This window comes from Morus notabilis, unplaced genomic scaffold (genome assembly GCF_000414095.1).
Source record: "Morus notabilis unplaced genomic scaffold, ASM41409v2 Scaffold662, whole genome shotgun sequence".
NCBI lineage: Eukaryota > Viridiplantae > Streptophyta > Magnoliopsida > Rosales > Moraceae > Morus > Morus notabilis.
The window spans coordinates 164,172-219,645 of NW_010364997.1; the positions used below are offsets into that span (position 1 = coordinate 164,172).

Genomic DNA, 55,474 nt, shown 5'->3' on the forward strand with positions numbered 1-55,474 from the left:
GGGGCGGCGACAGCGACGGCGGTGAAAGCGGGAATCGGAGTCTGCGACGCCGAGAATCAGCGGCTAGAGAGAGAAGGAGCGAACGAGAGGAAGAAGGACAGAGCAATTTCTGAAGAAGATGGCGCGCGAATGATGAAGATGACGAAGGGCGGAAGAAGAAGATGACGAGGCGTTTCTGAAGAAGGGGAAGAAGGGCGATGGGTATAAGGAAGAATGATGCGTGGGGGTGTGTTGAAATTTTAGGGTGGGCTAGGTTCAAATGATTTTCCCACAAAAAATTTGTTCCTTTTTCGTTACCAAAAAAATGTTTTGGTTCTTTTGGTAGCAAAAAAACTTCTTTTTGTCATTAAAATATGAATTTAGTAGCATAATTATATTTTTTGCTACTAAAATTTGATACCAGAAAATTATATTTTTTATTATCAAATATTATTTTGGTAGCCGAAAGTATATATTTTGCTACTAAAATTTAATTTGGTAGCAGAAAGACATATGTTAAAAAATTAAAAAAACACTTTTTGATGACAAATTATTTTGAACTCATTATTTTAGTAACATTATAACAAAAAATATAGTTTTGAAATTGAAATATATTATTCCATGTTAAAAAGTAATCAAATAGTAAGATTACATATTACTCTATGTGGAACATATACTTAGTTAACAATATGACATATATACATCTGAATATGTCTTTTGCTATACTTACACAAAATAATTAAATTATCAAATAATTGTTATATAAAATATGCTAGGATGATTGTTAAAACTTAATATAGGACATATTTATGGAAAAGAAAAAAAAAACAATACATGCACAAAATGTAAGTTTTAAAGTTTTTATATGATTTGCTACCAAACACAACTTTTGGTAGCAAAAAATGCCTTTTTGTCACCAAAAAAAGAATTTGGTAGCAGAATCATGTTTTCTGCTACCAAAATTTGGTACCAGAAACTGATGTTTTTTGTTACCAAACATTGTTTTGGTAGCTGAAAATATATTTTTTGCTACCAAATATGAATTTGGTACCAGAAAGACGTATATTAAACATTAAAAAAATAACGGTTAATGTCAATAATTATTTAAGAATAATTGTTCTAATAACATTATAACAAAAAATGTAGTTTTGAAATTGAAATACATTATTCAAAGTTAAAAATCAATCAAATAGTGAGATTATATACCACTCTATGTGGAACATATACTTAATTAACAAGATCACATATGTGTACACATGAACATGTCTCTTGTTACGCCTACACAAAATAACTAAATTATCAACTAATTATTATACAAAATATACTAGGATGATTGTTAAAACTTAATATAGGACATATTCATAGAAAATTGAAAAAAAAAAAAAAAAAGCAATACTAGCACAAAATATAAATATTAATGTTTTTATATGATTTGCTACCAAACACAACTTTTGGTAGCAAAAAACGCCTTTTTGTCACAAAAATAAGAATTTGGTAGTAAATCATGTTTTCTGCTACCAAAATTTGGTAGCAAAAAATTAATATTTTTTGGTAGCAAAAACTTGATATTTTGCTACTAAATTTTGGTGGCAGATAGTTATATTTTGCTTCCAGTTGGTAACAAATGTTATATGTTTTGCTACCAAAAATAATTCGGTAGCAAATACCTCGGGCGGGAAAAAATTTTACTTCCCGCCAACCTTTTGTTACCAAAACATGTTTGGTAGCAAAAAAGTCATATTTTGCTACCAAATTTTGGGTAGCAGAATCTTATGATTTTGTTACCAAATATTATTTTGGTAGCAAAAAGCTATTGGCGGGAACCAAATTTCATTTCCCGCCATATTATTTGTTACCAAATTATATTTGGTAGCAGAATGTGTTGTTTTTGCTACCAAATTTAGTAATTAAAGCCTTGATATTTTCAGCTACCAAAGTTTAGTAGCAAAAAGTGTGTTTTCTGTTGTCAAAAAATTTTTGGTATAAAAAAGTTTGGTCTCTTAAAGTCATTATTCTTGTAGTGCTCGTTATAATAAATGATACTAAAATGATTTTATTCTTAAAAAAAAATCTTAAGGGTCTGTCTATAGGCTCACTTAATTTTTTTATTAAGTAAAAAGTAGAAAATAAAAACGCAAGGCCTGTAATGTCATACGATGACATGTTATCCTGCAGTCTGTAAAACTGTAAAGTAATTACACAAACTTGTCTTATTTTCTGCTATATATAATCATGAGTACTGCCTTTTTCGATCGATATATTGGACTATATGCGTGGTTAAAACTATATCGTATACGTATGAATGTTAACATGATCCATTATTATTAGCAGCACGAGGGTGAACCATTTAAATCCCTCTCAACTTCCGTTAAATTACAGTAATTTTCTAAATATAATAATTGATGCAGTGGCGAAGTCTTAAACGCTGACGGTTACTTTGGTTTAATGAAACACCTGTCGTTTTTCTTTGTTTCCTTTGTTCCTATGCTTGTCGTGTGGCACAATAAAGAACCAATTAGCTGTCGTTTCCTAGGGTTATGGGACGCAGCGTTTTGTCCTTCAGATGGTTTATTTTGTTTGTAAGCCGAAAGAAACAAGATTTGATCATTTCTGTAGTGTTACCTCTTGTTTGAGACGTTTTCTCTCTGGTTGAATATGAATTTCTCGATTAGAATATATCAAAGAATTTCTTTCTTCACTCAATCAAGGTTTAATTAGTTTGTTGTGTCAATAATATGATTCTAAGATAATTTAAATCTTAAAAATTGTATCCTACGGATAAAAATTACAATATTTCTAATCTGACTTATTGACTTTAAAACATTTTCCAACTTTTCTCAAATTTAAATGGGTATTTATCTTTTTATACTTTATATTTTACGTTTATTCATAATAAATTTTTAATCTCATCAAATGTATTTTTTCAAATTATAGTTAATATAGTCTTTGATTCTTTTAGACGGATTACCCGCTCTAACTTAATAAGCGAAGTGAAAAATGTAACATGATACTTATTCAACGTAACAATAACATTAAAAATGTGAAATATTAAGATATTTAATTATTTCAATTATTATTATATCTTTTTAACATTAATATAATAACCAAATTAAAGGATAAAATAGTATGAGAAGTTAAAGTTCTTGATGTTATGTTTTTTTAGTGTTCATGTTATATGTTATGTTAAAAAAATATTTGTGTTATATTAAATAACTACAATGTTACTTTTCTACTTGCATATGTCATGTTGGAGGGACTAGAGGTGTCAAACATAGTGTGTCGGGAAAATTTAAAATGTATACAAAATGTTGTTTTGCTTGTAAAATGTATTTAATAAGTTATTTTGGCTCTGGAAAAGCTTATAATTATGAGAAAATGCTGCCTAAATTTTTAGAACATAACACATAAGTGTAAGAACAAACTATGAACCAACCACGTTTGGGGCAATTAGAATGACAACAGACGAAAAAATAGACGACTATTTGAAGGCCAACAGACCATTAAAAGAGAAAAAAGGCATTACTAAAAAATAAAAAAATGCAAAAAAAAAACATCAATTTATAAAAATGTATAATTAAACATGGTATAAAACAAGACCAGACCACTAACAGAATGACCAGACTAAGAATAGATAACCAAACTAAGAACAGAACAACCAAACAACGATCAGACTAAGATCAAACTAAGAACAGACAAAGAACAGGCCTGGAAAATACCACAAACCTACCACACTTGACCAAGAATAGACCATGATGATTTTTTTACTTTTTTGTAAAGCTTCGTACCAGCCCCAAACAATGGAGAAATATCCCATTATCCCATTTATAAAAGAGAAAAAAATTGGTAAAAAATGAAAAAAACTAAGAACAGACCAAAAACAGACCAAAAAAAGACCACGAACTAACCACACTTGACTAAGAATAGTCCATGATGATTTTTTTAATTTTTTAGAAAGCTTCATACCAGTCTCAAACAATGGAGAAATATCCCATTTATAAAAGAAAAAAAAACGTGCTAAAAAATGAAAAAACCAAGAACAGACCGAGAACAGACTAAGAACAATGGAGAAATATCCCATTCATCATTGTCTTTTATTACAACGGGTAATGATTTCTGTTTCAAATTCGGTACTTGGTTACGCCCAAACGTGTACAAAAATAAGCGGTCAATTGTAGTACAATTAGGATGGTCGATCCCACGAGGAGGTAATAAAATCAAACAAAAGAGATTAGTAGAACAAAAGCGTTAGAGAAGTAAGCAATCAAACAAAGAAAATAAAAGAGTGTTTTTTTTTTGTAGTCACGTATTTGGATTTTGATTCATGAATTGACTCAATTGAAAGTTTCACATCCCAAACAATCAATTGGAAAATAAATATTTGAAGAACTTGTGAATAAAAATATATTCGAGAAAATAAAATTCTTACGTTTAGAAATAGGAAAAATTATCTTATGAGAAATCTAAAAGCGACAGTATACCATTAGCAATATTATAGTAAAAGACTACTCATAAAATAATACCTACCAATATATAATATCGTGCAACAATCACATAAAAAGAGCTTGACTAGATTTATATAAAAGTTGAAAATAAAATATATTGATAAGAGGAAGAAATATGATAAAAGAAAATTATTTACTCAAATGTATAAAACTTACAAACCATTGGAGAATCAAAATCCAAACAAGTTCACTACACATATAGGATCATCTCTAGCCTCACCCAAGTACTCTAGCCTAGCTTGCACATAATTCTCATAAAATTCTAAAAAGAAAGTATGAGAATAAGAACAAGAAAATAAGAGAAAAAGTGTAAGAATTTAGGCTCAAAATCAACAACCAAATACACTTAACAAAGGCCCTATTTATAAAGTTTTGGGAATACTAAAAAAAAACCATCAACATAAAATAAAATAGTACAAACGGATCATAATATATTAGAATTTACAAGGCTTAATTTTGAGAGTAAAAGCTGATTATGATGGGAAGAAAAACCATCACAAACGGATACAAACTGATGAACAATCTCAAGTATTGTGCATGAACGGCTAGAGCAGGTGAAAAAAATGCCACGTGGCACACCTTGATTCGTCCAGGACTGACGCTTGGAGTACGCGGAATAAAAACTGCTTTGGACGTGACACGTGGCGCGGGCTAATTCGCGGAGAGGAAGAAGTGGCCGACATCTGGGTCCCGTATGGACACGTGGTGGGAGTTGATTGGAAGCTGCTGCAACGCGGGACCCACGCAGAGAAGAAGGAAAACCGGGTGACGCGCGCGTGGAGGAGACTCGCGTAGGGGGAACGGCGTGTACACCAAGCGCGCGTGTGTGGTGGGACAGCTGGGTCCCACGCGGCTGAGCTTGCCAGAAAATGACATGTGGCGCACTGAGGATAAAGGCGCGGCTAGGCTTGGCTCGGACGGCTGGCTGACGGCTGATGGGCTGATGAGCCTCAGATGGGCTTCTCTTTCTCTTTATAGTTTTAGCCCAAATGTCTTATTTTTCTACAAAACAAAATAAATCAAATTAAAATAAAATACTTTCACAAAATATTAATTCCACAAAAATATTTAATTAAAACTCAATTTATTTAGCAATTATGAACAATTTAAGTGCATTTTCATACACTTATCAGTACCCATGATAACTGCAAGGAATGTTTTTGTCCATCAATTCCACATTTTCTGCAAATTTTGAGAGTATCCTTCTCATCCATATACGCCAATCAAATTACACTTTGTATGCCACACCCAACAACTTTCATTCTCCTCCCCTTTTCCTCCAATGTCAAAAAAAAATCTTCCACTGAGGTATTATTTAGATTTTAAAATTTCAAAAATTTAATCAAGATAATAATATGTCATTAAACCAAACTAAATATACCACGAACATGCCAAGAACAAACAAAGAACATACCATATAATAAGAATAGACCAAGAACATACCATATAATAAGAACAGACCAAAAACATACCATATAATAAGAACATACTAAGAACAGACCAAGAATATACCATATAATAAGAACAGACTAAGAACAGACCAAGAACAGACCATATAATAAGAACAGACTAAGAACATACCATATAACAACAATTGACCAAGAACAGACCATATAATAAGAACAGACCAAGAACAAACCGTTTTTTTTCTAAACCTGGCAGATCTTCTTCATATCAGACAATGTAAACCCGTCTTTTACTATGTAAAATTACTATTTAATAGTTTTTTTTTAACTACATTCTCATCTTAAAAATAAATGAACAACAACAAAAAGCACCATGAGAGATATAGAAAAAGAAAGACTTAGTAGCTTTTCTCCAAACTTCATTTTGGAAGAGAAAAAGCGTTGAATGGGCAAGATAATAATGTTAATGAAGTTTTGTGATGACGAGGACTTGAGAAGAGGAGAGAAGAAATGGAAGGCGGCTGGGAGAAGAAAATGGCGCAAAATGGAAGAGGAGGAAGAGAAAGAAACCCCTAAAAACATATTTGATGACGTGGAATGTCTAATGTAGAAGTTGGCTTATTTACCTTTTTTGTGGTTTATTTACTTCCAAACACTTTTTATTTAGTTTATTTATCCAATGAATTCCATACAACTTATCTTATTTTACATAATCACCAAAGTAACCAAGTAACCAACAATAATTAAAACCATATTTTCTCTAATTCAAATCCCATTTTCAAAAGGAAAAAAATCTATGATTTTAGCCTAAGATAGATATAAGATAATAAACTTATAATCCAAATTAAAAGTTGGGTACATGGTAGGGGGAAAAATGAGAATCTTTTAGGATCCAGCTACAAGCAAAAGGCAAGAAGAAAGTCGTGCATCCCAACTGCCTTTGAGTTGGCTCCCTCTATAGAAACATCACTCTTTCAGTCCCACGTGCCCACTCGCTATCATCATGTGGGCCTCTTTTGGGCCGGCCCAGACAACACGAGACTCGTGTGATTTCTCTCTCTCTCTTCTCTCTCTATGATGATGACGCCAATTTCTGGACGTCAGATCTGATTTTGCATCTCAGCCTTCGTGTGCGGATTAGACGGTTAATGTACTCTCAGCACGAAGTATCTCCACGATCTTGCCGGCCCATCATCATCCTGCTCTCCCTCTCTATTAATTAAGTCGTGTATACATTGCCAAAGAGAAGAGACAGAAAATTTTCTAGCCGTGCAATTGATAGGAAATATTTTAAAAATTACAAAGTGGGGTATTGTGTTGTTCTTGAATATTGTTGTTTGTATCAAATTTTTCCAGAACCGACTCTTAAAATTCAACACTGTCCCTTTTGTTTGAATTGTTTAAGTTGATTTACACTATAATAAAAAGACAGTTATGATTAATAAGGTCAATAATAAAAATGTGCCTTTTAGTTTTGCACTTTTCTCTAGTTGTATTCCCAACTTATGCCCTACATTTTAATTTCGAGCAATATGTACAAAAATATCTAGAATTTTGGACACCTTTTAAGAAAATGTCCAATTATTTTTCATTTTGACTTATGTCTATTTTATTTTTATTTTTATTTTTTACCTAAATCATCTATTTAATAAGATATGCCACCATATAAATTTAGGCCTGTTTGACAATTTGGATAGAATTTTGGAAATCTAGGGTAAACTACAAAAAAAATAAAAAATAAAAAAAAATCGAGCGAGCCCACGTAACATTAATTGCTAGCATGTGAAATTTGTTGGGTTGCAGATTGATAGTACCATCAAATCATGATACTATCTCCAAACAAGTAAATGAAAGTACAGCTTGAGGTACAATAATGATTTTTTCTTTTGGGGTAAAAAAACAAAAAAATTCTATTGTGGTATACTACTCATAGGCCATAGCCATGTTTTTATGGGTACAATTTGAGGTATGAATATATGCATGGGCTAAAGTGAAAATTAACGAAGAAAGAAGAGAAAAAGCATAAAAAGAGATATCTGTTACAACTAGCAAGTTGCAGATGAATGTCTTTCTTTTTATGTTCAACAAGAATTTCAAAGCGCAATCAATTGTTACGTTGAAAAAACGATAAAATATGTGCATATTTCGACTGTGCTAATTCTAGTTGGCATGACAAAAGGCTATTTTCAATTGATATATATAATTACTCCAAATCATAGAATATGGGATAAAACTTTGTTTTGATCTACATTTTTAGGTATGAATCAAGGCATATAAGTTGATTTTGAAGTAATATATAAGTACTTCAGTGTTATTTAAAAATTGTAAACTGAGCCAACTAACTAATGATAAAAATGTAATTATTAAAAACTCGTCTATATATATCACTCTTAATTTTATTTCGAGTGATGAATGTAAAAAATAGCTCTATATATTACAATATATAATAAATTAAAATGTGAATATTAATTAAAGTAGATCCCGAATTTACCAAACTCAAGCTCCTTACTAACTTTCCAAAAAAATTTGGCCCATTTATTTTTATTCCCATTAAAAAAGAGCTACTTACTTCCTTCTCCCTCTAATATTCTAACAAAAACTAATTTAATTTTCAATGAATAGTTCATATTGTTGTGAGAAGAAAATTCCTTTAACAGCGTCTTTGTGAGAGTTCTACAACCGACCATAGCTACAAGCTATGAAAGCATAGAAACAATTAATATGTGAAAAAGATACTAAGTTCATTAATTATACGTACTTTTGTACGCAAATGAGAGTACGTATTCGTACGTCCTGGCATGGCATCTACCTTTTATATATAATCTTCAAGCAGTAAGAATACAATATTATTGTAATTTTGAAGAGAATTTGTCGAGATTCTCTCACAGCCTTGTGTTAAAAAAGTATAAACAATATTTAGCGAAGAAATGGAACTATTAATTTATCTTTTTCCTCAGAAGTATTTTAGTTAAATATATATAATAACTATTATTTCATTTAAAGTGATGATAATCTTTTAATTGCTGTCAAGTTTTGTTATATTCTCATGGTTTGGTTCATATCTTTAGTTTTCTATATACAACCGGCTAAACTAGACTACAAATGCTCTTAGACAACCGTCTAAATTAGACAACCAGCTAAACTAACCGGCTAGCTCTTTTTTTTTTTTTTTTTTTTTTTTTTTTTTTTTTTGGGGAGTAGTGGTATAAAAAAAAAATGTTTTTTTCTAAAAAAAAAAAAAAAAAAAAAAAAAAAAGAAAAAGAGAAACATACATATATAAAACCAGGTTCGGACATCTGTATTGGACTATTGGTTATAAGATTACATATACGTTTGTCAATCTTTGTTGAACCTTTCGTTCATATATACATATACATATACGCATACATATACATATGAGTGGTTCAACATTGGATACACATACATATAAAATCTCGTTATATGAGCTAATATACTTGTATCCTTGGATGCAACATTATTATAAGTTTTCACTACTATATAAGAGCTGCTAGCGTTTTAAATTGAGTGGTTCAAGCTTAATTTATAACTTCGAACTATATATGTAAAATTTCGTTAACAAATCAAATTCAGTAGCTACCAAACAAATAATACCATGAGTAAGGTTAGGTTTTTTTTTTTTTTTTTTTTTTTTTTTTTTTTTTTTTTTTTTTGCGATTATTAGTCCTTGAGTAAGAAGACGGAAATTAGCTATTAACAATTAAGTCAAACAACACGAAGGACTTAATAGAGTGCGAGGTTGATTCCACATTTAAAAAAAAAAAAAAAGAAAAAAAAAAAGAAAGAAAGAAGAAACTTAACAACTAATAACCGTGCATCATGAAGTTTTTCTTTTCGATCCCAATGTCACAACCAGAACGACAAGCAACCCTTAATTTAAATTATATCTTTTTTTAATTTAAATAACAATGGATTTTAGTTGGCACTAATGCAACTTGCACTACACATAATAAAAATTTATGTACTTTACATATTCCCAAAGTGATGGTATTGCCTAGTCTATACACTAGTACAATACCACTTGTCCTTTTTAAAACAAAAGGTCCCAAGTTCAACCTCTTAACAAGAATAATAGTTCAATTTCATTCGATGAGGAAATTAAAAAAAAAAATGATTGTATAAGAATTTCAAATAATTAAGATTATCCAAAGTTGACTTCAATCGATAAAACTGAAAACTGAAAACTATAATATTAGACTCTTTTCTTCTCGTTTCTCCCAAATATTGATTGTAATTTAATTTTCAAGTAATTCTCGTTTGAATTCGTTCCCCAAGTAATCTATCATGAAAATTCAACTTTGCTAGAGTGATTATTCTAACGTATGATTAAAATGCAACTATTGTTGACAAAGTTATTGAGTAATTAGTGTTGGAAATTTTAAGGGAAATGAGACTTGAAACACGTAGAAAGTACGCTTTTTTTAAAGTGTAATTTGTCCCTTCTCGTTAGAGATTGCTTCAGATTCTAGGTAAATTTTTTACAGGACATGACAAGTCTTTAAGTTGTTAATCACAAACAAAATGATCACAACACTAAGAACACAAGAACTCTTTTTTCTGGAAATTTTGAACAAGAAGAGATAAGAATTGTAGAGAATTTTCCTCTATATAAATTTTCAGCAATTCTTGTTCTTTTAATAGTTTTTATCACAACAATACGTACAGACACAACCAAACTTGAAAAGGCACATTTTCCATTTGAATTGGTGTAAATTCAAGTTTTAAAAACATGTCTTATCGAATATAACTGTTACGGCGCTGCAGCAGAATGTTACAGGCGCTACAGCGCCAGTTTCTGGCAAACTAGAAACTATCCACGCAAACCCGAGCGCTGCAGCACCCATCACTGACGCCGAAGGGCCCTGCCTACTGGAAATGACATCCATTCCATCACCGCAGCACCATCGCTCTACCTACTGAAATGATGACCATTCCAGCGCCGTGCCTACATGCATTAATACCCCTTATACGCAGAGAATGCAAGGCGCTTTTATGTGTGATAAAACTCAACAAATTCTTATATATTATATTCAAACAATCCTAACAATCTCTCACTTGTTTAAATATAATATTGAAGAATTCTATCCAGAAACTGTATATATGCAGAAAGTAAACTATCTTCGATTTGAATTTTACCTTAGTGTAAGTTTCATAAATGTATATTCAGAATTCCAGGTAGCCTAAAGCTTTGAACCAGTTATTCCTTATGATAATACCAGTGAAACCACATACATAAATACATTAGTGTTCAAGTATTCTACACAACACCCGCTTTGCACTATTCATGGCCTTGTGCAATCCTGATTTATAAACTTTTCAAAGAAAAACTCCTACTCTTCTTTGAGGCGGCACCACCTCTAAGTTTACATAAGCGAAGTTCTTCCAGTATCTTTGTTACTTTTAAGATACTTGTTCTTAAAACTGAACTTCATTAAGAGTTAATCTTAACTCATCCCTCACACAGTAACAACCAACACTAAAATTTAGTGTTAAAACTCTCCACTTAACAATGGCTTGTTATTACCCATTGAATCTAAGATTACTCATTTCGTAATGTTTGATTGGGTTGCCATCATTGGTGGATTTTTAATCCAGGAGTTTTAGCTCCATCCCATTGGATATCGTCCTTACTAAATCTCTTGAAAGAGCTTTAGTAAAAGGATCCGATAAATTTTTAATGGACGTCACATATGTAAGAGAAATTATTCCTTCTTTGATTAATTTCCTTACATAATCATATCTAAGACTCATATGTCTTGACTTTCCATTGTATATCTCGTTATATGCTCGAGCTAAAGTGGCTTGACTATCACAATGTATTGATATCGCTAATACATCTTTCATAGTCAATGGAATCTCCAACAATAGATCCCTTAACCACTCTGCTTCATTCCCAATTACTGCTAATGCAACAAATTCTGACTCCATAGTTGAGTGTGTTATAAAGGTCTGTTTCTTAGATTTCTAAGAAATAACACCTCCTCCCAAAGTAAACACCCAACCAGACATTGATTTGTTATCCCCAATACTCGATATCTAGCTTACATCTGTATATCCTTTTAGAACAGTAGGGAATTTTGAATATTGGAGACCTAAGTTTTTAGTTCTGATTAAATAACCAAAAACTCTACCAATGGCCTTCCAATGTTCAACACATGGATTGCTAGTAAATCTACTCAATTTACTAACTGCAAATGTTATATCAAGTCTTGTGCACTATACTGTATACATAAGACAACTAATAGCACTTGCATACTCAAGTTGAGCCACTGCTCTTACACCATTCTTGAAAAGTTTTGCACTAGGATCAAATGGAGTACTGACTTCCTTTATCTTTAAATGACTGAACTTATTCAACACTTTTTCAATGTAGTGTGATTGGGTTAGAGCGTAACCCCCACTATTCAGTCTAACTTTGATACCCAGTATTGTATCCATTTCACTAAGATCTTTCATCGTGAATGTGGATGATAGAAACCTCTTTGTTTCTCCTATGCCTTTCATGTCATTGCTCACAATTAGCATATCATCAACATAGAGACATACAAATATAATACACTTATTACACACCTTTGTATATAGCTGAATCAAATTGTTCATGTCATTGTTTTGGTGCTTGTTTCAATCCATATAATGATTTTACAAGTTTACATACTTTATGTTCATTTTCCGGTAGAACAAAACCTTCTGGTTGTCCCATATAGACCTCCTCATCGAGATCACCATTTAAGAATGCCGTCTTGGAATCCATTTGATAAACATAAAGACTACGGATAGATGCCAATGCAAATAATATCCTAATAGTCGTTATTCTTGCTACAGGTGCATATGTATCAAAATAGTCAATTTCTCATTTTTGTCTATACCCTTTGGCTACCAACCTAGCCTTAAAAATGTTTAAAGTACCATCAGTATGATACTTTCCCCTAAACACCCATTTACAACCAATAGGTTTAGAACCCGGTGGTAAATTGACAAGCTCCTAAGTGTGGTTTGATATTATTGAATTCATCTCATCAGTGATAGCATCCTTCCAAAAGGCCGAATCCCTAGAAGCCATCACTTCCTTAAAAGTTTTAGGATCATCCTCCACTTGTAATATCATAGAATTTTCCTAGTGACATTACATCCACTTCCTTCTATTAAGTAAAAGGAAATAAGCTAAGAATGATCAATCTCATCCGATCCCAAACTTTTCTCTATACGGATTCTCTTCCTTCTTCTTGGCTCAATAGGATGTTCATTGATCTTTGAAGATGTCTCCTCACGAGATTCTTCATATGTAGAACTTTGAGACTTGTCCTTATTCACCAATAAGTCTTCAAAGAATTCTACATCTCTTGATTCAACTATCACATATGATTCAACTATCAATGTACATTGGACTCCAAGTTCAAGAGTCTATGTGCCTTGCTATTTACCGTACAACCTACAAAGGCACACCTAATCCCTCTAGGACCTAGCTTCGTCCTTTTAGGATCGGTGTTCTTGTAGTAAGCAAGACACCCCCACACTTTGAAATACCCTATATTGGGTTTTCTTCCTCTCCATATCTCATATGGAGATGTTTTATTTTTCTTAGAATGAGTTCTATTGAGAATATGACATGCACTAAGAAGGGCTTCACCCCAAAAATTAAAGGGCAATTTAGAATGCAATAACATAGCATTAATCATCTCAAGAAAAATTTAATTTTTTCTCTCAACTAAACCATTTTGTTTAGGTGTTCTAGGTGCAGAACATTCATGTATTATGTCATTTTCTTCACAACATGTATTAAAATTATTTGGAAAGTACTCACCTCCTCTATCACTCCTAAGAGTTTTAATTTTCCTTCCCAATTGATTTTCTACTTCCACTTTATATATCTTAAATGCATTAAAGGCTTCCTCTTTATGTTTCAATAAATAAACATATGTATACCTAGATGCATCATCTATGAAAATAATGAAATAACGATTACCACCTCTTGTAATCATTCCATTTAATTCACAAATATCGGAATGCACTAATTCTAATAATTGTGAATTTCTTTCAACACTATGAAACGGTTTCTTTATCATTTAGATTTAACACATATTTCACATTTTTTAAAAATTATCAACATCACAATTCAATAATCCACACTTGATCAATCTTTTCATAGTTAATATACTAATATGGGCTAATCTACCATGCCACAAAGAAACAGAATCAACCATATAAGCGGAATCAACATTTTTATTACTAAAATTGTCAATAGTACATAGTTTGACCATTCCCTCACTGGAATAGCCTTTTCCAACAAAAGAACCATTTCGGGACAAGATTAAATTGCCCGACTATACACAGCCTTAATCTCAGGCTTACCCAAAAGATCCCCACTAATTAGATTTCTATTCATATCGGGTACATAAAGTACATTGGCTAGAGTGATTTTCTTCCCAAAAGTGAATGCAAGTTCCACACTCCTTTTGCCAAGCACTTTGGAACAGAATTCAATCCCCATTTGAATCTCTTGTCCATTACTCACCTCTTGGAATGTTTTGAATAGATTTATCATAAGAAACATGAGCGGTAGCCTAAGTGTCATACCACCATCTGGGAACCTTACCTTGTACCGCATTGATTTCACTCACAATAACGACAATCTCTTCCTCCTCAATAGAGTTCACCTTAGCCTCATCGCTAGGCTTCTTTTTGTAGTGACAATCTCTTGCATAGTGTCCCGCTTTGCCACACACAAAGCATGCTCCCTTGGGTTTCTTATTGGCTTGTGTCTTTTTGAATTTGTCTTGATCCTTTTTAGGACCCAAATTCTTGTTCTTGTTGGTTTGTGAGGGCTTAGTCACGGCATTGGCTTTGGAAATACCCTCATAAAAATTTTCATTCTTATCTCTTGCCCTTTACTCCTCTTCGATCCGAAGACGTTTTTGTATGTGCTCCAACAAAAAATCTTCATAACTATGCAAAATCTTCTTTCTATATCCTTTCCAAGTATAAGGCAATTTAGCAATAATTACTCCTACTTGAAATGATTCAAGAAGTTCGATTTTCATAGCCCTCAACTTATTAACAATCACTTGCAATTATGCACTTGTGGTAAAATTGGTTTATCATCAGAAAACTTAAAATCAAAATACTTTGTAATTAAGAATTTCTTGGTACCTTCCTCTTCCGCTTTGTATTTGAACTACAATGCATTCCATATCTCTTTTTCTGAAGATGTATTGGTGTAGAGATCATAGAGACAGTCGGAGAAAGAATTGAGAATGTGGCAACGACATATCAACTCATCCTCCTCTCGTTTCTTTTGTTCCGCCTTGAACGCTTCAATGTCGTCATCGGATGGTTCGGGAATGGGCTCCAAATCTGGACTCAAAATGTGGAAGATCTTCAATGCAGTCAAGTGAAACTTCAATTTGTCCTGCCACCTTGTAAAGTTAGTCCTATCAAAGCAATCCAATTTAACCAAGTCTTGGTTCATCAATTTGATGGTGGCGATAGTAGTTTCGGTCTCCATTGCAGAAATTTACGCTTTATGATTGTTGGAAATCTTGAGGAAAATGAGACTTGAAACACGTAGAAAGTATGCTTTCCTTAAAGCGTAATTTGCCCCCTCTCATTAGAGATTGCTTCGGGTTCTCGGTAAATCGCTCGCAGGATATGACAAGCCTTTAAGTTGTTAATTACAAGCAAAATGATCACAACACTAAGAACACCATAACTCTTTTTTCTGGAAATTTTGAACAAGAAGAGATAAGAATTGTAGAGAATTTTTCTCTATATAATTTTCAAGCAATTCTTGTTCTTTTTACAGTTTTTATCACACCAATACGTACAGACACAATCAAACTTGAAAAGGCACATTTTCCATTTGAATTGGTGTCAATTCAAGTTTTAAAAACATGTATGATCGAATATAACTGTTACGGCGCTACAGCGGAATGTTTTGGGCGCTGCAGTACCAATTTCTGGCAAACCAAAAATTGTACACGCAGCGCCCATCACTGGCGCCGAAGCACCCTACCTACTGGAAATGACATCCATTCTAGCGCCGAAGCGCTCTACCTACTGAAAATGATGTCCATTCCAGTGCCGCGGCACCCAAACTTGGCACCGAAGCGCCGTGCCTACGTGCATTAATACCCCTTAAACGCAGAGAATGCAAAGTGCATCTATGTGTGATAAAACTCAACAAATTCTTATGTGTTATATTTAAAAAATCCCAACAATTAGTTTACTTGTGTATATTGTAGCATAAATCTCGGACTTTGGGAGAGAGTAAAATCGCAAGAACATGAAGGTTCTTAACACATAAAAAGGAAAGAAATATAAAATTATTATATATATAATATTTGGTATATGTTTCTTTTGGACCTGTAACGCGGATTGTGTACGGCTGTCGTTTATGCAAACCAAACCATGACATTGGTTCACTCCAACTACGCGGATTCGTGTAATAGTTAGTAGTGGAATGTCACTTATGAGAAGGCAAAAAAAAAAAAATATATATATATATATATATATCTTTTTGCTTGATTACCAAATTGCCCCTCAAAACATGCCTGTATAACTGAATATTACAATAGTATTGGGTAGCATGATGATACATGGCTATGTCGAAATCACTTGTAGCTTTAATTCTGTTTCACCTCTAACGCCACAAGATTTTGACGTATAGGGAATTTACTGTTTTGCCCTTGTGTCATTAGGTTTATCTAGGTTTGAAATTTTACTAATTGTGTCAGGATTTAAAATAAAGCTAATCCCTAAATTCTATCCTAAGCACAAGCATTTGCTAGAGAGGGCAAGAAAATTAAGCAACTAAACAAAGTATTTTCTTTTAATGAGGAAGCTACTAAACAAAATAGTTAGAGAAGTTAAAGAAAAGAGGATGTTTAGGTATTTTCTAATCACGTGAGATTAGGATAGAAGAGTAGATACAAAATATATAAAAATAAAAATCCACAAAATGGGAACTAGTGGGGGACCATTGAGTTTCATTTACTTTATTGACTCTTGCATTTTGTCAGACTAGGATATTCATCCAATCCTTGCTCTCCCATAGACATACATGTATACATATATATATATACATATATATATACATACATATATATATACATATATATATATATATACATACATATATATATATTAATTTTTCTCATTTTATAAACCCTTCCAATCAAACAATCTCTTATAATGTTATATAATTAGCTTTCTCCTTCTCCTATATATGCTATTTACATTCCCCATCTAAAACAGACACACCAACTTCCTCACATCCCTCCAAAACCCTATAAATCTAGTTATAACTCTCCAATGGAGGCAATGACCAAGAAACAAACTTGTGCCCACCTCTCAACTTCACCACCACCATCACTGGCGATTCACAAAGCTTCACACACGATATCAAAAGCCAAGCCCAAGATTCGGATAATTCACATATTTGCGCCGGAGATCATCAAGACCGACGTCGCAAACTTCCGCGAGCTGGTGCAAAGACTCACTGGGAAGCCGACCGAGAAAGACGGCAAGAAGATAAAGCAAATCAGAAGCATTCCCACAAGAGGAGAAGATCAAGATGATGATCATGATCCCAAAAACAAAACCTTCCCAAGCAAGCCTTTGGCTAAAAGAGCAGATACGACGGAAATTGGATTGCTAGGTCTTGATCATATTGTGAGAGAACAAAGGATTAAGGAAGAAGATCAAGAAGCAGAAAAAGAACATGGGAATACGTGGATTAATGGTCATGATCAGAATATTAATTCAGGTGGGTTCTTGGAGAGGTTTGCAGATTTGGAAGGGTTTATTGAGGAGCTTAATCATGAATTCCCTTTGTTTCCTTCTTTGATTAATCCTTTGGAGGCTTCTAATTCTCATGTGCAATTTGGGTTTGGAGGACCTCAACTTGCTTAGTACTATTACGTACGATCTATATCTAACTATGGTTTCACTTTTTCTTTTCTTTTCTTTTCTTTTTTTTTTCCAACACAAAAAGAAGAAAATTTGAGGGCTCTGATCAAGTATACTTTCTATGGGGTTTTAAGAGGATATTTGGATGCATTGGTTCTACATTCTATGGAATCGTTAATCCGGCCGTTGTGATTAACTAATGTTCTAATGTGATTCTGATATGATTTTCATCTGTCAATATTAAGCGTTGAATTTTTACAAATACTTCTTTTCCTTGATTATTTACAGAGATAATATTGTCGCAATACCCCAAATTATGTTTGTTGTTAATTTGTTTATTTAATTCAGTTTATTTATTTATTTATTTTTGTGAGGGATTCAGTTTTCTTATTAGGGTTTTTAATTTGTTTCTTTCTTCTGGATGTGGCTCTGAATTTGTCCCTTGTACACGCTGGTCTCTCTCTTTCTAGACTCTAGTTCTGAAGAGTTGGCAAACAAAACAAGAACGTGCAAAAAACTAATTAGCCAATGGAAATTGTATTGCTTTACTTGCAAGAGTTAATAATTAATTGTGTACTATTTTTAAATATTCAATCATCATTTGTTGTATTACAGAAGTCGTCTTCCACTTGTCATGTTGTTAGCGTTTATATAAACATCTGTTTATTTAACAAGCACATCTCGTGGAAATCATTAATATCAGATTCATCTTTCCAAGTTTAGCTAGTACTTCTCACTAACATATTTCTTTAAATATACAACTTGAAATATTTTATATATAAAGAATTGTAATAAATCAATTTATTTTTGGTTCAAGTTCTGCCTAGTTGGCAAATAAATTGACATGAGAACCTCATAGGGCAGTATAAAATGGAGATTATGCATTAACAGGATTGATTATTCATCCAAATAAATATAATTATGATTTCTCAAACTTATTTTTTTTCTCACTTGCTGATAATATACATTATGATTTGTGAACCAACTTAAAAAATGCGTTGGTCGTTTGTTAGTTTGAAAATCATATCAGCAATTTTGTCAAGGATGCAACAAATATTTCTTTTTGGATTTTCATGTTTGTGGTGACAGGAAATCTATTTGACTGCTATCACAAAGAAGATGTAAATCATATAATTGATAAAAATATAACTGCATTTATTTAATCTAGGTTATAGTTTACTATTTCATAAGATATACGCAAGTTTGCAGCTGAGGGTTAACAATATATAACAAATTTGGCGTGGAAACAAGGCATTTTACAATTTATATATTTAACGTGGAAACAAGGCATATTACTAGTCAACAACTTTTTGGAGAAACTTTATTTGCAAATTGTAATATTAAACTGAAAAGATGCACGAAAAACATTGGCCTTCCACAGCTGAAACTTAAAATAGGATGTAAAATTGATCAGATTCATAGTATCAATATTGCAACATGTTTCTTTCTTTCTTTTATATTATTAATAATTAGAACATTACATACGTGTTGGTGTCATGTCTTTCATCCGTAACTACAGTAAACAAAAAACAAAAACAAAACAAAACAAAAAATGGAGGACTCTAACCAAGAATGTTAGCGTGTAAATTACGCTTGGTGCCGTCCGTTTTTAATTATTCACTCGTATCAATTTCAAAGAAAAAAATTTCACCCATATCGTATTTGTGTACATTATGCTTATATTTTTTCCACACAAAAAGTATTGTATTCATTATGATTTACACAAATATTGCTGCCTTGGAAAACTATACGCATGCTTCAAGCTATAATAATTTTTGTGCAAATTAGGCTTATATTTTCATATCCACCTGTTTACTTAATCCGTGTGTTCAAACGGAGCTGAATTTGGCAAGCGTGCGTGTGCACAACTATAATTTCTTTTAAGTTATTTTTTATTCGGCACAAATTTTGTGAGGCATTGCATACATAACCAATTATTTTTTGGCACTTAAACCAGTCATCACCACTAATTATGTACTAGGCGCACCAGACAGGTGACAACAAAAGCATATTACTACTACATGGTAAACTGCAAGACATACGACATCTTACGGGGACATACGACATCCTTCAATGGAGAAATGGTTCAAATTCAAAGGGCAACAAAGCTATAACCTGTCTAAAAGCTACTGTAGGACAGACGTAACCAATCTTCTCAAAAGTTGCAATCTGTAAAAGAGGCGCACTCAGGACCACTCCTGAGAGCGCATTTTTACGGACTCTAGCCGTTTAGCCCTTTCTTCAAAGACCCTTAAAGATAGGCTCGAGCCTTTTGTCGAGGCCTGGGACCGCATGAAAAATGAAATTAAGAGATTTTAAGCCACTATGAGACTATGAGATGTGGTTCTCCGTAAGATCTCTTAGGTAAAAGGATACATTTCCTAGTCACCATGAAAATAATGATTGACAAAGTAAAACAATACATTTTTCTTGTGTTTTTTTTTTTTTTACTCTAGAGATTTCCGTCGATAAAATTAGCCAGCTGTTGGAAATTCTGACAAGTAAATTTCAAGTACTGGGCGTGCTGGGATGACGATGCAAAAGCTCACAATTTGTCAAATCTGTGACAACAGTGAAAATGAAGACTCAACGGAGAAGAGAGAGAGAGCAAAGGAGTTCTTCAATGGGCCAATGGTAAGACTACATACAATGATACAAACAAATGATACAAACATGACGAAATAGCAAGGGCACTTTTAAAAAATACCTCTTGAATTTTTTTATTTACTTTTAGATTAGAATTAATTATAAGATAGAGTTTTTTTAAAAAAATACTTTTAATAAATTAGGTATTTAAAGAGATATAATATGTAATTTTCTCAAATAGAAATTTCTTTCCGCCGCCCATTTTCACCAAAAAGAAAGAAAAACTCCAATAAAAAAATGAATAAATAAAAATCAAAGTACACAAAAAGTAAAAAAAAAAAAATGCATTTTCAAATAGAACAAAGTAAAGAAGAAAAAAGGCGGCTCTCTAGGTGATATAAGAGGCAAGGTTGGGATGCGGAGAGACAGCAAAGAAAATTTCAGTCAAATACCATGGCACCAAAGTCAATTGTGTTCATATTACTAACTACGGACCCATGTTTAATATCTTTAATATATTTTGCATCTATCTAGTTAACCACTTGCTTATTAAAAGTAGGAAAACAATACAACCTAAAATATTAGGTGAGAATTGGATTATTGTCAAATAAATCAAGTCTTCTAAATTTATCGTTCCAGTCAATTGACTTGCACTACACAAACACGGAAAGTTCGAATGATTTATGAAGTATCGAAGATTTTTCTCATTCTTATTTTTTAGTTTTTTTTTCAAGTATTCAGAATACAGGCGAAGATAACAAGGGGAAGGAAGAAAACGAGAGAGATCAAATGAGAATTTGAATTCTAATTGAAGAGGGGGAAAAATCAGTTTCATACATGAAAGAGTCATTAGCTTTCATACTCTGTAATGGACTCTGCCAAGGGAGATGAGGGTGCATCTAGCCTTGTGAGGACCTCAGGGACTCCACTGGTATCTCTTATTATCTGCAAAAAACCAACATGAAAATGTTGGCTAAGAATTTTTCAAGTCTAGGAAAATGTGTCTCGTCATCCCTGTATATCTTTATTAAGCACCTATATCTACTAAGCATAATGTCACGTCATAAAATCCATTCATGAGGGGAAAACATAGTTATGAAATAAGACCATCGCCAGTAGTCCGTTTTCGGCTCATCTTGTTTAGTATGGGTATTTCCATATCCCAGCTTGTGACTAATCACGAGACATGAAGAATATAAATAACCATCAAAAAGTAAAGATTCCAAAAATAATAACGAAAAAACCTGCTACATGAAATTTCGGTGCTCTTCAAATTTAGAAACTGTAATGTTTCAAGTCCTAACGAACAATAGTAGGTTAAGCTAAAATTCTTTGCAAGCATACAGGCGAATAGTAACCTTGAGCTAAATATAAGCCATAATCACACAGCCGTAATACTAGACAAAGGTGCTGAGCTAAATGGCTCAAGAGTAGTTTTACATGTTTGAAGTCACACACCCAATGCATATGGTTGCGGATAACAAGGGATTAAAAATCCTGAAAACAATGGCCTGCTAGGTCAGATTTATTTTTTAGGATTAATCTCCCCTAAATTTTAGAGTCATTCCCACTTTGCCCCCTAAAGTATGAAAGCTCTCATTTTGCCCCATAAATTTTGAATTGTCCCATTGAAGCCCTTTTGTAAGAATATCTGTTAAAATCAGATAGAAAAAGAGGGGTTAAGTGAAGCTATGTCATTTTTATCTGTTTGATTTTAATAGAATTTCAAATAGAAAGACCACATGACTACATTACTCTCTTTTTATCTACTTGTTTTTAACAAAAATTACAATAGAAGCGGTTAAGTGGGAACAATTCAAAGTTTAGGGGGCAATGTGAGAGTTTTTAAAGTTCATGAGGTAAATTGGGAATGACTCTAAAGTTCAAGGGACACTGGTGATAATAATCCTATTTTTTACATCGTAATACAAATTAGTTAAGAATCTATAATTTTCATATTGAGGTATAACATACTAGACCTTATCATTAAGACTATATCCATTCGATAACTTCATTTAAATTTCTAATACTATCTCTAAAGGAGAATGGGACATATACTTTCTTTCATCAACTCCAGTATGAGCCAAGATCATTAGACAAATGCGTGCATCATGGGCCGAGGCTGCGTAAGCAATAATGTATTTATTCACCATGCATTCTAGATGAACAATATATTTGTTTCTCCACAAAGGTTTGGATTACTTGGAACTATTTTCAATATCATAAGACCAGATCTATCGAGTAGCAATTTCACACAGTAATGCAAGTCAATGGAATTTGATTAAAGTTGAATTAAGAGAAACTGCACTGAAAGAAGAAATACAAGAGATATGGGGGTGTTCGAGCGACCCCTTGCACTCCCTAGAGCAATAGCTCGTCTAAGACAACTCAATTACAACTTCGATACCCCTCCAGCCTATTTCCCTCTGGTTTTATTCTTCTCTTCCTCACTAACCGTTTCTACTCTCCCCTCTCCCGAGGTCTCTCTCTCTCTCTCGATCTGGGCTTATTACACCCTTTCTGCAGCAACTCCTTCTCCAGCTTTGCTTGCTCATTCCATGTCAGCCTCCACCTCACCATTTCCCTCAACACCTTTTTCTGCCACATCACCTCGATTGCCTTTGGGCCTCCTCCTAGCGTAAGTGAAACGTAGTGGAGGTCTAGGTGGCCCATCAATACCCCCGGCCCAAAGATGCACCTTGTCTGCAAGGTGAAAATCTAGAAATGCTGCGTGAATGCGGTTGAAACTCTGCCAGATGTCCTCATGATCTGGCAGGTGCTCCCAGTGAAAAAGGACTTCTAACTCCGTTGTAGACCCACGAGAGGCTTGGCGAACGCCCCGCAGTGCAGCTGGCTGAACTTGGAGTACCATATCAGGGGTGAGCTGGGGCGGAAGAGCAGCATTCGTAATGCTAGCCCCTACTGCCCGGCGTAACTGGGAAAACATGGAAGATAGGGTGGATGGCCGCAGAAACAGGTAGCCGCAGCCGGTAAGCAACGCGGCCTATCTTGGCCAGGACAGCATATGGTCCGTAGAAGCGAGGCGCGAGCTTCTCATTCCGACGTTGCGCCAGCGATTTCTGCTGATAGGGCCGAAGTTTGAGGTACACCAAGTCGCCCACCTCAAAGGAAACCTCACGGCGAGAACCATCTGCCCGAAGCTTCATCTTTTGTTGAGCGCGCAACAGCAGTTGCTTCAGGAGGTCTAAGGTGGCGTCGCGATCCGCCAGTTGCTGGTCGACAGTGGCCACAGGGGAGAACCCGAGACCGTAACGCACCAGGGGGGTCACGACCGTAAAGTGCCCGGAAGGGAGTCATGTGGGTGGCGGTATGGAATGAGGTATTGTACCAATACTCTGCCCAAGGAAGCTACTTTGACCACTGGCGAGGCGTGTCGGATGAGAAACACCACAAATACGTCTCAAGGCACCTATTCACCACTTCGGTCTGCCCATCCGTTTGGGGATGATAGGCTGTGCTCCGGGCTAGCATTGAACCTTGCTGTTTGAACAATTATGTCCAAAATTTGCTGAGAAAAATCCTATCACGATCAGACACAATAGAACGGGGGATTCCATGCAACCAGACCACCCCGCGAAGGAACTCAGCTGCCACTGTTGTGGCAGTGAAAGGGTGTTTGAGCGGGATGAAGTGAGCATACTTGCTCAGGCGGTCAACCACGACAAGAATGGCCTCGTACCCCTCTGATTTGGGCAGCCCTTCAATGAAGTCCATCAAGAGGTCGTCCCACACTCTGTCGGGTAGGGGAAGGGGCTGTAACAATCCCCCGGGGGCTAAGGTGTCGTACTTGTGCTATTGGCACACTCTGCACTTCGCGACGTAAGTCTCCACGTCCCGCTTCATGCCAAACCAATACCAATCGGCCGCCAAGCATCGGTATGTTTTGAGCACGCCCGAGTGGCCCCCTGCCACCCCATCATGGTACGTGCTTAACAATCCAGCCACTAAACTTGAATCACGTGAGAGTACTATCCGTCCCTCTCTCATGAGGCGACCTTGCTGCAAGGAAAAACCCAGATGTGACGCTGAGTCGGCCATGAGGTCTTCAACCATCCATTAGAGCTTGTCATCCGAAGCGGTTTGGCGTGTGAGCTCCTCTAGATCAAGCTCAATGGGGGCCGAAAGGAGCTGGAGTTCCACTGCTTAGGGCAGGCACGAGAGTGCGTCCGCTGCCTTATTCTCCAGACCAGGGCGATAGTGAATCTCAAAGTCAAAACCCAACAACTTGGACAGCCAATGCTGATGGTTCTCATTGACTACCCGCTGATCTAGCAAGAATTTCAGGCTCTTTTGGTCGGTGCGAATAATGAAATGCCTGCCTAGAAGATATGGACGCCACTTCTAAACTGCCAGCACAACAGCCATAAGCTCCTGTTCATATACTGACTTTAGGCGAGAAGTGCTAGAGAGTGCTTGGCTGAAGAAGGCGATGGGGCGTTGGTCTTGCATCAAAACCGCTCCAATCCCTACGCCTGATGCATCCGTCTCAATCACAAACTCGCGAGTGAAGTCGGGTAGTGCTAGTACCGGTACAGTGGTCATGGTCGTCTTGAGCTTTTGGAAAGCCTCTGCGGCTTCCTCTGACCAAAGGAAGCTGTCTTTTTTGAGGAGATTTGTTAGCAGCCAAGCCATTGCTCCATATCCCCTAACAAATTTCCAGTAGTAACCAGTTAAGCCAAAGAACACCCTGAGCTCCCGAAGGTTAGTAGGCACCTGCCAACTCAGCATGGCAGCGATCTTAGCTTTATCTGCGGCCACCCCTTCGTCAGAGATGATATGGCCCAGGTACTCCAAAGTTGTCTGCCCGAAGCAGCACTTCTTGGCGTTTGCATACAGGTGATGCTTGGATACCTTGTCCAGGTGCAGGGCGTGCTCTTCCAGGGATTGGCTATACACCAAGTTATCATCGAAAAACACCAACACAAATTTCCGGAGAAAGTGCGAAATACCTCGTTCATGAGAGACTGGAAAGTCGCTGGAGCATTGGTGAGCCCAAGGGGCATGACCAAAAACTCGTAATGCCCCCTCGTGGGTGCGGAACGCCATTTTCGGCACATCCTCGCTGCGCACTCTAATTTGGTGGTAGCCCGATTTCAAGTCAATCTTCGAGAAGATGGAGGCGCCATGCAATTCGTCGAGGAGCTCATCTATCACTGGTATAGGAAAACGATCCGGAATAGTCTCGCGATTCAAGGATCAATAATCAACGCAAAACCGCCAACTTCCGTCTTTCTTTTTAACGAGGAGGACTGGGCTAGAAAACGGGCTGACGCTAGGCTGTATGATGCCCGCGGCAAGCATCTCCCCCACTAGTGTCTCAATCTCGTCTTTTTGTGCTTGCGGGTACCTATACGACCGGACATTAATTGGTGAGGTCCCGGCCTTCAATGGGATGCAGTGATCCCGTGACCGCGGCGGGGGAAGGTCGGACGACACTTGAAAAACAACGCCATGTTTCTGCAACACAGCTTGCAGGTCGGATGAAACCTGGTCTGTCCCTTCCCACCCCACGTTCACCCTCGGCCAAAATCATTCCCAATTCTACCCAGAAGCCCTGCCCCTCATGCTTCAGTGCCCATAACATACTTTTCAGGGAAACAGGGGACTTACAAAGGCCTGGACCCCCCTGTACAACCACCGGTGTCTCACCAATCTTAAACTTCATCGAGAGGGCTCTCCAATTAAAACCGCCACCGCCCCAAGCGTCTCTAACCACTGCATTCTGAGGATCACGTCCGCGCTGCCCAGTTCTAAAGGAAGGAAGTCTTCCACGATTTCGACATCCTGCACCGATATACTCCTCGGCACACGCCTTTTCCCTTGACCGTGAGGCCAGTTCCCATCACCACCCCATACCCGCCAGTGGTATCCAGTCCCAAATCCAATCTTTTCACCAGTTCTGTGGAGATTAAGTTGTGGCTAGCTCCACTATCGATTAGGATTACCACCTCAATCCCCTTAATCCGCCCCTTGAGTTTCATCGTTCGTGGTGCAGTCAATCCCACCACTGAATTCAACGACAGCTCCACGAGCTCTTCAGCCAATGCATCCTCCCACGCTTCCGCTCCGGGCTCACTGGTCTTCTCGCCGTCATCCTCCTCGCCACAGACCACCAGGACTTACAGCTCCTTGTTGGGACAACGATGACCCAATGAATACTTACCATCACAGCGATAGCACAACCCTTTATCCCTCTTTGCTTGTAGCTCGGCATCTATGAGGCGGCGGAAAGGAGGTGACAGAGCACCCACCTGCTTCTCAGTCGGTTGTGTGTAACGTGGCTGGACAGTAGGCCCGTAACGTGTTGCTGCAGCTGGAGGAGCAAGAGAGTTTCTGGCCATGGTCCTTGTGAGCCCATTGGTCCCCTAGTGGACTTAAGTTGTAAATTCATATCTTCCACTCTTTGGGCCAACTCCATAATCCGGCCCAGCCCAGTTGGTTTGAGCATCCTGATTTCAACCCGTACGTCTGGCTTCAGCCCTTTAATGAAATTCCCCTCCAAGACCTGCTCTGGAATTCCCGCTAGCGGCGCCGCCAGAACTTTGAACTGCCGACAATACTCCCGCACGGGGGTTTCTTGCCGAAGTGCGAGGAACTTCTCGTGTAAACTTCCCTCTTGTGTTGGCCTAAACCGATCCAGGATCATCCGTTTAAGGTCCCCCCAGTCACGGATTGCTCTCCGGCCATCCTCCCACTGCAACCACGCCAGCGCCTCTCCTTCCATGCTGACCACCGCCACTTCTAGCTTCTCCCCCTCAGAGCTGCGGTTGAGGGCGAAGTACCTCTCCGCTCGGAAAATCCACCCGTCGGGATCCTCCCCATCGAACACCGGCACCTCCACCCGCCGCGTCCGCCATTCTCCTCAATTCGCACCGCCACGGCCTGTCGCGTCCTGGCGTCCTCGGACTTCGAATGGTCCTCCACCCCGTCCGTTCAGTCCGCCCGGTGTCATCATTGGGACCGAAGGAAGCTCCCTGGCCGAAGCCGATGGTCCCAGTGTGGACGCATCCCGCTGTCTCAGGAGTTCTTCCAACTTCTCGATCACCATCTCCATGCTCTTCTCCAACTTCGGAATCTTCTTCAAATCCTCCCAAAACGCCTCCTGCAGCTCTCCCTTCATTGCTTCCAGATCGCGCTGGACTTCCTCACGTACCTCCTCCGCTATCTCGTCCACTTTCTTCGTCGGTGCCATCCCATAAATCTTGCTCTAATACCACTTTGATAAGACCAGATCTATTGAGTAGCAATTTCACACAGTAATGCAAGTCAATGGAATGGAATTTGATTAAAGCTGAATTAAGAGAAACTGAAAGAAGAAATACAAGAGATATGGGGGTGTTCGAGCAACCCCTTGCACTCCCTAGAGCAGTAGCTCGTCTAAGACAACTCAATTACAACTTCGATACCCCTCCAGCCTATATCCCTCTGGTTTTATTCCTCTCTTCCTCACTAACCGTTTCTACTCTCCCCTCTCTCTCTCTCTCTCTCTCTCTCGATCTCTCTCTCTCTCTCTCTCGATCTGGGCTTATTACGCCCTCTCTGCAACAACTCCTCCAGCTTTGCTTGCTCCTTCCATGTTAGCCTCCACCTCACCATTTCCCTCAACACCTTTTTCTGCCACATCACCTCAACTGCCTTTGGGCCTCCTCCTGGCGTAAGTGAAACGTAGTGGAGGTCTAGGGGGGCCATCACAATACCAAGGAGTCAAGGACAATCAAGCAAATCTTTTACTGAAACTCTAACTAACAACTGTTTTAGCTTCACTGAACTTTATATAATTAAGGGAGCAAGAAAATTATGTCTGCATGTCATCCCTAAGCAACATCAGTTATAAGTTTAACCTAATTAAAACAACAGATGAATAAGTATCATGTTAATTGTTACGACGAGTTTGGAAAGAGTATTTGGTTAGTATACGTACAAGTATCTCGTCATCAAGATAAGAGATCATAAATAGTCTCTGGAAAGTTCCACCTGCATACATATATCAAATGCTTAGGACGAATTCAAAGTGATAAACAAGTGAGCCTAAAAAGCAAAATACAAGAAAAGAACGCTTGACTAGCATCTACTGAGAATCGAACTGTATCTATGTCTACACACACGTGCACACACACATGCATGCATACATACATACATATATAGATGCATGCATGCATCTATGTATGCATGCATGCATGCATGCATCCACACACACAACACACACATATGTATGTTGATAACTCTAGAATTAGAGTAATCTTAGGCATCTTTAAGCCTAGAGTTTGCTCAACCGAAGGTAGATTTGCATTGTTTTCTTTGTTTTCGTCTTCAATTTCTGGGTTTGGTGATCGGTCATGTTAAAATCTGTATATGTGCTACTTCTGAGGTGATTTTGAAGAAAGTTGAGTCAAAAAAAGGGCTGAGTTATGGTCTTTGCTGTGTTGGTGTAAACTATAGAAATGCTGGAAAATGCTGCAGTAAAATCTAGTAGCTGCAGCAGCTGGGGATGATGTCAGCACACATTTTTGCAAAGGAAAAGGACAAAAGTTCACAAAAGGATGAGGCTGTGCACAGTCATGTGGACCCAATCACTCACTAGTGGCCACCTCAGCATCCTTTGTTGCCCTAGCAAGAAGTACACCCATTTTTAGAAGATAGCAGCCGCAACAACAAAAATAGGAGAGGAAGGACAAAAAGAAAAAAAGTACCAAAGAAAGAACAAGAAGGAGAGTAAGCTAATTGGAGGCCACCTGAAGAAGAAAAAGAAGAAATCAAGGTGGCGTTTGTTTCCTATATTCGTCCCTGATTCTGAATCATGATTCATAGTTCTCTACAGTGTTTTTTTCTCACAAAAAATACACGTAAAACGAGAATGGTTCTGAATTATGATTCTGAATACATAAACCAAACATCCTCCAAGTGATTCAAGCTCTCAAGCAGCTGAAATTTCTTCTATCCCTCTCTGTTATCTTTTATCCTATTTGTACTTTTCTTTTTAATTGAGTGATAAGCCTTTACTCAGGCAAGTGTATATTAGGAAAAATAAGAGGAATTAGAAAGCTTGTTAGGAAAGATTGTCCTCAAGCTTGCTAAGGAAGATTGTTAGTTAAGCTTGCTAAGGAAGATTGTTAGTTTCTAGTAGTTAGTGAATAAGTGAATGTATAAAAGGGAGAAGGAGGAAAGGAGGTTAGGAAAAAGTTTGTTATTTGTTTCTGGGAAAATCTTGGAGTAATCCAAGTAGGGGAGGCAGCAGACCCTCGAAGATCCGCATATCAGTGTTTCATTCTGCTATAATCAATAAAGTTGTTCTTGATTTCCATCTTTTCCAATATTTTCTTACCGATTGTCCTTGAATCTACCAAGATCTTATCATTGAGATATTTGCTGAATAATGGAATATATTGAGAATATGGATTTTGTACTTTCAGCCATGAGCTAAGTATTTCTTGCTAAGATTATTGATGGAACCAAGGTTGTAAGAATGATGGTTAATTTTTTAATTGCTTGAGTTTTTATTCTTGTTCATCTACGTGTACTTAATGCTTATTTCTATTTTTGATTGGCCATCAATTGAATACAAGACTTAGATTAATACTAGAAAGGTTAATTTGAGTTGAATCTAACATGAATGATGCAAGTTCAATATGCTTGTTTAAGTTTGTTGATTTGTAAATGGTATAGGAATATATTATTCATCTTGCATAACTAAATGGAACCAGTGCTGAGATCTGTATTCTGAGAACTAGATTCACATACGCATATGTTGGAAATAGTTTAAAGAATTTAAGTCATAATTAATTTGGAAGAATTTTATGCAAAAAAATTGAGTTTCAGTCAACAAGAATAGAAATGTTGTAGCATTCCTACATCATTTTAAGGCATGACTTACAAGTACAACTGAGGTGAAATCAATAGTCCTAGCCCATTTAATCACTGAATTAAGATCTATAGCTGCATTCTCATTATTTTTACTACTTTTTGCTTGCATTTTCATTGCTGCCATTCTGCCCAATCAGTTTATTGAATTGTAGTTAGTTGATTTTTTTTTTTTTTTTTTTATCAAATTTGGTGTTTGGGGTGACTTGTACATTGATAAGCCTTTACTCAGGCAAGTGTACATTAGGAAGAGCAAAGACTTAGGAAGGGGCAGGGCTTGATCGTGGGAGAGTTATTTTAGCCTTAAGTGGGAACTCTTAGTGTTAGTAGTAGGTTTTCTGGTTAGCTGGCAGGGGAAAAGGAAAGGAAGGAAATTGTATAAAAGAGGAGGTAAGCCGAATGGAGAGGGAGGGGGGGAAATAATCTGGAAGTAGAAAAGTCTTGGAATCATTCCAAGCAAGGGGAGGAAGCAGACCCTCGAAGTTCTGCCTATCTTTGTATAGAATTTGTCCGTCAATAAAGTTCCTTCGTTAATTCATCTTTGATTCTTTTGATTCTTGAATTTACTCTTTCGTGAACTTGTTCCCAAACACCAAGGCCTTATCATACATTTTATTATCGGTGACTCAATCCTCGTGGGATCGACACTTTTATTCACACTTTATTACTTGATTGCGATACATGCACTTGCAACATAAAAATCATGCAACATATGTATATTTACATGTGTGCATGTGTGTGTATAGATGATACACACACCCCTTATACAATCACTTATTTCAAAATCTATCGTACACAATGGATCATATGCGACCAAAGGTGAGTGAAAATATATCACCATCAAGCGCCTTGGAAATTTCCAATACCTAGTAGTAATGTTTTGCATCTACAAGAATAGTACTATAGCAAAAACTATCATGCTGAATGGCAAAGATACTGAGGGTCGAAACCAATATCTAATAGTAATGTTCTGCATCTATAAGAATAGTATTAATAGCAAAAAGTATCATGATGAATGCCTAAGATACTGAGGGTCGAAATGAATCAATATTAGGAACAAAGTAGCAACATCCACGCAGACACCTTTGGACAACCTATGGAGACAGTGATTGAAAACAAAGGCACCAAATCAAATAAGAATATAGGAAATGGTCAACAAAACCATAATATTTCTTACTTAGGGGAAATTTAAGCCCACTAGAGAAAGCATCCCTAACAGGTATGGGAAGTTGTTGTATTGTGCTAGCTGCCTGACCAAGTGCACCTTTTAGCTGATCAGGTACTGTTTCTTCAATCACCTTTGGAGTCTCAAGAACCCCTTCAACATATTCCTCTTTCATTCGAAGTGGCCCTTCGACAGACAATTTAGTTGAAAGAATAAACCTGCACTCTATCTACATTGAGAAGCACGTGGCAAGCATAAAAACAAAGGTGGGATGAAGTGATTTTGGTCAAAAGATTTCGCAGAGACATCATTACTATAAGAACAAAGTTTTTTCATTCGTTGTTTTAAATTTTAAATGCTCCAAGAATCGTTCTTACAATTATCTGCATGAAAAGGGCCTGATAAACCACATGTAAATATTGAAGAATAGGAACTAAAAACTAAAACATTGAGTGTGTGTAGCAAGCAGACATCATTTGTTCTATCAAACAGACTGACAGAGCATAGCCAAACCTTTTAAGCATAGCAATTATTCAGCATCGATATAATAAGAGAACATAACATTCAAAGCATAAAGTTCAATACCGAGTTCAAAAGTCTCGTGTTTGCTGTAATATTTGCATATGCATCCTTGATCACTACATCCATTTTTGACAAGTTAGCTAAGTTCGGGGGAAATCTCCTGCAACATTTCGGGGACAAGAACACAATTAGCCGATTTCTACTACAGTCCAATCCAATGGAAACGGCAACATTTCAACCAGCCATGGTTCCCATATAACCAAGAGGAAGAAATATATACACATAAATAACTCACTCAAATATGAATCTGGCAGCAAATAAACCAGGGCTTCTAGACCCGAACCACTCAAAATTCCACCGACCTTCTAAGAAGGGCGACCTGAGTAGCTGAACAAACAAGTGAATATCCAACACAACAAGAAGCTTGCTCAAAATCCTCTGTGCTTAAATAAACGCTTACGTCGTTGGACGAGGTGTCGGATTGAGCCGCTCAAGCCCAGTTATTCTCTCATTGACGTCAATCATGTGCATATCAGTTGTCTTTCCAGATACTAACGCCTCAAAACCCCCAGCATCTTTAAACTGAAATCAAAACATGCTCATAAATTCAGATTTCTTAATCATTGAAAACCAAAATAGCATAAGAATTAAATCATTCACCCCCTAAAAAACCAATTTCAAGCAAAAACTACTAGTCATTATCAAGTGAAAGACACAATTAGCTTAAAAAAAAAATTGAAATGGGGCGTTAAAGGGGGGGGGGGGGGGGAGGGAGCGATTAAGAAGAAAAATTCAATTTCAAAGCTAAAACGAGTAGTCATTACCAAAATAGAACACAAAATTAAGTAAAAGTAGTGCATTAAAATCACTGAAAGTCCTTAAAAAAAATCAGTGGAAGTGATTAAGAAAAAAAAATCCTAATCTCAAGCTGAAATACCAAGTTATAAATCGAACGAAACAAATGATTAAGACGAAATAGCAAACTGAGTTTCACGGCGAGAATTAACCATTTTGTAAATGAAAAAAAAAATCCTGATTTCAAGCTATAATGCGTCACTCACAGGGGAAGCAAGCAATAAAGGAAAAATCCTGATTTCACTATTAAATTTTTGGTAGAAATTTAAGAGAAAATATAGCAGTCATTATCAGATCAATCGCATGAGTAAAATTAAAGAAAAGCAATTAAGATTCACAAAATAACATTAAAAAAATCCCAATTTGAAGCTAAAATAGGTAGCCATTATGGAATTCGACACGCAATTAAGCGGAAAAATGTACACTTTGAGAGTAACAAAATAGACACTATGAAATTAAAGACTCAAGAGACAAAATTCATTATAAAAATCCAAATTTAAAGCTAAAAATAGGCAGTCATTATGGAATTCAACACACAATTAAGCGAAAAATTCAAAATTTGAGACTAACCGCGAGAAGAAGCGATTCTTTAGCAGACAGCCTCTCCATTTCCTTGGCGTAGGCCGCGGGGGCACCCTGTACGGTCTGCTGGACCATGGCTCGGCAGGCCAATCTCTGGCCGACGCCGGGGCTTCTCCGGTCGGTCTCCGGCAACATGGTGAGGGAGGTGGTGGTCGGCGTCAAGGAAGAAGACGACGACGAGCAACAAGAACGGATAGCGGAAATTGAGGAGAAAGAGGATTGTAAGGACGCCATTGAAGAGGCTGTGTAAGTTCAGGAAGAGAAGAGAAGACGAGCGTCAAAGGCTGTTGACTATTTGTGATACGTTTGAAGTGGAAATCAAAGGGAAGCGATTTTTGTTATAATGGGAACAAAGTTATACTCTATTTTTTTTTTTTTTTTGGCAGAGGTGGGTGGTGGTGGCGGTGACGGCTGGCAGTGAAGGGGCCAGGGGTAGTTTCGTCATATGGGAAAACTCTTCGCCTGGTTACATTTGAATTATTTATATTTATTTTGAGCTTGTTCTTTTGAAGTTTAACTTGAGTATAATTCTTGAATTGAATTTGAGTTATAATTTGAGTTGAACTTATAACTTGAGTTTGTGTTTGGTTGTATACATTTGAGTTATGGTTTGAGATAAGAATCTTTTTGAGTTTGTGTTTGAGTGAGTCAAAACTTGAATTTGTATTTAAATAGTATTTTAATAAAGACTCAATGCTGATAAAAAATTTTAATAGGGTATATGGATTGGGTTTTATTCGTCTTTTCGTTGTCAACGCATAGAAAAAAAATCATCTCAATCAGAATTAAAACGAAAAAGTTATAGCATTTTTAAGAATAGAAAAAATATTATTCATTAATTTGAGTTCGAGTTTCTGAACTCGAGTTGAAAGGGAAACTTGAACTCGAGTTTTAGTCCTAAATTCGAGTTTGAACTCGAGTTTAAACTTAAAAGAACATGAACTCGAATAAAGTTATAACTAGAGTTGCATTTTTTTGAGTTTTTCACTCAAAAGAACAAGCCATTTGTTTTTAAAGGTGGGTGGTGATGATGAGTTTAAAATTTGGATTTAAAAATGAATTTATGTAAGAGGAAATATTATAATAAATGAATTAATTTAATTTTTTGTGAATGAAAATATTATGGCCTCGTTCATTTCGTAAATTTGAATTTTTAATTCGAGTTGAAAAGTAATATTTTTTTAGAGTTTTTCACTGTAGCAGAAAAAGTTAGATGTGACATTTTTTGAGACCTTTTTATTATAGAAACTTAGAATTGAAAACTCGAATCGGTGAAATGAACGAGACCTATGATAAAAATTGAATTTTGATTCGAATAGTGAAAGTAACGCACTTTACTTTTTTATTACAATTAAGAAGTTCAGTTTAGTTTCATCATTGTTGTCTTTGTACAATTTTACTCTTTTGTTCCCTTTCTGAAACTGATGTGGTGTTTGGTTCATGGATTCAAATCATGTTATTAGAATTATTTTCGATTTACGTGTATTTTTTATGAGAGAAAATACTGCAGCGAACCACGAGTCATAATTCGAATCAGGGAACGAATCTAGGTACCAAACGGACTCTGAATCAACTTAGAAATACTTTTCTTAACAAAATAGTTGTAACTCTTTTTTTATTTGAGAATTTTTTTTGTTCTTTTCGTAATTAAGTAGCATTTTGATCTCCCACCAAAAGAAAACAAAAAAAAAACAAATGAAAAAAGGAAAAAGAAATTCTGAAAAATGAAAAATTGTTAATTTCAATAATAGTACTCGTGAGTAAATAATTATTAATTTTAGTACCACTTTTGTATACTTTCACAATTAGCATTGTCTTGTTAGTAAAAATGGTATCAGACCGTTATTACTTGAGTTAAAATGACAATTTTACCTCATTTCAGTTTTAAAGCCTTGAATATATATTATGAAGCCTTTTCTAATTCAAATATTGAAAGCAGAGAGAGGAAGAGAACGAACGCAGGTGTGCAAAGAGACCAAGAAACCCCAACGACCACCACCGTCTACCACCGTCCTATCTACCACCGTCTAGCACCGTCCTGTCTACCACCTTGAGCACCGACGAACCCACGACAGTGAAAACCCACGACAGCGAGAACCCACGCAATCACGCGACAAGAACCGATGAACCTTCGCCGGAGAAATCAACGTCTAAACATCTTCGTTGGAGAAGAACGAACCGAGGAAACCTCCCCCTCTTCGCTGGAGAAATCAGCCACGAAACAGACGAGGTCAATGGTGGATTCTGAGACAAAGGTGAAAACTTTGTTGGCTTTTCTTGTTTATTTGTTTTTTTTTCTTAAGCATTTATTGTTTTTTTATTCTTTTATCATTTTCTGTCATCTTAGAATAAAAGAAAGGCTTTGGAGGAGGAGATAAAAGCAGATAAGGTCAGTTATTTAAAATTTTTGGGGGTCATTAGATTATCATTGTGCTCCTTACTTATTTGGTTTGTGACTTTGCCTGATGGCTAGTCATATCATTATGACCGCTTTGTAATTTTATTATGACCGGTCATAAGACGGGCACATCGTCCGATCATAATAATTATGACCGACGGTCATAATTACTATGACCGCCCATTAGGCAGGCAGGCGCATAGTACGATTGTATGACTGATGAGTCTGCGATCATAGCATTATGACCATCGGTCATAGTAATGTGACCGCACAATTGTCAGGTTCTTAGTGCGGCAGTCATAGCACTTATGACCGCTGGTCATAATACTATGACCGAACGAACAATTGTCAGATTCTTAGTGTGTTAGTCATAGTACATTGGTCAACAACTTTGTTTGCTTTATTATTTTTTTATATATTTATTGTTTTTTTAGCAATGTTTGTCATCTTAGAAGAAAAAAAAGACTTTGGAGGAAGAGGTGCCTTTAGAGGAAGATAAAGCAGATACTAAGGTCAGTTATTTAAAATTTGTGAGCTTCATTGGATTGTCATTGTGGTGGAACTCGTAACATTGTATGGTGGAACTAGTAATATTATACAATTACTAACATTATAGTCGGTCATAATATTATAACCGTCCGGTCATTTAAGTATGACTGGCCCATAAGGTGTGATATGTGTTTTTGTCTGTGTTTTTTATTCGCCTTGCCTTTATATTGGCATGACCGGTCTTATTAGTATTATTACAGTTCATAAGAATGGTTCTGAACGATGACATCAAGAAGGATAAAATAAACCGTACTGTTAACTGTGAGGAAACAATGGGAATACTACGGCAGGGTCTTACACGGACTCATTTTGGGAAGTTGCAGCTTCAACCTGCCGTAGTGAACTTTTTGAACCTCTAGAAGCTTAGGTGGGTTGGCCAAGTTGTCTATAGTGTTATCATGCGCTTGGCCGCTATTGATGGGAAAACAAATGACTCTTTATTATTTGCCATTGGGGATGACATCGGGCGATTTTTCATAGCTGAGTATGCCCGCATCACCGGTCTTAAATGTGTTGGTTCAACACACTTGAAGCCTGTGTCTTCTAAATCCCGCCTCCACAAATGGTACTAGAAAAATCTATCGTACGTCACGAGGGCAGCCATTGAGCAAACACTATCCGGCCCCAACACAAAATATGACAGCGATGATGATACAGTCGGGATAAGGCTTGTGTACGTGCTTTCCAGCATTATACTATCCAATGCGAAAACAGTAAGAATTCCAGATACCTATGTTGAGTTAGTCAACGACCTAGAAGCATTCAACAAATGTCCTTGGGGGATTCCTTCATGGGAGATGATAAGAGATAACATCAGGTTTGTAGTAATGAACAAGATTAAGAGCAAGGGAAAAAGAGCTGGAATGCACTACAATCTCATCAATTTCCCTCATGCACTATTGGTCTGGGCCTTCGAGAGCATTCCAAAAGTAGGAAAGAATTTCGCTACATATCTCGGTGAGCACACTCCAAGAATGCTTTCGTAGTCTTCAAAAGACCAGGTGTTGTACAATGACGTTAGGCGGGTCTTTACACTTGGCACCAAGCACGGAAAGGTAAGCTCATCATACACATTTAGTCATCTTCGATGTACTTACATTTTAATAACTCACTGTTTTTGTTTTAATAACTCATTTACGTACATTTTATGCAGTATGTCTTTTATATGGTGACACCCACTGAGGAAAAACTATAAAATCCTGACATAGTCGGCTTGTATCCTGGAAGAGAAGAGAAAAAGAAGGTGGTGGCAAAAAGGACTGCGCCACTCACTGAGCCAATCCCTAAGACAAAGACACATGCCGAATCCTCTAGGAGAAAGGCTAGTTCTTCTTTAAATGATTTTGAAGAAAAAATGTATGCTGAGGTGAAGTCAGTAAAAGACAGGTTAACTATGTTTGTAATTTGTCATGAATGTTGGCCTAGTATGTTGTGTTATTAATATACTAATTAGTGTGTTGTGTAATAGGCAAAGGAGGAAGAGGGGGAGAAAAAGGAGAAAGAAGAAGAAGTAAAGGAGAAAAATGAAGAAGCAAAGGAAGAGGAGGAGAAGAAAGATGAGCAGAAGGAGAAGGAATAGGAGAAAAAGGAGAAAGAAGAAGAAGCAAAAGAGAATAAAGGTAAGCTGGTAATCTCTTATGTTGGTATGCATGTTAGGTCTCATTGAGTGTTTTTCACTGCCTTATGTGCAGTCATATTGTTATGGGCGGTCATAGTGTTATGACTCTCCGGTCATAAAACTATGACCGCCCATAAGGTAGTCATCGCATGGGTGGTCATACTAATATGACCGACAAGCCATATCACTATGACCACTCATAACCAGAGTCATAGTGTTATGACTTTTAAGCCATTATTGGTTTATTTAGGCTTATATGACTGTGTATAAATAAAAAAGAATGAGCCGAGTCGTCCAAAAAGGACCCGTAAGCCAACTCAATACCTAATCGAATTGAGCCCTAACAAGGGTGATGTTACGAGGAGGATGGCTGGGCCGTTGAAGAAGGTCAGGATTTCGGCTCTTCCTGAATATATTTCAGAAGCCCCTGCACCAGGAACATTGGTGGTATTTAGGGAATGGCTTAAAAAGAGCTTGCTTAAAAGGGCTGGTCCCGGGTAAGTCTATTATAGTGATATTTGAGGTATTTCATTTCATTCAACTATATTAATATATGGCCGGTGTGATGTGATTAATTTCAGGAACCGTCCTTCCCATTACACGAGCCATGTGGACAAGTGGGACGTCGAATATGACATGGGCATAATGCGTGTAATGCAGAAGTCGTGGTTCTACGAGTTCGCAACTATGGCAGTATGGTTGTGGGATGATGTAAGTTACCTGAATCAGTTCATTTTGTATATTACTGATTCCACAATTAGATCTGCATGGCCACAGTTGAAGAAAGAAGAAGCCAAATATGACTGGACAAAGGTGGAAAATATTAGTAAGTACATATTTGGTGGTATAATTCATTGCAGTTGGTCCTGGTTTGAGGTTGATATGGTATTAATTCCTATGAATATACCAAGAATGAAACACTGGATTCTTTCTGTCCTCGATCTTAATAATTGGACCATCAATGTGTACGACTCGATGGCATCTACAGGATCACACAGTGAGCTCCTTATGGATGAAGTGGAATGTGTGTCTAGTATGTTGCCATTTATATGCGATCAAGTCGGGTTGTTTGACTCTAAGCCCCGAAGTGGCAATAAACTGGATCTAATTCCAGTTACCATCATGGATTGTCCACGTCAAAACAACGAGTTAGTCATTTATTTTCTTTGTAATGATATTGTTTTTTTTTTTTTTTGTAATGATACGTGACTGTACGCCTCATAGGACTAACATAAGTTTATATTAATCTATGCCTGTTTTTTTGTGGTGGGGATTGTGGCATGTTCACCATTATCTATGCACATTGCTTGGTGGAAGGCAAAGCCTTAGAGAATTGGGCTACACAGGAACGCCTGTCATTCTACCATGAGTCTTTGACATGTCACCTATGGTACCATGCATTATGGAAAGAAAAAGAGCATTGTGAAAGTGATATTGAACAAGACGATGCATGGGATGCTTAGCCTATGAAAATAATGCTTGATTTTTTGAGAAGACAATGCTAACTTCATTTTTTAAAAGAAGGCTATGAAAGTGAGGCTTTGCCTTGATTTTTTGATTTTTTGCAATGCATAGCTTGACATGATTCTTTGTAACTATGTATAGCACTCGATGGTTGTAGATATAACTGCACATGATTCTTTGTATAGCCTCACATGATTCTTTGCAATGTATGAATAAATCAAATTAATGTCTTATTATACAACATGGAAGTTTAATTAAACGAAACACACATAAAAGAGTCACTAGAAACTTTTTGAGCTCACTGATGACCTTGGGGTGGAGTGGCACTGGATTCGTACAGGTTTTACGGCTGTGTCCATAAGAATGACATCTATCGCACTTGATTGTATTAGGTTCTTCACCTTGGGATAAAATCATGTTAACAGGAAGTCTTCCGGGCTGACGCTTTATTTTGAGAGGGTTCACAACTCGATTCCTGATTTTTTCATCAACCTCCCATCCTTTCGAGCTTCCAATTGGATTAAAAACTCCTTGATAGGTTGCAAAAAGTTCCTCTTTTGTGTAGTACTTGGAGCAATAATTTTCCGAACTCATTTGTCATCAGTTACACACAGCCATAACATAGGGACATGGCAGTTGGTCCACCTGAAATTGCCTGCAGGTACATGTCCTCTCATGGACACAATCCAGGTCTTAGCAAATGAGTTGGTGACAGAGTACTCAAATTGATCCACTGCTCTTACCTGAGATGAAAATATGGGTATATGTTTACTTGACAAGTCAATACATAACTCACTACAAATAGTCAGTATTATCGTTACTAGCTCACCGTTAATGGTAGACCCATAGAAAATGCCTCCCGAACACGTTTATCTGCTATCGGAGATAGGGTGGAATAATATTTAAGGGTGGCTTCGTGTCTCTCAACGAACCATCTCTGTAAGAACTCTTTTAATTATTCAACCAACTAACCTACAAGCATTAACCTGGCTTTCCGATCCACATTATTGAATGACTCAGCAATGTTGGTTGTCATTATTGCATACCGTCATCCATTGAAAAACGTACAAGACTATTTTACATGATCTGCATCCATAAGGTAACGATGTATGGTAGGGTTACCCTTTTCGATGAATCCCATCTGACAGAAAAACTCACTTCTAAGATATGTCCTCAAAGCACCATTAAAATATGTCTTCATAGTGCCGTTAAACCTTTTGAACTTTACTTTCAAATTTCTAGCCAAGTGTTGAACGCATATCCGAAAATCAGCTTCTGGGTACACCTTCTTGACTGCATATTCAATACTCGTATGCCTATCAGCCACAATAGCAAGCTCATCTCGCATGCCTATTGATTCTCATAACTTAGTGAAGAACCATTCCTATGAATCATTATTCTCTGAGTCACCGATACAAAACGCAATTGGAAATATTGAGCCGTTTACGTCATGGCCACATGCTGCAAGCAATGTTCCACCAAACCTAGCCTTTAAGGCTGAAGCATCAACAACAATTATTGGACGACAATGATGCCAACCCTGCTTCGATGTAGCCAAGCACATGAAGTATTTTAATCGATCATCTGCATCTGTCTCAATGTAAATGTCTAATCCAGGATTTTTCTTCATCACCATTTCACCCATGAAGGTAAGACTGCCAATTAAACATGTTGCATGTTAAACTCATAAGCATAGTCAAATTACAGTGTATATTTCAAAAATTTAGTTACCTTGGTATGATTCTGCATCGTAACCACGAAGGCTGTGTATGGCTGCTTCCTTTCCCTTCCAAGCTCTTAGATAATTGAATGACACTCCAAATTCACCCTACATGTCCCTCATAACCTCACGAGGTCAATATGAAGTGCTTGTCAGATACACAAAATTTGTTTTCACACACTCCCCGATCATCCAACTACTGTCTTGGTGATGGTGACCTTGAACAATTTCAATAGAACAAGTGTGTATTTCATCATACCGTTTGACAACATACACCTTACTATCCTTCATTCTAGTAGCGCGAACCTGCCATTGACATTTATCGTCAACACATACCACATGCAACAAAATAGTGCTCGACCTCTTCACCTTAAATTGATAGTGTTTGTTCATGGCATCATGATGAAGATGGTACTGTAACAACCTTTTACTGTTATAAATGTTCTTCACACGCATAGATCTTGGTGTACAATCATCAATGACTTCTCCGCCAAAAAAATCATATGAAAATTGTACAGGATCATATAGGACTTTGGATCCATCGACAACAGATTGGGCTCCACCACTTCCTCCATTGCTTATTCCCTTATTTCTGTCACTACCTTCTAGATCAAAAGAATCAGGTTCTTTGTGATGTTGGTGGTCACAATCCATTCTATCATATTCCATCGATAATGGTACTGGAGGAATGGGAAATTCATCTTCATCGTCCATTTCATATACCTTTTCAAAATCCGCGCTGATATTGCCGACACCAATATTTTGCTCGGCTTCATCACTATGACATGAAACGGATGTTCGTTTCACCAGAATGTGGTTGCTTTCTCCTATCTCAGGTGGCAACGCTTCGGCCACTGACTCGTCCACTATATCGACACATATTGGAAATTTATTGAGCGAGTGAACATCCATCTTCTTCAATTGCAGGTAGAATGTGACATCATAGTCAGACGATATCTTCACAGGAGCTTCCCCATCTTCAACAACATAATTTAAGGATAAACTTTTTCCTTGTGGTTAAATCCCAAGCACATTTCTCACCATATCTATAAGACCAATATAAGTTGTGTTGGTGGGGACCAATATCCCCTTCATTTCATAACCGACGTATCTCGAAGCATGGTCCCAATGTCCATTGTACTTGATGAAGACATTCAATCCAGCAGCCATTCCTAAATAATTTCAAAAACAATAACTGTTAATCAACATGCAATTACTCCTAGTCGTCATCGGTCATAAGGCAGTCATTGTGTGCCAGTCATAACACTATGGGTAATTTCAGTTAGGGTTGACAATTCGTGTTTGCGTGTCGTGTTCGGGCTGGCACGATTACGGCACGACACGATTATAGTGAACACGAACACGACACGATTAATAAACGTGTCAAAAACCCAAACACGAACACGAAACGCTAATAACACGGTTAACATGACACGACACGCGAACATAATTACTAAATGTGCCGTGACGGGCTGACACGAAAAAAACATGTTTATGACCCGTTTATGACCCAACTAGCAAAAATAGTGGAATTTTATATTGTATTCAAAACTATATTAATTGACTACTTAATATAAAAGCATGCATAATAGCCAACACACATTAAAATATCCAAATATCAAACACACACATATATATATGATACTACTAGATTATCAAGTATATATGTTTCAAAACATATCAATTACCAAACATCTAAAGAAGTTTGAAAACATAGCCAAGTACATTTAAATAAGTTTAAAAACATAACCAAACATTTGAATGTTTAAGTGCATAAAACATAAAATAAATATAGAAAAATGTCTTCTTTGAGCCTTGAGGTTGAATGCCCAACTACGCTCTAAAAACTAAAATTAGTTTTAAGAGACTAAGTTAAAAGTATAGTTTTGTCTAATATATATATATATATATATATATATTGTCGGTTAGATAAAATATTTGTATTTGAATTTAAATAAAATAGAAGATAAATGGTTTATCATTAGAGATAAGGTTTCTTAGGTTAGAGTTTATCTTTAGAGTTTATCTTTAGAGTTTATCTTTAATTAGGATAGTTTCTTTTAGGAAGATAAGGTTTTTTCCTTTGCCTATTTATTCTTATTTTTTACTATTCCGAAAATAATAGAAAAGAGTTTCTTTCTAGAAAATTTACATATATATATATATATAAACATATATATGGGCTTAATAAACAGGTCGGGCCGGGCCGGACCGTATCGGCCCGATAACGGCATGTATAACTAAACGGGTTAAGCGTGTTAAATGGGCTGGCACGAATTCAGCCCATTTATTTTCGTGTTATTCATGCCAGCCCGTTAACGACCTAATTAATAATTGTGCGGTCTAAACCCATTTATCTCGTGTCGTTTTCATATCATTTCATCATGTCGTGTCCGAAATTGCCGGCCCTAATTTCAGTCATTATATTATGACTGGACGGTCATATCACTATGACTGCCTTATGGCCGGTCATAATACTATGACCAGACTATGACCGGCCATTTTCACTCATAGACAATGACTCATACTATTATGACTGACTGGTCATAATATTATGACCGGACATATTACACTATGAGTCATAATACTCTGACTCCCAAGGTCAACTATGTCTTTGACGTGGTAGTCATTACAATCAGTTTACATATCAATTATAAACCATCCAAAATCTCAAATTGACGAAGGATAGTATCAATTCCTATCACATTAAGTTCAACCCAGTCATTTTTTCGAGTTCTATGTACTAAGTCTCCCGAAAAATAAATTTAAAAAGAAAAAATAAAAGAAAAATAAAAAAAATTGTGTACCAACCTTGATCTGGTGCACAACCGGAGTATTGGCGATGAGGGAATGAGGGCGTAGGGAAGAGAGAGACCGAGTAGAGAGAGGCCAAACTTGAGAGAGAGAGAGAGAGAGCCGAAATGGGGTATAGTGAGAGAAAAAATGAACGGGAGAGAATTAAGATTTGTTTGATGTGCTTTTAAATGATTATTTTAACTTACATGACACAGAAGTTATTTTACCTCATACACATAATAATAATAATTATGAAAGTATATAAAAATGATAATAAAATTAATAATCATTTATTAAAAGAGTGTTATTATTGAAATTAACCCAATCAAAAAAATGATATGCAAAGCGAGCGCTCTACCGTTTGAGCTACATCCACATCAAGTTTCTTTGGCAAAAATAAATTATAAATTTAAATTTAAATCCATACAACTATAAATGCCTTCGAGTATTCTGAGATCAGAAGTGTGAAATTGTTGCGAGTCAGTGCTTGTTTTCCCGCCATGGAAGCCATGGAAATCGATTCCGAGAAAGCTCTCCAGAGGAAGCAATCTGCCTATAACTCCTTGGTCAGTACTTGCTTTTCGCTGTTTATTTTCCTACAAAATTGAGGAAAAAGAAAAGCTTGTTTCGTGTTTTGTTCTTTCCGTTTGGTTGTCGAGAAACATCGGGAATTAGAAAACCCTGGAAAATTTACGAGCTAAATCCAAGTTCGCAACGCTTTTCCCACGGTTTTCACTAGTTCATGCGTCAATTACATACCAAAGTTGACAAATTCGGTGATTTTGTGTTTATTTCAGTTTCAATCTTTTGAATATTTGAGCTTTTCTTTAAAAGTGTTTTCTATTCTTTTTCTTATGATTTGGTAGGATGAGAAGTTTGAGATTGAGAAAGAGACTTACAGGGGTCAGCAGTATAGTCAGATTTACTTTAATCGTCTCCACATGATGAGGACTCTTCTCTATTCCCTCCTTCGTAATTGGAAACCACATTTCCCAGGTTCTTACAAATTTTCAAACTTTTTGATACTTTTCATATGATAAGTGGGTTTCCTTATGTTTTTTGATGATTGTTGTCTAGTATGGTTTATGGATTACGGTTTGGAAGTCTTCAATCTAGTCATGTTCCTATGTACTTTGATTTGGGGTTTCTGTTTGGAAATGGTGGAATTTTATTTGGCATTTTCTATCTACCCACATTGAAAATGAAAAAAAGAAAGAAAGAAAGAAAGAAAGAAAGAAAGAAAGAAAGAAAGAAAGAAAGGCAGAAATTGCTCAAGTTGCCTGTTTTAATTGGTTTCTTGTGGCAGAATTATTTGTTCTTTGGACGACTTTTGTTATAGTTGAGTGTTGTAGGGGAATTTATATTTGAAATTCCTTAGGGAAATTTATATTTGAAATTCCTTCAAGTATGAAGGGCTTGTTGTGTTAATGACGATTAGAACTTGTGACGTTAGGACTGAGACTTTTAGTTTTGCTACTTTGTTGTTTTTTCTTGTCCATTACTGTTGGTGTTTAGATATTGAAGGTATTTTAGGACAGAATTGAGCACTCTTATTTCTCTTCTAATTCTTACATAAACCGGCCTCCTTATATAGATGAGCTAGAGAATAGCAAAATAAGGAAAGTAAAACAAATAAGTAAACAAGTCAAAATAAACGGAAACTGCCTAATATTCTAATCCCTTGACTTTAGCTATCAATCCTCATCATTCCTCTATATTTGGACAGAATTAGGACAGCTATACATTCCTAATTTACCGACACCCCCCTCAAGTTGGTGCATAGATGTTTATCATGCCCAACTTGCTTACAAAGAACTCAAAATTTTGTCTAAGTAGACTTTTGGTGAAGACATCGGCAATTTGCTGAGTTGTAGGCAGGAAAGGTATGCAGATAACTTCATTTTCCAGTTTCTCCTTAATAAAGTGTCTATCAATCTCCACGTACTTCGTTCGATCATGCTGTATTGGATTATTCGCAATACTAATTGCTGCCTTATTATCACAAAATAGCTTCATTGGTAGCTCCACCGGTTGGTTCAGTTCTTCTAGGATTCTCTTCAGCCAAAGAATCTCACAAATTCCTAGGGCCATCCCCCTATATTCGGCTTCAGCACTACTCCTAGCCACAACACTTTGCTTCTTACTCCTCCATGTCACTAAGTTTCCCCATAGAAAAGTACAATAACCTGAGGTAGATCTCCTGTCCGTCACAGATCCTGCCCAGTCTGCATCAGTGTAGACTTCAATCTTTCGTTGATTGCTTTTCTTAAACAGTAATCCTTTTCCTGGAGTCCCCTTCAAGTATCTTAGAATTCTATAGGCTGCTTCCAAGTGTTCTTCATAGGGAGAATGCATGAATTGAATCACCATACTGATTGCAAAAGAAATATTTGGTCGAGTATGAGACAGATAGATTAACTTCCCTACCAAACGTTGGTGTCGACCGGTGTCTACAGGAACTCCTTCTTTAACTTCTCCAAGCTTTGAGTTAAACTCCATAGGAGTATCTGATGGTTTACACCCACTCATTCATGTTTCTTCCAATAGGTCTAGGATATACTTCCATTGGGAAACTACTATACCTTTCTTAGACCTAGCAATTTACAGTCCAAGGAAGTATCTAAGAGGTCCTAGATCCTTCGTCTCAAATTCGGTGGCAAGGCTCTTCTTTAGTTTACAGATTTCCTCGAGGTCATCACCAGTGAGAATAATGTCATCTACATAGACAATTAAAACTGCAATTCTACCTTTAGCAGAGACTTTCACGAACACGGTATGATTAGCTTGCCCCTGTAAGAACCCTTGAGTTTTTACAAACCTCGTAAATCTATCGAACCATGCCTTTGGGGACTGTTTGAGTCCATATAGTGACTTCCTCAACCTGCAACATTTCTTCCCAAAGCTCTCAACAAAACCCGGGGGAGCTTCCATGTAGACTTCCTCTTCTAGATCTCCATTTAGGAAAGCATTCTTGATATCTAGTTGATGTAGAGACCAGTCCAAGTTAACTGCAATTGAAAGCAACACTCTCACAGTATTTAGTTTGGCAACTGGTGAAAAAGTTTCAGAATAGTCGATGCCATAAGTCTGTGTAAACCCCTTGGCGACCAATCATGCCTTGTATCTTTCAAGTGACCCATCAGAATTGTACTTCACAGTAAACACCCACTTACATCCAACTAGTGTCTTTCCTTCTGGAAGGTCTACTTTCTCCCATGTCCTATTTTTCTCAAGAGCTCTCATCTCCTCAAGGACCGCCTCCCTCCATTCAGGAACACCTAGAGCCTCCTGTATATTCTTAGGAACAACACAAGACACTTTGGAAGTAAAAGCACGAAATGATGGAGATAGACTCTGATAGGACAGATAATTATACAACGGGTATTTGGTACACGTTATAGTTCCCTTCCTAATAGCAATAGGCAAATCTAGATTTTCATCAGACTCTGATATGATAGCTGGTTCAGAAGACTCAAACTCAAAAGGACTTGACTCAGACTGAGAATTACCTGACTGAGCTTCAATCTCAGGATTTGCCCTTGGGTTAGTTTCTTGATTATGCTACAAGTTGTTGGTCTTTTTCTGTCGTTCTGGATACTTCCTTGAATAGACCATCCCTTTATAACGGTTACCACCTTGCCTCGCACACATCTCAATCCCTTCCTAAGTCTGATTTTCTGAAGGCACAGAAAAACAATTCATGTTTCCATTATTTGAGACATCACACGTTTTTGAGATAGAATCATGAAGTGTATCCTTACCATTCTCAGATTCGAGCATTAGCGGTAGATAAAAAATAATCTAATAACCAACCAAAGGTGGAATTTGAATCTTCCCTAGATGTCCCCCATGAAGATGAGGCATGTTGAAAAATGGTTTATCTTCAAAGAAGGTTACATCCTTAGAAATGAAAAATTTTTGGGATATGGGATCAAAACACTTGTATCCTTTCTGAGTTGAAGGGTAACCAACAAAGGCACATTTTTTTGCTCTAGGATCAAGTTTTCCCCTATTATTATCATGGACATGGACACGAATGCTGTGCACCCAAACACTCTAAGTGGGAGATCATAGGATAGCCGAGAGGAAGGAAAGCACGTCTTAAAGTAATTCAAAGGGGTTTCTGATAAGCTCTAGTTTATCCGGTCAAGAACTAAAGAAACTAATTGCACAATTCGAAAGAATGAGAAAGAATCAACGAAGGATATTATTGAAACAATGATTATACACAGATCGGCAGAACTTCGAGGGTCTGCTTCCTCCCTTTGCTTGGAATTGTTCCAAGACTTGTTCACTTTCTGTTTAATCCCCGATCCCCGCTTTTCCCTCCTCTTTCCCCTTTTATACAATTCCCTCTTCTCACTCCCAAACTTCCCCCGTAAGCTAAACTAATATTTCCACTAAACTACTAACTAATATTTCCACTAAACTACTAACACCAAACTACCACAGCCACTTAAGACAGCTGTCCCTTCCTAAACTCTTTTATTTCTCCTAACATACACTTGCCTGAGTAAGGGCTTATCAATTACACCCCCCCTTAAAAACGTCACCTTGTCCTCAAGGTGGAAAGCTGGAAACTGGCGCTGAATCACCTCAAACGGCTCCCACGAAGATTCAAAGTCCGGAAGGTGGCGCCACTGGATTAAAACCTCCAAGGACCCCGTGGTAGGCGAAAAACGAGTATCCAAGACTTGAGCGGGTTCCACCTGCAACGTCAAATCGTCTGATAACATTGGAGGCAAAGTCTGGGGTACATCCACCGGCCCAAGTGCCTTCTTCAAGCGGGACACATGAAAGACGGAATGAATCTGAGCGTGAGAAGGCAAGAGCAACCGGTATGCCACTGGTCCAACTCGAGCCAAGACCTGAAACGGCCCATAATAGCGAGGGCCAAGCTTTTCATTCCTCACTCTCGCCAATGCTCGGTGGCGATACGGCTGAAGCTTCAAGTAAACCATGTCCCCTACCTCAAACTCCACGAAACGACGCTTCCGATTTGCATGGTCTCGCATAGACTGTTGGGCGCGTCCCAAATGGTCCTTCAGTTCCGTCAATAGTGCATCACGATCGCATAGCTGCCTCTCCAACTCCGAAGTGGCCGTAGAACCAATCTCATAAGGCACCAATTGTGGTGGATCTCGCCCATAGAGAGCCTTGAATGGTGTCATGGCAGTCGACACGTGGAAACTTGTATTGTACCAATACTCTGCCCACGAAAGATGTGTAAACCACTGTCGTGGTTGGCCAGAAACAAAGCAACGTAAATAAGCCTCCAAGCATCGGTTTACGACCTCCGTCTGGCCATCCGTTTGCGGATGATACGCTATACTGCGACACAAGGTAGTGCCCTACAGCCTGAAAAGTTCCTTCCAAAAATGGCTCATAAAAACCTTGTCCCGATCGGAGATGATGCTCTGTGGAAACCCATGCAAGCGCACAATGTCACAGACAAAAACAGTGGCCACTGTAGTGGCAGAAAACGGGTGTTTTTAAGCCAATGAAATGGCCGTACTTACTGAGGCGATCAACGACAACCAAAATGGAATTATAACCCGCCGACCTTGGTAACCCCTCGATAAAGTCCATGGAGATATCATCCCAAACCCGGTTTGGTATAGGCAAAGGCTGCAACAATCCTGCCGGACACAAAGTGGATGTCTTATGTTGCTGACAAACAGCACAAGCAGCCACAAAAGACTCAACATCCTTGCGCATTCTTCTCCAGAAAAATTCCAAAGCCAGCCGTTTGTACGTCTTTAAGACCCCTGAATGGCCGCCGATTTTACTACTATGAAACTCCCGCAACAAGATCGGAATTAGTGGAGATTTCGGAGGAACGACCAACCTTCCATTGTAAAGTAGATGCCCGCGTTGAAGAGTAAATCCCGTCGACGAATGGGTTCCATCCAACAGCCCCTCTAAGGTCTTGTTGAGCTCCGGATCCGCCTTAACCTGCCGCTGCAACTCCTCAATATCGAGCACCATTGGAGTAGTCATGACCATCAAAACCAACCCCGCCTGTTGTCTTGAAAGGGCGTCGGCCACCCTGTTTTCTGGCCCTGGTTTGTACTGTATCTCGAAATCATAGCCAAGCAATTTGCACAGCCACCGCTGATGCTCCACACTCACCAAGCGCTGTTCCAACAAGAACTTCAAACTTTTTTGATCGGTTCGCACCAAAAAACGCCTTCCCAACAAATAAGGACGCCATTTCTGAATGGCTAGCACAATGGCCATTAACTCCCGCTCATAGACCGATTTGGCGCGAGCACGCGCCGAGAGAACTTGGCTAAAATAAGCGATGGGCCGCTGCTGTTGCATCAAGACCGCTCCTATCCCAAACCCTGAGGCGTCCGATTGCACCACAAAAGGTTGTGAGAAATCTGGCAAAGCCAAAACCGGAATCTCAGTCATAGCCTTTTTTAAGCACTGAAACGCCTCCTCCGCCTCCGAATTCCAAGCAAAAGCATCCCTCTTAAGTTGCTGCGTCAACGGCCATGCAATTCGCCCATACCCAGCCACAAACCTTCGGTAGTAACCCGTGAGACCCAAGAACCCCCGCAACTCCTTAATGGTCCGTGGGGCCGGCCAATCCAACATGGCCTGTATCTTACTGGAATCTGCGGCTACTCCAGTCCGGGAAACCACATGACCCAAATACTCCAATTGTTCCTGAGCAAAAAGGCATTTTTTTCTGTTGACGTACAAATGGTTGGCCCTCAAAACTGACATAACCCTGTCCAAGTGCTCCATATGGTCCTCCCACGAGCGACTGTAAATCAAAATATCATCAAAGAAGACCAAAACAAATCGGCGTAAGAACGGCTTAAGTACCTCGTTCATCAAGGACTGAAAAGTCGCTAGTGCATTTGTCAGCCCGAACGGCATGACTAGGAATTCATAGTGTCCCTCCGGAGTCCGAAAAGCCGTTTTAGGTACATCCTCGTCACTCATACAGATTTGGTGATAACCCGACTTCAAATCTAACTTGGTGAAAATGGTGGCACCACACAATTCATCCAACAACTCCTCTATCACCGGAATTGGAAATTTATCCGGAATCGTGGCCTTGTTTAGCGCTCTATAATCGATACAAAATCTCCAACTTCCATCCTTCTTTTTGACGAGCAAAACCGGGCTGGAATAGGGACTCACACTTGGCTGAATAATTCCAGCCGCCAACATCTCCTTCACTAATCTCTCTATTTCATTTTTTTGAAAATTGGGATAACGGTATGGTTGGACACTAATCGGTCCGCTGCCATCCTCTAAGATTATCCGGTGGTCCCTCACTCTATGAGGGGGTAATCCGGAGGGCATGTTGAGGGCTGCCTCATGCTTCCGCAACAGTTCTTGTAGCTGACCGCTGCCCTCCTCTTCCCTTTCGTGACCTTGCTCTACCCCCAATTGTCTCATTTCCACATAAATGCCCTGCCCCTCATGGCGAATGGTGCGCATCATGGCCTTGAGGGAGATCAATGATCTCATGAGGCTCGCATCTCCTTTCAACATCACATTCTCCCAGAGCACTTTGAATCTCATAGTTTGAGATTTTCAATTCACATTCATACTCCCTAAAGTCTCCAACCATTGCATACCTAGAATTACATCTATCCCGCCCAACTCCAGTGGCAAAAAATTCTCAATTATGGTTAAATCCTGCATGGACAACACCACCTCCTTACACAATCCCTGCCCCTGTACCGACTCCCCCGTTCCCGTTTGAACGCCAAAACTAGTTGTAGGAGTTATGGGCAGTTTTAATTTCGAAACTAAGGCAAGAGAGATAAAATTGTGAGTAGCTCCGGAATCGATCAGAATAATTACCTCACATTGGCCGACCCTCCCCTTTATCTTCATGGTTTTTGGTGTAGTCAACCCCACCACGGAGTTCAAGGACAACTCGATCACCTCGGTTCGCAGCAACAACCCGGACTCCTCCTTTGCCTCATCCGACTCACTATCCTCATTTTCTATCTCGTCCTCATCGCTAACCAACATAATCCGCAACTCCCTCTTCTTACAGCGATGTCCCACCGTGAACTTCTCATCACATCGAAAACAAAGTCCCCTATTCCTCTTCTCCTGCCACTCCGAATTAGAAAGTTTCCGGAATGGAAACTCTTTTTTTGGTCTCTCAGCACTATTGCCACTGCCTGGGAACTGGTTCACTGTAGTTCCTGTTGGCGGATTGGCTGTGAATCCCGCTGCTTGTGGACGCCAACTCCGTGTTCCCCCATTCTCTCTTCGCAGCAACAGGTTTTTCTGTTCGATTCGCTGTGCAACGTCCATGATTTCAGAAAGCCCTTCTGGCCGGAGTAGTCGCAGTTCAGCCCGAATATCCGACTTTAAACCATTCACAAAAATGCCTTCCAGGATTTCCTCCGGAATTTCCTGTAAAGGAGCAGCGGAAACCTCGAAGTTCCGGCGATATTCAGCCATTGTCCCCATTTGCCTGAGTGCTAGGAATCGTTCACATAGATTTCCTTCTTGTGAAGAACGAAACCGCTGCAGGAGAGCCACTCTGAAATCAGTCCAAGTAATGGAAGGCCGACGCTGATTCTGCCACTGAAACCATGATAACGCGTCTCCCTCAAGTGCAATTCCAGCTGTCGTTAATTTCTCCCTCTCTGTGAACTTGTTAAGTGAAAAAAACTGATTCATTCTAAATAACCAACCATCTGGATCCAGGCCACTGAACAGTGGGTAATCCAGCTGTTTCCGTCTCACTGGTGAGAAATCCTCACCTCCCCACGGCTCCCCGTATTTTCCAAAAAATTCCATGGATTCCTCAGTCTCGTTTTCTTCCCAATATCTTCTTCTCTCTCTTCCGGTGTGACCACCGACTCGCTCCCCCTCGACCCGTCCCTCTCCTCTCAACCTGGGACCCCCATTCAAGGTACGAACTCCTCCTTCCCCTTCTCCGTACCGTCCACCACGTCCATCCCGAAGATCATCAGACGATCCTCCCGCTCGGACTTCGCCGCGCTGCCATTCGCGGATGTTTCGCTCCCTGTCGGCCACCTCATCCGCCCTAGGTCGGCCATTCCGGCCATCGCGACCAAAATCCCGGCCATCGCGACGAAAATCGGGGCGATTTCCGTTCGCAACTCGTGCCCTAGCTCGTACGTTCTCCTCTCCTGCGTGATTTTCCCTGCCATCCATTTCCCGTCGTTTTCCCTTTTCCTTTTCCCCAAAAGCCCTAATTTCGGCCAATTCCTCCAGGTGGCGGCCGTCCTCGTCCACGCGTTCCACGGCTTCACGAATTAGTCCCGGATTTACTCCATTCTCGTCTTCCCGGACTCTCACGATTCCCGATCGAGATCCCTCCGCCGGCAGATTCGCCGTCGCTGCCGCCGACAACAGACGCATCTGTTCCTCCAGCAATCGACGCAGGTCTGAAACGTTTTGGCTCATCACAGCCATATTCTGGTTAGCCTCAACTCTACTTTGACTTATTTCTGCCCTTACCTCGCCAATTTCCTTTTCCACCGACGTTTTTACTTGGTGAATCTCCCTCTCCACCGCCTCAAACCTCTCCTCTGTTTTCCTGGCAGCCATTATCGCCCAGAACAGGGCTCTGATACCAAATTGATAAGCTCTGGTTTATCCGGTCAAGAACTAAAGAAACTAATTGCACAATTCGAAAGAATGAGAAAGAATCAACGAAGGATATTATTGAAACAATGATTATACACAGATCGGCAGAACTTCGAGGGTCTGCTTCCTCCCTTTGCTTGGAATTGTTTCAAGACTTGTTCACTTTCTGTTTAATCCCCGATCTCCGCTTTTCCCTCCTCTTTCCCCTTTTATACAATTCCCTCGCCTCACTCCCAAACTTCCCCCGTAAGCTAAACTAATATTTCCACTAAACTACTAACTAATATTTCCACTAAACTACTAACACCAAACTACCACAGCCACTTAAGACAGCTGTCCCTTCCTAAACTCTTTTATTCCTCCTAACATACACTTGCCTGAGTAAGGGCTTATCAGTTTCAAACTTTAAAACTTTTGAAGGCATCCGATTGATCAAGTATGTAGCAGTAAGAATAGCCTCACCCCATAAGTATTTAGGAACCTTTGTGGAAAACATTAAAGACCGTGCAACCTCTAAAAGATATTTATTTTTCCTCTCTAGGAACCTTTGTGGAAAACATTAAAGACCGTGCAACCTCTAAAAGATATTTATTTTTCCTCTGTGCTACCCCATTTTGTTGGGGAGTATTATTGCATGAACTTTGGTGGACAATACCTTTCTCAACAAAAAAACCTCCTAAGATCTGGTTGAAATACTCTTTACCATTGTCACTTTTGAAAATCTTAAAAATTGGGTATGAATCATTTTGTAAAAAGATTTGAACACATTTTCAGCATCGGATTTTTCATTAAGAAGAAATACCCATGTAACCCGAGTATGATCATCAATGAAGGTTATGAACCACCTTTTTCCAGTTTTCGTTTTAATTCTTGAAGGCCCCCTCACATCACTATGAATCATAGTGAGTGGTTCTGTGGCCTTATAAGGTTGTGCTGGAAAGAATACTCGGCGACGTTTGGCAATTTCACAAATTTCACAAATTTCACACTGAAAAAAAGATGGATTTTTATTCATAAAAAGTTTAGGAAACAAATGTCTCATATAATAGAAACTTGGATGTCCTAATCTAAAATGCCATAACAGAATTTCATTCTCTCTAAGAACTGAAATAGAATTGAGACAAGTCTTCTGGGATTGCCTGTTCAAGTCATATCCATCTTCGAAGAAATAGAGACCTCCAACTTGCCTAGCATTGCCAATCATCTTCCCCGTAGTCAAATCCTGAAATTTACATCCAGATGAAGAAAAATTAGCAAGACAGTTTTGATCCATTGTTAGTTTACTGACTGATAATAGGTCACAATATAACTTGGGAACATGAAGAACATTGTGGAGTGTAAAACAGGGAGAAATCACAATTGATCCTTTCCCGGCTACGGTAGAGAAAGAACCATCTGCGATTTTTACTTTTTGATTTCCTGCACACGGACTATAGGATGAGAACATTTTAGAGAAACCGGTCATATGATCTGTTGCACCAGAGTCAATTATCCACAAATTATTTGAATTGACACTAAAACAAGACATGACTAGAAGACTACCTTTCTGAACCAGAGAATAAGAAGGATTAGAATTAGGGACACTTTGGGATTGAAGAAGTTTACATATTTGCTCTAACTGTTCCTTTGTGAATGGTTGCGTTCTAGAGGTAGTTTCAAGCCCTGATTCGGCTGTATTGGCATGGAAACCACGCTCATCTACCGGTGGTTTCTTCTTCCATTTGTTCGGCTTTCCATGAATTTTCCAACACGTCTCTCGAGTGTGCCATGGCCGCTTACAGTGATCACACCAAGGCCTTGTTTTGCCATTCTTCTTGTCTCCATCAGCCTCAACTTCTCGGGACAGGAGTGCTGATTTTTCTTCCTCTGGTTCGGGTTTCCCAATCATCACCTTCCGCCTCATCTCTTCTCTCCTAACTTCAGAGAA

The 55,474-nt window shown here is 38.0% G+C and overlaps 3 protein-coding genes across 4 annotated transcripts in view; 2 read left to right on the forward strand and 1 right to left on the reverse strand.

The window, feature by feature from the left end:
- Positions 1–17,109: 17,109 nt before the first annotated feature.
- Positions 17,110–18,033, forward strand: LOC21391284 (VQ motif-containing protein 17). Its single transcript, XM_010107155.2, has one exon. It carries the CDS (start codon positions 17,214–17,216, stop codon positions 17,811–17,813), a length of 600 nt encoding a protein of 199 aa, XP_010105457.1. The 5' UTR covers positions 17,110–17,213; the 3' UTR covers positions 17,814–18,033.
- Positions 18,034–21,068: 3,035 nt separating this feature from the next.
- On the reverse strand, positions 21,069–33,742 carry LOC21391285 (probable plastid-lipid-associated protein 13, chloroplastic). The gene is made up of 7 exons (XM_024171582.1): positions 33,388–33,742; positions 32,423–32,544; positions 32,258–32,341; positions 32,026–32,122; positions 31,453–31,669; positions 28,339–28,391; positions 21,069–21,341 (listed from the first exon to the last, which is right to left on the reverse strand). Exons 1-7 carry the CDS (start codon positions 33,631–33,633, stop codon positions 21,246–21,248), a joined length of 915 nt encoding a protein of 304 aa, XP_024027350.1. The 5' UTR covers positions 33,634–33,742; the 3' UTR covers positions 21,069–21,245.
- A 10,626-nt stretch (positions 33,743–44,368) lies between these two features.
- LOC21391287 (DNA polymerase delta small subunit) overlaps positions 44,369–55,474 on the forward strand; it is a 20,618-nt gene continuing 9,512 nt past the window's right edge. Inside the window, exons 1-2 of one of the 2 annotated variants that reach the window (XM_024171583.1) lie at positions 44,369–44,510; positions 44,811–44,940. In XM_024171583.1, coding sequence (XP_024027351.1) covers positions 44,445–44,510; positions 44,811–44,940 — 196 coding nt within the window. In that variant the 5' untranslated portion in view covers positions 44,369–44,444. The remainder of the gene's footprint in view (positions 44,511–44,810; positions 44,941–55,474) is intronic. The other variant, XM_024171585.1, reaches the window with a different exon arrangement.

Excerpts from the sequence above, each read along its gene's own strand:
- LOC21391284 (XM_010107155.2), top strand. The coding sequence starts at position 17,214 with ATGGAGGCAATGACCAAGAAACAAACTTGTGCCCACCTCTCAACTTCA.
- LOC21391285 (XM_024171582.1), bottom strand. The coding sequence starts at position 33,633 with ATGGCGTCCTTACAATCCTCTTTCTCCTCAATTTCCGCTATCCGTTCT. Across the intron at positions 32,545-33,387 it reads AAGAATCGCTTCTTCTCGCG|TTTAAAGATGCTGGGGGTTT; the intron begins GTTAGTCTCAAA and ends TTTTGATTTCAG. Across the intron at positions 28,392-31,452 it reads TGGGCTTAAATTTCCCCTAA|GTGGAACTTTCCAGAGACTA; the intron begins GTAAGAAATATT and ends ATATGTATGCAG.